This window comes from Pristiophorus japonicus, chromosome 18 (genome assembly GCF_044704955.1).
Source record: "Pristiophorus japonicus isolate sPriJap1 chromosome 18, sPriJap1.hap1, whole genome shotgun sequence".
Taxonomy (NCBI): domain Eukaryota; kingdom Metazoa; phylum Chordata; class Chondrichthyes; family Pristiophoridae; genus Pristiophorus; species Pristiophorus japonicus.
Genome location: NC_091994.1, coordinates 110,267,512 through 110,338,998, shown reverse-complemented (window position 1 = coordinate 110,338,998; position 71,487 = coordinate 110,267,512). Strand labels below are relative to the sequence as shown.

General features: G+C 47.8%; 3 protein-coding genes across 25 annotated transcripts in view; 1 reads left to right on the top strand and 2 right to left on the bottom strand.

Moving 5' to 3' along the window:
- The window catches only part of LOC139228964 (uncharacterized), a 95,402-nt gene extending 79,127 nt beyond the window's left edge, over nucleotides 1-16,275 (top strand). For 7 of the 8 annotated variants that reach the window (XM_070860567.1, XM_070860560.1, XM_070860562.1 and 4 more), the window contains 5 exons: nucleotides 2,530-2,627; nucleotides 4,120-4,224; nucleotides 8,362-8,387; nucleotides 10,592-10,808; nucleotides 14,510-16,274. In XM_070860567.1, the coding sequence (XP_070716668.1) occupies nucleotides 2,530-2,627; nucleotides 4,120-4,224; nucleotides 8,362-8,387; nucleotides 10,592-10,808; nucleotides 14,510-14,667 (604 nt within the window). In that variant the 3' untranslated portion in view covers nucleotides 14,668-16,274. Of the gene's footprint in view, nucleotides 1-2,529; nucleotides 2,628-4,119; nucleotides 4,225-8,361; nucleotides 8,388-10,591; nucleotides 10,809-14,509 lie in introns of all 8 variants that reach the window. The other variant, XM_070860568.1, reaches the window with a different exon arrangement.
- Nucleotides 16,276-27,432: 11,157 nt separating this feature from the next.
- Nucleotides 27,433-58,979, bottom strand: pgd (phosphogluconate dehydrogenase). The gene is made up of 13 exons (XM_070860559.1): nucleotides 58,883-58,979; nucleotides 47,766-47,841; nucleotides 45,936-46,115; nucleotides 43,976-44,041; nucleotides 42,843-42,961; nucleotides 38,463-38,532; nucleotides 36,403-36,537; nucleotides 35,514-35,703; nucleotides 34,340-34,470; nucleotides 31,834-31,967; nucleotides 30,356-30,455; nucleotides 29,056-29,178; nucleotides 27,433-27,782 (listed from the first exon to the last, which is right to left on the bottom strand). Exons 1-13 carry the CDS (start codon nucleotides 58,888-58,890, stop codon nucleotides 27,663-27,665), a joined length of 1,452 nt encoding a protein of 483 aa, XP_070716660.1. The 5' UTR covers nucleotides 58,891-58,979; the 3' UTR covers nucleotides 27,433-27,662.
- Nucleotides 58,980-70,853: 11,874 nt separating this feature from the next.
- The window catches only part of kif1b (kinesin family member 1B), a 327,704-nt gene continuing 327,070 nt past the window's right edge, over nucleotides 70,854-71,487 (bottom strand). For all 16 annotated transcript variants that reach the window (XM_070860541.1, XM_070860555.1, XM_070860547.1 and 13 more), the window contains one exon: nucleotides 70,854-71,487. This exon is cut by the window's right edge and continues 5,193 nt beyond it. The gene's annotated coding sequence lies outside the window, so the exon portion shown is untranslated.

Here is a 71,487-nt window from a genome sequence, read left to right as displayed (position 1 = left end):
CAGGAGTCGGCCATTTGGCCCCTCGAGCCTGCTCCGCCATTTAATAAGATCATGGCTGATCTGATCATGGACTCAGCTCCACTTCCCTGCCTGCTCCCTATAACCCTTTATTCCCTTATCACTCAAAAATCTGTCTATCTCTGCCTTAAATATATTCAATGACCCAGCCACCACAGCTCTCTGGAGTAGAGAATTCCACAGATTTACAACCCTCTGAGAGAAGAAATTCCTCCTCATCTCAGTTTTAAATGGGCGGCCCCGTATTCTGAGACTATGTCCCCTAGTTTTAGTTTCCTCTATGTGGAAACATCCTCTCTGCATCCATCTTGTCGAGCCCCCTCATTATCTTATAAGTTTCGATAAGATCACCTCTCATCCTTCTGAACTCCAATGAGTACAGGCCCAACCTGCTCAACCTATGTTCATAAGTCAAAGCCCTCATCTGCGGAATCAACCGAGTGAACCTTCTCTGAACTGCCTCCAATGCAAGTATATCCTTCCTTAAATACGGAGACCAAAACTGTATGCAGTACTCTAGGTGTGGCCTCACCAATACCCTGTACAGTTGTAGCAGGACTTCTCTGCTTTTATACTCACTCCCCCTTGCAATAAAGGCCAACATTCCATTTGCCTTCTTGATCACTTGCTGTACCTGCATACTAATTTTAGTGTTTCATGCACAAGGATCTCCAGGTCCTTCTGTACTGCAGGACTTTGCAATTTTTCTCCATTTAAATTATAATTTGCTTTTTTATTTTTTCTGCCAAAGTGGATAATCTCACATTTTCCCACATTATATTCAATCTGCCAAATTTTTGCTCACTCACTTAGCCCTGTCTATATCCCTTTGCAGATTTTTTGAGCAAACTTGGCTACATTACACTCCGTCCCTTCATCCAAGTCATAATTATAGATTGTAAATAGTTGAGGCCCCAGCACCGATCCCTGCTGCACCCCAATAGTTACTGTTTGCCAACCGGAAAATGACCCATTTATCCCGACTCTCTTCTGTTAGTTACCCAATCCTCTATCCATGCTAATATATTACCCTTACCTTGAGTACATTTAAGACAGAGATTGATAGATTTTTGGATACTAAGGGAATCAAGGGATATGGGGATAGGGCGGGAAAATGGCATTGAAGTAGAAGATATATCATGATCTTATTGAATGGCGAAGCAGGCTCCATGGATCGAATGGCCTACTCCTGTTCCTAATTCTTATGTTCCTATATTCATTTCAGACCATTGTCTTCCGAGAACATAACTATAGCTCAGTTGCCCACTAGAAAGTCAACTACTAATGTGACATTGCACTGCGCCATCTTATTGACCATGTTGTGGCTGGTGGGTGTGCAGTTCCAGTCTATTAACTTCAGTCTTTAGTCTAGCTTTGTTGAAGTAGCCATTTGTTCATTTGTGGACTTAGACAGTAAATACCAGCGAATTATTGAGAAAAGCTGATTGGCATTGTGCAGCGGCCCTTTATCGAATACTGCACAGACACCTCAGGCCCCCAAAATGGCGGGCAGGAAGCACGCACGCAATTCAAGTCGGACGTGTGCCGTACTGGGTGAGGACGAACAAGAGGGGTCCTTGACCCTCAGCTGAAGATGGCGTTCGACCCTTTGCATATGCAAATAAGGGGCTTAACGCCTTTGGTTTGCTCTGAGCCATGGTGGGCTGCGCTCAGGGAAACCCGGCCCTTGGGAGTGCCTGCAAATAGACTGTGGAGCCAGGAGGAGTGCTCCTACCGCCCCCAAATTAAAGGGTCCACTTGATCGCTGCCACTCCTGTCTCCGAGATCCACGACCCCTGACCTCACAGCTCCAGCCCCCGTGACTTCAGGCCTCCACTCCTCACCCCCCCCCCCCCCCATCCCCAACCAAATCCCAACCCCTGCGTCTTCAGCCCCCCTGAGCCCTACCTTTGACCCCGCTTTGGCAGGCTCCCAACAGCCATCCCCGACTGGTCCCACTTACTTGAAGGGCTGCTGCTTTGCTAGCAGTGGCCAGATCTCTTACCAGTCCTCTCCACTCTTCATGGCAGGGCTATAGCGCCATACCGGCTCTATTAGAATGAGGTCTGAAGCCAATATCAGGGATGCCTCGGAGCTCACCATTCTATGTGAAGGATCTTTGCTTTGTGTTCCTCCACCCCCTCCAGCACCCAGAAATGGGCACCCCCGAATTTCTCAGCTACTCTTTGGTCAATGGAAATTTCACTCCTAGTGAGAGGCCAGTGCAGAGAACTCCACACGTGCGCACACAAGGAGCATGCAAATAGCTCTACCTTCAATACCCCTCACATTATTGTTTAAAATACATCTGTTATGGCACTACTTGAAGCATATATTTGACCTAGAATTGTCCCTTGGTCCCCATTATCTGTATGTAATGAGGATATATAAATAGTGTCTTCAGATGAGTTGATCACAAACTAATTGATGGAAGTGCCTTGTTTAACGAAAGGCTTACTGAACTTGCAGTAGCTGGGAAGAATACACTAACTAATGAATATTTTTTTGCAGTTGCACAGATTTGGGGATGACCCTTCACACAGAAGGTAACAGCACAGCTGACAACGATTGTGTTGCCCCACCGCCAGAGAGTCAACAACAGAACGACGGTAGGTTTTACACATAATGTCTAAAAAGCTAAAGAATGCTTGAAATTCCAGTCTGTGTAGATTAGAGTCTCATTTTTAATTAAATTTGTCCTATGGTGTTTATAAAATCACTTATTTCTGTCCAAAGTGGATAGATGGGATGGAACAGGGAAGGATAGAATTCTTTGAAGTTTGGGATGCCTCGAAGCGCTTTACAGCCAATTAAGTACTTTTGGTGTTGTCACTGTTGTAATGTAGGAAACACGGCAGCCAATTTGTGCACAGCAAGCTCCCACAAACAGCAATGAGCCAATGACCAGAATATCTGTTTTAGTGATGTTGGTTGAGGGATAAATATTGACCAGAATATTGGAGCTAACTCCCCTGCTGTTCTTCAAAATAGTACCCTGCAATGTTGCCTCTTATTCTGTTTCAAAATACTGCGTACACACAGCAGCTTAAAGGGTACATTGGTGCCATGGGATCTTTTACATCCACCTGAGAGAGCAGGCGGGGCCTTGGTTTATCATCTCATCGGAAAGATGCAGCACCCCCTCAGTACTGCACTGGAGCGTCAAGTGAGATTATGTGCTCAAGTTGCTGGATTGGCATTGAACCCACAACCTTCTGACTCAGGCAGGGGTGCTACCCACTGAGCCACTTCTGACACTTGAACATTGTAGTGTTTGAGGTGCTCCAAGGGACTTTTCAGCCCTGCAACTAGTGAAATTATTCTGTGAATTCCATATCCTAACTTGCACCAAGTCCTGTTCACTCATTACCCCTGTGCTCGCTGACCAACATTGACACCCGGTTAAACAACACCTCGATTTTAAAATTCTCATCCTTGTTTTCATATCCCTCCATGGCTTCATCCCTCCCGATCTCTATAACCCTACAACCCTCCGAGATCTCTGCGCTCCTCCAATTCTGGCCTCTTGCGCATTCCAGATTTTAATCGCTCCAGCATTGGCAGCCGTGCCTTCAGCTGCTGAGACCCTAAGCTCCGGAATTCCCTCCCTAAACCTCTCCGCCTCTCTGCCCTTCTTTAAGACGCTCCTTAAATCCTACCCCTTTGACCATACTTTTGGTCATCTGCCCTAAGATCTCCTTATGTGGCTCAGTGTCAAATTTTGTTTGATAATGCTCCTGTGAAGCGCCTTGAGCGTTTTACTACGTTAAAGGGGCTATATAAATGCAAGTTGTTGTTGAATCTCATATGGACTTCAATACCATTCACCTATGGAGGCCTGTGAGAGTTGATTATAAGTGGACAGTAAGGAAATGTCAGGTTTTCCTGAATACCCCAGCTAGTTTCACAGCAAAACTTATTACTAACAAGCAGGTCTTGGAGGAGAAGGAGGTAGATTCGGAGGTGTTTGAAAAACACAGGCAGTCTGAAGGGTTTCCATTCAATAAGGACTCCTTAAGCCCATGAATGCTGGGAAACTATTATGTAATTATTCAATCGTTTAAGAATATTTTTACGTACCAGTATCTGATTTTATTTCAGAAAATTCTTTTAGTTCGTACATGGCGTGGATAGTGGTTCCCTTGTGCATTCTTTGTGCAGTCTTGATAGTGAGATCCTCATTGTGCAAGATTTCTAACAAGCAAGGTAAGGAAAAGGACCAGGGGCTAGAATTTCCGTAGCGCTCTGTTTGGAGCAATAACTTTTGAAAACAAGAGAAAGTAGCTAATAATTCTCGCCTCAGCTTTAGCGCTCCAAGAGGGAAGTGGAGCGCTAAATCAAGCGCTAACCACTTCTCTTAGGGCGCTAAAGTGCGAGAGCGGGCGGTAGCGGCAGAGCGCTGAGCAATGTGGAGCGCATTGGTAACGGCCTCAGAGGCTGCTTCCCTCGCTTAAAGGGAAGAGCCAATGGGTGTACAACTTACTTCTCAGCATTTCTGCGTTGCAAGGCGACTGCCATTACAGCCCCAAGCGCTCTCAGAGAGCAGAGGGTTTGGACATCGTGCAGCAATGAAACATCAAAAACTTTCAGCTGGCACCAGACTGGTGCAAAGAATAAAGTTTGGCCTACCTGAAAACCGTTCCCTTTAATTAACACTCACCAAGCGGCCAGCCGAGGTGACAACGCCTCCTCTTCCTGCCGTGGTTCATACCCGGCGATACAGCAGGGGTCGGGAGGCAATTTCACATCCGAGGCGGTAACGGGATGCTGCGCACTTTATGGCGTCACGATCTGCTATGCGCTAGAGGCCCAGGCATTAAGTGTTAGCGCCAGCACTAAACCGGCGGGGATGCTTGCGGGCGTCGCTGAACCCGCGGTGCCCGGTCGCTAACGAGAGGCGCTAAGCAGCTGAATTTCTCCGCCCAATTGTCTATGGGCCCGAGTTTGGTCGACTTACCGCGGGACTCGGCGGTCTCGATGTTTTTTGGGCGCTCTCCCCTCCGAGCGAGTTTGGTGAAGTCCTCACGCCGGCGGGGAGAGAAGACCCCTGGGGACCGTCCGCTGGGTGCGCCGGCATGCAACGCCCAAAAGAGTCCTCCCACCCGCTGAGTCCCCAGTTTGGTCCAGGCGGTCCTCCGTCCAGCAGCATGGAGACAGGTCTGACCTGAATGATAAGTATGAAGACAAAAAATGGTTAGTGTACTTCTTTTCTTTATTTCTTTTGCAGGGATTTAGGTGGATGGGGTCCCCTGAAGGTTTTCAGGTGTTTTTTTTTAATTGTTTTGAAAATTTTAAATTTTAGCCGTTCCCCCACTCCCTGGGCCCAACTCTATCCTCGGCGGTACTTTGCCGAGGATTGCATTTGCCGCCCAGAATGGAACCTACCGCCTGCTGCCGCCCAGAATCGGCATGCAAGACCCATTTTTGCCGCCGGGCGGTCTTTCCCACGTTTTTTCACGAAACTTCCGCCTAAAGTACCGTCAGGATCTTAGCGGTCCTTTGGACGGTACTTGGGCACAACTTAGCTTTCACCAAACTCGGGCCCTTTATGCTTTTTATATAACAATAATAATACTTTTATTTATATAGCGCCTTTAACGTAGTAAAACGTCCCAAGGCGCTTCACAACAGTGTTACAGATAAATTTGACATCGAACCACAGAAAAAATTAAGGCAGATGATCAAAAGCTTGTTTAAAGAGGTAGGTTTTAACGAGCGTCTTAAAGGAGGAAAAAGAGGTAGAAAGGCGGAGAGATTTAGGGAGAGAGGTCCAGAGCTTAGGGCCCAGGCAGCTGAAGGCATATCTACCGATGGTTGAGCAGTTATAATGAGGGATGTTCAAGAGGCCAAAATTTGAGGAGCTTGTGGGATTGTGAGGCTGAAAAAAATCACAGAGATAGGGAGCGGCAAGTCCATGGAGTGATTTGTAAACAAGGATGAGAATTTTGAAATCGAGGTGTTGTTTAACTGGGAGCCAATGTAGATCAGAAAGCACAGGGGTGATGGGTGATCTTGACTTGGTGCGGGTTAGTATATGAGCTGCTGAGTTTTGGATGACTTTAAGTTTACGTAGTGTAGAATGTGGAAGGCCAGCCAGGAGTGAGTTGTAGTAGTAGGTAATAAAGGCATGAATGAGGGTTTCAGCAGCAGAAGAATGGAGGCAAGGGCGGAGACGGGCAATGTTACAGAGGTGGAAAAAGGAGGTTTTAGTTATGCCGCGGATATGTGGCTGGAAATTCATTTCAGGGTCAAATATGACACCTAGGTTGGAATATGCCGAGATTGGTATTTTGGGTGATGGCCATTGAAGTAGAGTCCCAATGCAGGAAGGAGGAGATAGCAGCTCCTCAGTCAGAGAACTGACCAATACGGTAGTACATTACAACACATAAGGAAAAAGAGATAATATTAATAGTTGTAATCAGATTACTTGCGTTAATGATGTGAATTTACAGCAGCCCAGTGCACATTTTATAGCGTTAAGTGTAGATTTGCACCAGTTGTTATATAAAAATCAATCAATCTGTCCCAGCTGCTGCATCCAAAGCAGTAGGCAAAGAGGTGGGACTCAGTCGGTGCGATATCATTCTAACAAGAAACCTTTCCTAAGGGCAGGATTTTGATATTATATCAAGAGTGCTTCAGCATAAAACTTTGCTTTGATTTAAAAAAGCTTGGACTTCAGTTATGTGAAGGACGAGAGGTTTTTGAATCTTTGGAACTCTCTGCCCCAGAGGGCTGTGGATGCTGAGTCTCTGAGTATATTCAAGGCTGAGCGATAGATAGGGGCCGAAATTCAGCACTCACCGCCCGCTGCTGCCGACTTTGGAGTCTCGGGGAATTGAGGGACATGGAGATCGGGCAGGAAAGTGCAAGTTAGGTCAACGATCACAATTTTGCTAAATCATGCATACTGAAAGTAATAACTCATATGCACTAGAATTAAGTTCTTGAACTGAACATTGTGTTTAAAGATACTTTGTTAAACTTATTTTCAAGCTCCATAATTTAAAATGAGGCATAATTTTTTTTCCATTTCAAAGCAGTCATATATCTGTTTTGGCATGAGTTGCATCAGAATCCTAGGGTGACAAATTCAGGCGAGAGAGGAGAAATGGGCAGGAGAGGAAGATTGCAAAGTGCTGCAGTACAGCGGGACCTGGGGGTACTTGTGCATGAAACACAAATGGCTAGTATTCAGGTACAGCAAGTGATCAGGAAGGCCAATGGTATCTTGGCCTTTATTGCAAAGGGGATGGAATATAAAAGCAGGGAAGTCTTGCTACAGCTATACAAGGTTTTGGTGAGGCTACACCTGGAATACTGCGTGTAGTTTTGGTTTCCATGTTTACTAAAGGATATACTTGCTTTGGAGGCGGTTCAGAGAAGGTTTACTAGGTTGATTCCAGGGATGAGGGGGTTGACTTATGAAGAAAGGTTGAATAGGTTGGGCCTTTACTCATTGTAATTCAGAAGAATGAGAGGTGATCTTATCGAAACGTATAAGATTATGAGGTGACTTGACAAGGTGGATGCAGAGAGGATGTTCCCACTGATGGGGGAGACTATAAACTAGAGGGCACGATCTTAGAATAAGGGGCCGCCCATTTAAAACTGAGATGAGGAGAAATTTCTTCTCTCAGAGGGTTGTAAATCTGTGGAATTCGCTGCCTCAGAGAGTTGTGGAAGCTGGGTCATTGAATAAATTTAAGACAGAAATAGACAATTTCTTAAACAAGGGAATAAGTGGTTATGGGGAGCAGGCGGGGAAGTGAAGCTCAGTCCATGATCAGATCAGCCATGATCTTATTGAATGGCGGAGCAGGCTCGAGGGGCCGTATGTTCTTATGTTCTTATGTTCTTATGTACAGAAGCAACTTTGGGGAGAGGGCGGGTGAAATCACTTGGGGTGGGGGGGCAGGGGTGGCGGTTGGGGGGGAGAGGCTACTAAAGTGACTGGGTTTTGACCAATCAGAAGTTTTTGTCAAATATTAGTGTGAACCAATTGCTAAAAGTTTAATTAACATGGAACTTCAAACCAGGGGTCAATCCCTGTGTCCCGCTGTGCATACAGCAAATATTAGCAAGCCACTGATCTAAAAATTCAGTTGAAGTTTTCCAGCAGTTTTAAATTCGTACCAACTTTTACTTCACTGTTTGCCAACGCTCTTGTAAAATGGTGAATTGAGCGCTGTAGACTGTTGCAGAACCTTTCAAATGTATAGTCGGAATACAAAGCAAAATATAGTCTTGGAATTGTTTTGAAACGATTTGTCCAATGTAAAGTCCAGTCTCATCTCAGCCTCTGTAACCTGATTCTGTCTGTTGTGTCTTCTCGTCTAGGAATCGGAATGCTGGTGAAACTGAAGGTAAATGTTTCTTTTAGTGAATCCACATGGTTTGTTCTCTGAGTTATTGTTTCATATTTTGATTTTTCCATGAATCAAGAGGTGTATCAGGGTACAAATTTAAAAATAAATGAAATTAATAAAAAAATATCTTCATTGATGACAGACTGAAAAAGAAAAAAAGCAAATGTCCCTGAGCTTATTTGCCCAGATATTCCGCATTCATGGAATTGGGATGCATCTCCTGATTATAATCGCTCACCCATTGATAGCCGTGCCTTCAGCTGCCTGGGCCCGAAGCTCTGGAACTCCCTCCCTAAATCTATCCGCCTCTCTTTCTTCCTTTAAGACTCTTCTTAAAATCTACCTTTTTGACCAAGCTTTTGGTCACTTGCCCTAACTATGTTAAAGGCGTTATATAAATACAAGTTATTGTTGTTGGTGGGACTGCCACAAACATGCACTCCGGACCCAGGGGGTTATTTAAATATTTTTGATAGTGTGCCCACCAGGAATGGTTTGGGGGATGGGGGGAGATTTGTTGGGGGCAGGTCTCCGAGGTCTGTCTCAGTATACAACGTTGGGGGGAGGGGGAAGCACATGCGAGGCAGTTGGGAGGGGACGAAGCAAGGTGGGAAGATGAGGGGTGCAGGGAGGGGGGAAGGGGAGAGCGGGGAGATGAGGGGGGCAGGGCGCGAAGAAAAGGAGGGGATATGGTGGGGGGAGATTGCCTATAGTCAGTGGTCCGTGGGGTTTGGATGAGGGAGAAGCACTCCTGCTCTTCCAGGCTTCACATTCAGGTAAGTCATTTTAACAAACTTACCTGAAAGGGATTGGAGCAGCTGACAGCCTGCCTGCCCCAATCCGATTAAGGACCGCCAATTCGGCCATAGATCGAACTGGTTTTCCTAAATACAGAGGGAGAAGCTGCCTCAGGGCAACCCAATATTGCAGAAGGTGCTTCAAGCAGGTGTTAGACCCCCTTATATGCAAAGGGCCTCATGCCTTTTTCAGCTGTGGGCCCTGGACGCCTATTTTTCTGCCTATCTTATTCTTCTTAAGCAGTCCCCCGGAGTCGAGGATGACTTGCTTCCACACTAATATGAGTTCTAAGGGGACTGATGAGACCAATGCGGGATCTACAGTCTCTGTCACAGGTGGGGCAGGTGGTTGGAGGGACGGGTGGGTGGGGAGCTTGATTTGTCGTGCGCTCCTTCCGGTGTTTGTACTTGGCTTCCGCGTGCTCCCGGCGAAGAAACTTGAAGTTTTCGGCGCCTTCTCGGATGCTTCTCCCCCACTTTGAGCGGTCTTGGGCCAGGGACTCCCAAGAGTCAGTGGGGATGTTACATTTCTCCAAGGAGGATTTGAGGGTGTTCCTGAAGCTTTTCCTTTGCCCTCCTGGGGCTCGCTTGCCATGACGTAACTCAGAGTAGAGCGCTTGTTTCGGGAGTCTAGTATCAGGCATGTGGACAATGTGGCCCGCCCATCGAAGCTGATTGAGCATGATCAGTGCTTCGATGCTGGGGATGTTGGCCTGAGAGTGAACTCATACTATATTAATATGGCGGTGGTGGCGCACTTCCAGCTCGTAATGAGCGTGTGCTGCCTGCCCGCGATATTGGAAGCTTAGGCGGCATTTAGCACCTTTGAATTTCTAGACCACCATATTTACTTTTTCTTTTTAGCTGAAATTATTTTTGTCTTTATTTTAAGGTTTAGGTTCATTATTACAGTAATAGAGCTACCCTTAGCCGCAAGCAGCTTTATCACTGTGTTGGTTCAGTGTCACGGTGCGAGAGTTATACCGCAGGTACTTGTTTGAAATGAGTACTGGGTTCACAGCTATACTGCTGCCTATGCACGTTCTGTACTTGGGCACCGTATCGCTCTGCCGACGTATGTTTAAACCCGAGGGTAGAAAGTGCCGCTCACTGGTGTCGGAATAGGAGTGTTGAAGTTAGTGCAGAGCTGCCTACCCTCTGCCTGAAGTTATACTGCAGCCGTTATACTGCAGCCGATGCGGAACCCGGACTGGGTGAGACTACCTTTTTGAGATGGTCTCACAACGTTTGCGAAAATTTGAATTGTCCGCAGGCTTCAAACTGCGTTACAACTGGTGGACCTCGAATGCTGAAGCAATCAGTCGGCCCAGGAAACAACCGTACCCTTGGATTAAAATGCCTAACTGTAAAATAAATACCATGTTGTTTTTTTTTTAAATACAGTTTATTTGCATCTGTGGCAGCAAAAGTGACCTATATAAAAGTGGCAACGATGAAACAGAGATAAGTGTCGAAACTGTGCCAGAGACTGGGGAGCAGTGTGTGGATGATTCAAAACCTACAACAGTGATGATGCCACTGATAAGCACCAAAGAAACTGAAGCTCCTACGCTTGAATACAAATCTGCATTTCTAGACATTGAGACGGTATCAGGTGTTGGTGAGTTGAGTGTTTTCCCTATTCTCTTCTGTCAAGTCAGCCATGGCTGTGAGTAGTACTCTCTCTCGCCTCTGAATCAAGAGGTTGTGGGTTCAAGTCCCACTCCAGAGACTGGAGAACAGAAATCTAGGCTGACACTCCAGTGCAGTGCTGAGGCAGTGCTGCACTGCCAGAGGTGCCGTCTTTCAGATGAGACGTTAAGCCGAAGCCCTGTCTATCCTCTCGGGTGGATGTAAAACACTCCATGGCCCTATTTCGAAGAAGAGCAGGGAAGTTATCCTTGGTTTCCTGACCAATAGTTATCATAAAAAAGATCTGGTCGTCATCACATTGCTTGCTGTGCACACATTGGCTGCCGCGTTTCCTACATTGTAACTGTGACTACACCTCAAAAATACTTCATTGGCTGTAAAGTGCTTTGGGACAACCTGTGGGTCATGAAAGATGCTATATAATTGCAAATCTTTTCTTTCAACACACTGCACCTGTTTGCTGTAGGGACATTCATTCATTATAATGTTTATATAACGGAGTATGGTAATAACGGTGTCTGCACATTTAATGTATTTTGCAGCTGTGCAATCTAAGGGGGTGAAAATCGGACGCGCTACGTTTGGGACGCTAAGTTTTGTCTTATTGAACATTTAGTGCCCGGCGAGATGGGCTGCAAAATTGTGGTAAATTAGGCATTTACGCCTCAGAAATGAAGGGAGGCGATATCTGAGGCGTTAATGTCCTCCGTGGGGCGCTGCAGGGGCGCTATTACCAGAGCTGCATCCAATTTCAGGTGACTTTCATTCAGTGATAATCAGCCTCCTGCTCATTCCAATTCTTACAGGGGATGTCGTTTCAGGCAGCACCTGGTCATTTTCATCATTGCTGGAGTTCACTGAGAGCTGGAAGGAAGATCTGTGATGGCTGCTCCAGTACCTCATAGCTGGGCCACTCGATTCTATGTCCTGGCATTGCAGACATTGGTGGGTGCAGTGGAGAGAAGGAGGGATGTACTGTTCCCTCCATCTGGGAGAAGGCCAAAGCCGCAGGTTTTTAGGGCCATGTGGGCAGAGGTGGCCGCGGAGGTGTCGGCCAACACTGTGGTCGACAGGAGCGCAACACAGTGCCGGAGAAAATTCAACGACCTCAGTCGAATGGTCAAGGTGAGTACATGTTTGCACAACTCTTACATACCAGCCTCTGAGACACTGTCTATCACACTCTGCAAACCAGCACTTAACCCAGCAGGCAACCACCAACCATCTGTATCTACTCACAGTCACATCCTCATTTCATGCCTTGCCTACATTCACAGCTATTTAACCACGGCAGGCATATCTTCCACATAAATAACTGGACTCTTACACAAGTTCCTTTCTTTTGCAAGCCAAGATGACACACAACAGGATGGAGCAGCACTGGACTGGAGGGGGGGAAGCTGAACTGCGCCAGCTGACTAACTTGGAGGAGCGAATGCTGCGACTCATTGGCCCGCAGGTGCTTGGTGCCGTCGCCGGCGGAAACGTCGAGCCCGCTGGGTGCAACAATGGTATCTTTATCCCCTCTTCTCATTCCAGTTGCTGCCTCCGTCGCGGCTGTGGCACCTCCTCCTGCCCCTCCTGAGGTGGTGGAGCTATGCCTGGTGGCAATGGCTGTGCCCTCGTGATGGTCAGGTTGTGCAGCATGCAGCAGACAACGACGAATAGGGACACCTGCTTGGGCAAGTACTGCAGGACTCCTCCCGAACGACCAAGACAGCGGAACCATTGCTTCAGCAATCCGATAGTCGGCTCAATGATGTTCCTGGTGGCAACATGGCTTTCATTGTACGAGTGCTGGGCAGGAGTGGTGGGTTTGCGGAGGGGAGTCATGAGCCAGGTGGATAGCGGATAGCCCTTGTCTCCGAGCAGCCAGCCGCGAGCATCATTTGGGGGTTGGAATAGAGCTGGCACACCTGTCTGGCGCAGGATGAAGGTATCATGGCTGCTGCCAGGATAGCGGGCATTGATAGTGAGTATTCTGTGTATCTGGTCGCACACCAACTGGACATTCAGCGAGTGGTAACCTTTGTGGTTACAGAGTACCTCAGGATTGTGATGTGGTGGCCTCAAAGCGACAAGTGTGCAGTCAATGGCACCCTGCACCGTGGGGAAGCCCGCTATTCTGGCAAGGCCACATGCACGCTCATGCTGCTTCTGTCTGCTCATGGGGAAGGAGATGTAGTCCCTCCTCCTGTACAGAGCATCTGTGACCTCACGGATGGAGCAATGCACGGCAAACTGGGAAATGTTGGAGATGTCTCCTGTTGCTCCCTGGAAGGATCCGCTGGTGTAGAAATTGAGCGTGATGGTGTCCTTGGCTGCCACTGAGAGAGCCATCCTCACCCTGGTATGAAGCTCAAGGTCTGGTTGCAGCAGATGGCAGAGCTCTGATCACATCCTCGCTGAAATGCAGCCTTCGCACACACTGCTCCTCAGTGATGTAAAAGAACTGCTGCTGGAATACCTGGGGAGAGTAAGGCCTCCTGTAGCCAGCCCTGTGCTACCTTCTTCCTCTGGCAACATGTTGCTGTGGTTCTCCCTGTCCTACTGCCTCTGGCTCTCCATGTTATTTTGCCTGTCTTTGTCTCTCCCACTGCCACTCCCTGTGCCTTGCTCCATGGGCCTCTCCAGGAGCCTCTCCATGTGGTGCTCCCTTTCTTTGTGTTTGCCTTTCTCTATGCCTCTCTCTGTAATTGTCACAGCCATTGTCTTTGTCTAAGCATCCTCTGAGTATGACATCGGAGCTGGAGGTTGCAAGCCAGCACAGCCCCCATGAAGCGACAGAAATATTTATATTCAAAACTGCCGTGACTTATACAGGGGAAAGGTTAGGAGGCAGAAGACTCTTTGAGGTAAAAATCACTGCTATTGGTTCACCAGTCACTCTGCCTATCTGTTGGAAAGCAGAAAAATGTAATGGCCGACAGAAAATAGTTTTCAAGATGACGCCTTTAAATAGTGCTTCTCCATCCGGTTCCCGACTGCAACTCAACAGCTCGAGCTGGCGTCGTCATTTCCAGGTCCTAAGGTAGGTTGCGCGGGGCAATTAACTGCCAGGGCGGGACGGGGTGGGGGGGGGGGGGCGGAGAGGGGCGATGCGCACAGCAATGACATCGTCATCGGTGCGCGCAGCCCAGCAGCGTGCTCCCGGCAAGAGCGGAAACCCCTGCGCAATTCCGCGGGCGATTGTTGCGGCACGCCTGGGTGAAACACATTTTGCGTTCCGTTAGCGCCTGCCGTCGGTAAAGGGCAAAATCGCCCCTTAAATGTCAAACCAATTCTTTGTGCAATTACAGACAATGGAACGAAAGAAAGAAAGCCTTGCATTTATATAGCGCCTTTCACGACCACCGGAGGGCTCAAAGCGCTTTACAGCAATTTTGGAGCGCAGTCGCTGTTGTAATGTGGGAAATGTGGCAGCAAATTTGCGCACAGCAAGCTCCCACAAACAGCAATGTGATAATGACCAGATAATCTGTTTTATTAGTGATGTTGATTGATTGAGAGATAAATATTGGCCCCAGGACACCGGGGATAACTCTCCTGCTCTTCTTCGAAATAGTGCCGCGGGGTCTTTTACGTCTACTTGAGAGAGCAGGCGGGGCCTCGGTTTAGGTTTTATCCGGCTCACGGACCCAATTGTAACCTTCATTTGTTTTCTTTCAGTGCACACCAAGGATAGTGCCGATGACGACATCCCATTCCCCGTGCAAGAAAATGGGAGAAACTCAAACTGCTACTATCCCATCGAGGAGCAGAGTCGAAAGCAATACTGCCAGCCAGTAATGATGGAGGCCAAATACGGGACACAGACAAGCCTATAGTCGGAGAGCAATATTGGCTACATCGCATTTCTGTCTAAATTCAGCTTCCTGCTCTATAAACCGACAGTACAGTTTGACGTTGTCAGTGGGAGGTAGATGGCAGCTGGACATCTCCATTGAGCTACTGACCTAGTCGCTGCCTTTACCATTAGAAATCTATTTTACCTAAAGCTAAGAGATATATCTGAAGACTGTTGGAATCTGTTGCTCTTGTCTTGATCATATGAAAACAACGAAATCCATGGTGACACTGGTCGCCCAGCAGATTCTTTTCACCCACCAAGGACCCTTACTTAACCCTCAAGTAAATCATCCATTCAAAATATGGGCCAATGGCGTAAATCCCAGGTGGAAAGGCTTGAAGGGTGAAAGCTCCTTTTATCGTGGGCTTACAAAGTAAGTCAGACTTGAAAATAAATCTCCAGTACATTGCTGGTTTCAAATTTTATTTAAAAAAAAAATCACTATTATACTTTTTAGGGATTAGTTGTCAGAGAATTTTTATCAAAGAATTTGAAAATTCCTTCTCATAAGGAATGGGAATAAACATGACAAGCTTCTCTCCAATTATGCTAGACAAGCCTCCCTCTTCATTAGCATTAGACGCTCCTTAGTACAGTATCCTCACTGACTGACTTTGGCACCCGTTCCCCATAACACATCCTTGTCGTCATTGTCTTCAAATGTCTCCACATCCTTACAGCTCCCTACCTCTGCTACATTGTCCGAGGTACTGTCCCTTAAATGAAATGTTAAAGTGAGAATTATTGCTGTTGACTCAGGTCATTGCTAAAGATCCCATTGTAAGAGGAGCAGGGAGTTTCTCCTGGTGTCATCAGTACAAAATCTAAACCGGCACTCCCAGTGCAGTGTTGAGGGAGTGCTGCACTGTTGGAGGTGCCGTCTTCCGGACGAGACGTTAAACCGAGGCCTCGTCTGCTCTCACAGGTGGATGTAAAAGATCCCAGGGCACTATTTCGAAGAGGGAGCAGCAGCGTTATCCCCGACATCCTGCCCAATATTTATTCCTCAATCAACACGTTAAAAGCAGATTATCGAGTCAATATCATATTGCTGTTTGTGGGAGGTTGCTGTTAATTGGCTGCTGTGTTTCCTACATTACAACAGTGCCTACACTCCAAAAGTACTTCATTGGTTCTAAAATGCTGTGGGACGTCCTGAGGTTATGAAATGCAAATCTTTCTTTATTTCGTCTCTAGTCCTGGCCACCATTCACCCCTCACCCACCAACAAAAACAGATCAATTGGCCATTTCTCCAATTCGCTGTTTGCAGAACCTGGTGCACAAAATGTCTGCCGCAGTTGCATGCAACAGTATCTGCCCTTCCAAACAAATCATTGCATGTGAAGCTCTCTCGGGCTTTCCTGAGAGATGTGATAAGGTGCTATGTAAACGCAGGTTCATTCTATCTATTTGAGAAGTTATTGCATCTATGTCGTGGATTTTCATAGCTGCACGCAAGTACTGAAAAGTGGCTCCCCTCCTTGATTAATGTTTGTCTAACTCCGGCCATTACCACTTCAATTCGGCCCATAATCCCTTTCGTCTCTAATCTCTGGTGTGGGGTGGATTGACCCATCCACCTCCATGGCACGAACCTGGTATTGCAGTACTTCCAGGAACGGTGCAGTGGCTCTCGGCCTTTTGGCTAAGAGCATTGGCGCAGAGTGATCCTTGATGTGTGTAAGGTGACCTCTGGCGTTTGTGATTTGACAAAGAATTGGAAAGATTGGCTACGAATTAAAAAAAAAAATCTCTCCTGCCCTCCACCCTTTCACAGACCTCCCTTTTGTTCTTCCCCTCCCCCTTTCGGTGCTGGTTAAGAATCTGTTCTTTACGAACACTCTCCAGTTCTGACAAAGGGTCATCGACCCAAAATGTTAACTCTGCTTTTTCTCCAAAGATGCTGCCTGACCCGCTGAGATTTCCAGTATTCTGTTTTTATTCCAGATTCCAGCATCCACAGTATTTTTTTTTGTACTGAAAAGCGGGTTTCATATGACTTGTTAATCAGAGGCTTTGATCCTTGTGGCAAATCCAGGAATATTGAGCAGAATGGGCGTATTCTCTCTGGGGTTTAGAAGGATGAGAGGTGATCTCATTGAAACATACAAGATTCTGAGAAGGCTTGACAGGGTAGATGCTGAGAGGTTGATTCCCACCGGCTGGAGAGTCTAGAACCAGGGTACACAGTCTCAGGATAAGGGGTCGGCCATTTAGGACTGAGATGAGGAGGAATTTCTTCACTCAGAAGGTGGTGAATCTTTGGAATTCTCATGCAACAGAGGGCTGTGGATGCTGAGTCTCTGAATATATTCAAGGGTGAGCGATAGAGTTTTGGACTCCAGAGGAATCGAAGGATATGGAGATCGGGCGGTAAAGTGTTGAGTCAGCTATTTACAATATACACTAATGATTTAGAGAAAGGAATTGAATGTAATATCTCCAGGTTTGCAGATGACACTAAGCTGGGTGGCAGTGCGAGCTGTGGGGAGGGTGCTAGGAGGCTGCAGGGGGACTTGGACAGGTTCGGTGAATATACTGCATCTGCCGTGCATTTGCCCAATGTGGATAAATGTGAGGTTATCCACATTGGTGGCAAAAACAGGAAGGCAGATTATTATCTGAATGGTGACAGATTAGTAAAAGGGGAGGTGCAACGAGACCTGGGTGTCATGGTACATAGAAACATAGAAAATAGGTGCAGGAGTAGGCCATTCGGCCCTTCTAGCCTGCACCGCCATTCAATGAGTTCATGGCTGAACATTCACCTTCAGTACCCCATTCCTATAGAAACATCAGTCATTAAAGGTAGGCATGCAGGTACAGCAGGCAGTAAAGAAGGCAAATGCATGCTGGCCTTCATAGTGAGGGGATTTGCGTATAGGAGCAGGGAGGTCTTGCTGCAGTTGTACAGGGTCTTGGTGAGACTACACCTTGAGTATTGTGTGCAGCTTTGGTCTCCTAATCTGAGGAAGGACATAGAAACATAGAAAATAGGTGCAGGAGCAGGCCATTCAGCCCTTCTAGCCTGCACCGCCATTCAACGAGTTCATGGCTGAACATGAAACTTCAGTACCCACTTCCTGCTTTCACGCCATACCCCTTGATCCCCCGAGTAGTAAGGACTTCATCTAACTCCCTTTTGAATATATTTAGTGAATTGGCCTCAACTACTTCCTGTGGTAGAGAATTCCACAGGTTCACCACTCTCTGGGTGAAGAAGTTTCTCCTTATCTCGGTCCTAAATGGCTTACCCCTTATCCTTAGACTGTGACCCCTGGTTCTGGACTTCCCCAACATTGGGAACATTCTTCCTGCATCCAACCTGTCCAAACCCGTCAGAATTTTAAACGTTTCTATGAGGTCCCCTCTCACTCTTCTGAACTCCAGTGAATACAAGCCCAGTTGATCCAGTCTTTCTTGATAGGTCAGTCCCACCATCCCGGGAATCAGTCTGGTGAATCTTCGCTGCACTCCCTCAATAGCAAGTATGTCCTTCCTCAAGTTAGGAGACCAAAACTGTACACAATACTCCAGGTGTGGCAACACCTCCCTGCCCCTGTACTCAAATCCCCTCGCTATGAAGGCCAACATGCCATTTGCTTTCTTAACCGCCTGCTGTACCTGCATGCCAACCTTCAATGACTGATGTACCATGACACCCAGGTCTCGTTGCACCTTCCCTTTTCCTAATCTGTCACCATTCAGATAATAGTCTGTCTCTCTGTTTTTACCACCAAAGTGGATAACCTCACATTTATCCACATTATACTTCATCTGCCACGCATTTGCCCACTCACCTAACCTATCCAAGTCACTCTGTAGCCTCATAGCATCCTCCTCGCAGCTCACACTGCCACCCAACTTAGTGTCATCCGCAAATTTGGAGATACTACATTTAATCCCCTCGTCTAAATCATTAATGTACAATGTAAACAGCTGGGGCCCCAGCACAGAACCCTGCGGTACCCCACTAGTCACTGCCTGCCATTCCGAAAAGTACCCATTTACTCCTACTCTTTGCTTCCTGTCTGACAACCAGTTCTCAATCCACGTCAGCACACTACCCCCAATCCCATGTGCTTTAACTTTGCACATTAATCTCCTGTGTGGGACCTTGTCGAAAGCCTTCTGAAAGTCCAAATATACCACATCAACTGGTACTCCTTTGTCCACTTTATTGGAAACATCCTCAAAAAATTCCAGGAGATTTGTCAAGCATGATCTCCCTTTCACAAATCCATGCTGACTTGGACCTATCATGTCACCATTTTCCAAATGCGCTGCTATGACATCCTTAATAATTGATTCCATCATTTTACCCACTACTGAGGTCAGGCTGACCGGTCTATAATTCCCTGCTTTCTCTCTCCCTCCTTTTTTAAAAAGTGGGGTTACATTGGCTACCCTCCACTCGATAGGAACTGATCCAGAGTCAATGGAATGTTGGAAAATGACTGTCAATGCATCCGCTATTTCCAAGGCCACCTCCTTAAGTACTCTGGGATGCAGTCCATCAGGCCCTGGGGATTTATCGGCCTTCAATCCCATCAATTTCCCCAACACAATTTCCCGACTAATAAAGATTTCCCTCAGTTCCTCCTCCTTAATAGATCCTCTGACCACTTTTATATCCGGAAGGTTGTTTGTGTCCTCCTTAGTGAATACTGAACCAAAGTACTTGTTCAATTGGTCTGCCATTTCTTTGTTCCCCGTTATGACTTCCCCTGATTCTGACTGCAGGGGACCTACGTTTGTCTTTACTAACCTTTTTCTCTTTACATACCTATAGAAACTTTTGCAATCCGCCTTAATGTTCCCTGCAAGCTTCTTCTCGTACTCCATTTTCCCTGCCCTAATCAAACCCTTTGTCCTCCTCTGCTGAGTTCTAAATTTCTCCCAGTCCCCAGGTTCGCTGCTATTTCTGGCCAATTTGTATGCCATTTCCTTGGCTTTAATACTATCCCTGATTTCCCTAGATAGCCACGGTTGAGCCACCTTCCCTTTTTTATTTTTACGCCAGACAGGAATGTACAATTGTTGTAATTCATCCATGCGTTCTCTAAATGTCTGCCATTGCCCATCCACAGTCAACCCCTTAAGTATCATTAGCCAATCTATCTTAGCCAATTCATGCCTCATACCTTCAAAGTTACCCTTCTTTAAGTTCTGGACCATGGTCTCTGAGTTAACTGTTTCATTCTCCATCCTAATGCAGAATTCCACCATATTATGGTCACTCTTCCCCAAGGGGCCTCGCACAATGAGATTGCTAATTAATCCTCTCTCATTACACAACACCCAGTCTAAGATGGCCTCCCCCCTAGTTGGTTCCTCGACATATTGGTCTAGAAAACCATCCCTTATGCATTCCAGGAAATCCTCCTCCACCGTATTGCTTCCAGTTTGGCTAGCCCAATCTATGTGCATATTAAAGTCATCCATTATAACTGCTGCACCTTTATTGCATGCACTCCTAATTTCCTGTTTGATGCCCTCCCCAACATCACTACTACTGTTTGGAGGTCTGTACACAACTCCCACTAACGATTTTTGCCCTTTAGTGTTCTGCAGCTCTACCCATATAGATTCCACATCATCCAAGCTAATGTCTTTCCTAACTATTGCATTAATCTCCTCTTTAACCAGCAATGCTACCCCACCTCCTTTTCCTTTTATTCTATCCTTCCTGAATGTTGAATACCCCTGGATGTTGAGTTCCCAGCCCTGATCATCCTGGAGCCACGTCTCCGTAATCCCAATCACATCATATTTGTTAACATCTATTTGCACAGTTAATTCATCCACCTTATTGCGGATACTCCTTGCATTAAGACACAAAGCCTTCAGGCTTGCTTTTTTAACACCCTTTGTCCTTTTAGAATTTTGCTGTACAGTGGCCCTTTTTGTTCTTTGCCTTGGGTTTCTCTGCCCTCCACTTTTCCTCATCTCCTTTCTGTCTTTTGCTTTTGCCTCCTTTTTGTCTCCCTCTGTCTCCCTGTATAGGTTCCCATCCCCCTGCAATATTAGTTTAACTCCTCCCCAACAGCACTAGCAAACACTCCCCCTAGGACATTGGTTCCGGACCTGCCCAGGTGCAGACCGTCCGGTTTGTACTGGTCCCACCTCCCCCAGAACCGGTTCCAATGCCCCAAGAATTTGAATCCCTCCCTGCTGCACCACTGCTCAAGCCATGTATTCATCTGCGCTATCCTGCGATTCCTACTCTGACTAGCACGTGGCACTGGTAGCAATCCCGAGATTACTACTTTTGAGGTCCTACTTTTTAATTTAGCTCCTAGCTCCTTAAATTCTTTTCGTAGGACCTCATCCCTTTTTTTACCCATGTCGTTGGTACCAATGTGCACCACGACAACTGGCTGTTCTCCCTCCCATTTCAGAATGTCCTGCACCCGCTCCGAGACATCCTTGACTCTTGCACCAGGGAGGCAACATACCATCCTGGAGTCTCGGTTGCGTCCGCAGAAACGCCTATCTATTCCCCTCACCATCGAATCCCCTATCACTATCGCGCTCCCACTCTTTTTCCTGCCCTCCTTTGCAGCAGAGCCACCTACGGTGCCATGAACTTGGCTGCTGCTGCCCTCCCCTGATGAGTCATCCTCCCCAACAGTACTCAAAGCAGTGTATCTGTTTTGCAGGGGGATGACCACAGGGGACCCCTGCACTATCTTTCTTGCACTGCTCTTCCTGCTGGTCTTCCATTCCCTATCTGGCTGTGGACCCTTCTCCTGCGGTAAGACCAACTCAGTACACGTGATACTCACGTCATTCTCAGCATCGTGGATGCTCCAGAGTGAATCCACCCTCAGCTCCAATTCTGCAACGCGGACTGTCAAGAGCTCGAGGCGGATACACTTCCTACACACGTAGCGCCCAGGGACACCGGAAGTGTCCCCGAGTTCCCACATGGTACAGGAGGAGCATATCACATGGCCGAGCTCTCCTGCCATGTCTTAACCTTAGATACCCTTAAATTGGTAATAACAATGTTACAGTTCACTTACTGATATAAAAAAGAAAAGAAAAGCTACTCACCAATCACCAGCCAATCACTTACCCCATTGGCTGTGACGTCACTTTTTGATTACTTTCTACTTCTATTTTGCTTTCTCTCCCGCTGTAGCTGCACCGGTCGCCTTTTATAGGCCGCACCCTCCTCACCAACTGCTGCTGGCTCTCGATCTCCCGCTGGGCCTTTATAGGCCGCTCCCCTCTCACCAACTGCTGCTGGCTCTCGATCTCCCGCTGGGCCTTTATAGGCCGCTCCCGCCTCTCACCAACTGCCGCTGGCTCTCGATCTCCCGCTGGGCTTTTGACAGGTCGCTCCCCTCTCACCAACTGCCGCTGGCTCTCGATCTCCCGCTGGGCTTTTGACAGGTCGCTCCCCTCTCACCCACTGCCGCTGGCTCTCGATCTCCCGCTGGGCTTTTGACAGGTCGCTCCCCTCTCACCAACTGCTGCTGGCTCTCGATCTCCCGCTGGGCTTTTTATAGGTCGCTCCCCTCTCACCAACATTCTTGCTATTGAGGGAGTGCAGCAAAGGTTCACCAGAATGATTCCCAGGATGGCAGGACTGACAGATGAAGAAAGACTGGATCAACTAGGCTTATATTCACTGTAATTTAGAAGAATGAGGGGATCTCATAGAAACATAAAATTCTGACGGGATTGGACAGGTTAGATGCAGGAAGAATGTTCCCGATGTTGGGGAAGTCCAGAATCAGGGATCACAGTCTAAGGATAAGGGATAAGCCATTTAGGACCAAGATGAGGAGAAACTTCTTCACTCAGAGAGTGGTGAACCTGTGGAATTCTCTACCACAGAAAGTTGTTGAGGCCAGTTCATTGGATATATTCAAAAGGGAGTTAGATGTGGCCCTTACGGCTAAAGGGATAAAGGGGTATGGAGAGAAAGCAGGAAAGGGGTACTGAAGTTGCATGATCAGCCATGATCTTATTGAATGGTGGTGCAGGCTTGAAGGGCCGAATGGCCTACTCCTGCACCTACTTTCTATGATGAGCCATGATCTTACTGAATGGTAGAGCAGGCCCAATCGATCATATGGCCTACTCCTGCTCCGATTTCTTACATTCTTATTATGCCCTTTCACATTTGTATAAGTTAAAATATGTACTTAGCCAGTTATTGGAGCTAATAGAGCTTTATTATACTGTATGAGCATTATTTTAATAATACAAACATGTTTGTATTATTAAAATACTGCTCATATAGTTATAATGTATTACTAGTATTTTTACTTCTGTACATTAAATATAAATAAAATTGATTGTTTTAACGGCACAAATCTAGTTTAGTGTGATATTTTCCAGGCTCGGTGGACAGCACACTCGCCTCCGAGTCAGAAGGTTGTGGGATTGAATCCCACTCCAGGGACTTGAGCACATAAATCTAGGCTGACACTCCCAGTGCAGTGCTGAGGGAGCGCTACACTGTGGAAAGTGCCATCTTTCGGATGAGACGTTAAACCCGCTCTCTCAGGTGGAGATAAAAGATTCCACGGCACTATTTCGAAGAAGATCAGGGGAGTTCTCCCCGGTGTCCTGGCCAATATTTAGCCCTCAATCAACATTAACATCACCAAGATATCCAATAGGGAATTCAGAAGGAACCTCTTTACCCAGAGGGTGGTGAGAATGTGGAACTCGCTGCCACAGGGACTGGTTGAAGCGAATAGGATCGATGCATTTAAGGGGAGGCTGGACAAGCGTATGGGGGAGAAGGGAATAGAGGGTTATGCAGAGGAGAGTTAGATGAGGAAAGACGGGAGGAAGCTCGAGTGGAGTAGAAACGGCAGCATGGGCTGGTTGGGCCGAATGGCCTGTTTCTGAGCCATATATCCTCTATTAACCTATGTTCTGCGCAGACCAATCACTGGCTTTTGCATATACCGTGCATGCGCAGAAATTTAAAGGGACCTCACAGAAAAAGAAACAGGTTGCGCATAACAAAGTGCTGCTCACAGGGAACATCGGTTGAGAGACTGGTGTCCTGGGGCTAGTATTTATCCCTCAACCAACATCACTAAAACAGATTATCTGGTCATTATCACAGTGCTGTTTGTGGGAGCTTGCTGTGCACAACTTGGCTGCTGCGTTTCCCACATTACAACAGTGACTACACTTCAAAAGTACTTCATTGGTTGTAAAGCAATTTGAGACGGCCGGTGGTCGTGAAAGGTGCTATATAAATGCAAGTCTTTTATGGTGTGCGGTGATGCCACGATCGGAATTTTTTTTTTACATGGAAAAATGTTTATATGTACCTTAGATTGGCCAACCCAAGGGGGAAGGACTCAGTCGACAGCTAAAGGAACACATTTCCTGGGGATTCAGGTCCAAGAATCTCTGGATTGTCCCAAACACTTCATTCATTGGGATTGAAAGAAAGAAAGACTTGGATTTATTTAGAGTCTTTTACGACCACTGGTCGTCGCAAAGCGCTTTTCAGCCAATGAAGTACTTTTCGAAGTGTAGTCACTGTTGTAATGTTTGATACAAAACATGCCTGTAAAGTAAGTCATGAAAGAGATGCATGGATATAAAACAAATGCAGGTGGTTTTATGAAGGAGTTGGGAGATCTGATATAACTATCCGCTTAATTAAACCTCTCCCACAACAAATGTGGGTGAAATACTGGAGCCATGTATCTCACACTACTGTATCTTACCATGCTATACATGACTGTAACTCGAGATGACCTGTAACCACAAGCTTACCTTACCACCAGGGGTGCACTTTCAGGAGACACTGGATACCTGTCCCAGACAGGTATATAAAGACAGGTCTCAGGCAAGTGTGGCATTCGAGAGCTGTGTAATAAAGGTGCAGGTCCTGAGTGACCTTGACTTCAGCATGTGCCTCGTGTGAGTCTGTACTGCAGGGACAGGACTTTACACCATGTGTCAGGCCATACACTCAGTATGGGGCTCTGGGAACAAGAGGCAATCTGAAGTGTTTTCCTGGAAACTTGCTATAGCTGGACACCCCAGCGCATGGACTGCATCGCACGGAGAGAAGTGGCAGTCGGCCGGGAACTGTCACAGGCCGTCAACGATTTTCTCCCAGAGAGCCTCAGAGACAGCCCAGCCTCCAAAAAACACCGAATCTCCTCGACTCCGCTAAACCCGAGGGGGCGTCATCAAATCCTCCTTTTAACACAAAGCACGTGGTTTCCCAGTGTATGCTAAACTCGACCAATAATCTCAATGCATAGATTAATTCACCTGTAAGTACCATGTAACAAAACAATAGCCATTTCAGAAAACACAAACATACGAACAATGCCAGGACAGGTGAAGACCATCTGGCCCATCGAGTCTGTCCCACACAATGGCCATACCTTGTGTATCACAACATAAGCCCCACCCCAAACCATGTGCTTTCAAGCATCTTTCCAATTAGTGATTACTGATGGGCCTAGTTAAAAAATGGCGACTACATTCGCCTCCTTCCAACCTGTCGGAACCATTCCAGCGTGCATTCCCGCTATTAAACATACAGGCCAGAGGCTCGCAAAGCACATGTCCCATCTCCTGGAGGACTCGCGGGTGGATATCATCCGGCCCAGCTGCTCTATCTATTTTCAAGTTCTTAATTCTTTCTAAAACAATCTGCTTATCTATGTTAATGCAATATCTATTTGAAGATTTGCTATAAGTCAGCTTTGGCTATATATAAAAGATGCCGTGGGCAAGTAATTCCGTGTTTACGATTGGATACTCAGGTGATGCAACACATTAATGGTGTTCAAAATGGTTGCCGGCACCCTGTTGAATTTGCTGCAAGCACACGGCAACTGGTGCATCGCTCCCCCCGCCAGCCACCAGATGGCAGTGCTGGACCACATATAATATTGCAGGGACATCAGCCGAGCTTTTAGTGGCTGCAGCAGACATCAAAGGATGGGGGGGGGGGGTGGGGGCGCGTCATCTGCCAGTGTGCAACACTTCAGATTTCATAAGTGAATATCAATGTACTGGTCAGGTGGGCAGAACAATGGCAAATGGAATTCAATCCGGCTAAGTGTGAGGTAATGCAGTTGGGGAGGGCTAACAAGGCAAGGGAATACACATTAAATGGTATGACACGGAGAAGTGTAGAGAAACAAAGGCCTTTATTAGCTGAGACATGGAATACAAGAGCAAGGTTATGCTTGAACTGTTTAAAAAACTGGTTAGGCTGCAGCTGGAGTACTGCGTGCAGTTCTGGTCACATTACAGGAAAGATGTGATTGCACTAGAAAGGGTGCAGAGGAGATTTACAAGACTGTTGCCTGGACTGGAGAATTTTGGCTATGAGGGACGATGGGATAGGCTGGGTCTGTTTTCTTTCAAACAGAGGAGGCTGAGGGGAGACCCGATTGAGGTGCGTAAAATATGAGGGGCCTGGATAGAAAGGACCTGTTTCCCTTGGCAGAGGGGTCAACAACCAAGAGGCATAGAATTAAAGTAATGGATAGGAGGTATAGAGATTTGAGGGGAAATTTCTTCACCCAGAGCATGGTGTGGGTCTGGAACTCACTGCCTGAACGGGAGGTAGAGGTAGAAACCCTCACTACATTTAAAAAGTACTTGGATGTGCACTTGAAGTGCTGTAACCTGCAGGGCTACAGATCGAGAGCTGGAAAGTGGGATTAGGCTGGGTAGCTGTGTCGGCTGGCGGACATGATGGGCCGAATGGCCTCCTTCAGAGATATAAATTTCTGTGATTTTAACTGATGACCTGTCGGGAGTCTCTGGAATTCCATTTGAAGGCTGGGAACATTCTGGAAACACCGAACGTCTTGCTCGCAAGCTCCTATTGAGCCGTTAGCATGTGGAATACTGTGTGGTCACCCCAACACAGTCAGTCACAGTGAACATCAACGCAAAAACCATTACAATGTCCCCATAAGCTTTATTTTGTAGACGACTAAAGCACATGTTGATTCTTCGTCCTGTTTTCTCCCAAAGGCAGATTCTGTCTCAGCCCTTCAGGGTCCCATTCTTCACCATAAGTTCAGCTACCATGGTTCCAAGAGTAAGCTTAAGGGAGGGTTTGTTTTTTTTTGGGGGGGGGGGGGGGGGAGGAGGAGAAAGAGGGCCAGGGGAAAGGTGGAGATACATTTAGTACATACCCTGCTTTTTCAGTTCTTACTAAATTTCCACATCATTTCATTGGGCTCAATCAGCAAGTAACTCCATTGTCCAGTAGATTGGAGATGTTGGGCCTCCATTAGGATCCCGGGTGGTGATAGACAGAGAGACCGGAGAGGCAATACTTTACCTGCACTGAAAACCTAACCTGCCACCCTTCCCGCCCAGAGAATCTGCTGCCCCCTCCCTCCCTCCCAGAGAATCTGCTGCCCCTCCCTCCCTCACTGAAAACCTACCGCCCCTCCCTCCTCAAGAAGTGATCTTGCCCTTTAATTTCCAGAACAGTTGGAATGGCAGTGACATCCTGATCATTTATCTGAAACTAGCTGCTCTGCACATCCTGCAGCTCCAATCACAGAAACCACTCATTTATTAACAAGGAAGTGGCATTTCTGGCTATTCTATTCAACCGATGAAGCTGCAAGCTGCCCCCACTCAATAACCTGGCGATATAGTGGCCCCAATCTTTGGTCCATTCCTGTAGATGTTGCTTTCTTTACATTCCGACTGCGGAGAGGAGCAATAATTAGGTTTTAAAGAAAAAAGCCAGCAGCAGTGCATTGTGGTCACAGTTTAGACAGGCTTTATTATTGAGGAAAAGTTTGTTAGTCCAACCAAAACCTTGGATCTTCTCTACAATCCACGAGCTCATCCGCCACAGTTCCAAACTCAGCAGCAGGGCAGGATGACCGGGAACACTAGAATTAAGAATATTCAAAACTACAGTATTTTTTTTTTTAAAAACATCAATGTCGGTGGAATGTTATTTCAGGACAATATTTGGACCAGCTCAAGCACTGTACGCAGAAGAGGAGACGTTCCCACCATGACCGGTCCAGTTGGTGTGGATGAAAGTCCCAGGTTTGCTCAGCAGCTCGTATGTGTGGGCACCAAAGTAATCCCTCTGTGCCTGCGGGTAAACGGATCGTCGCATTAGTGGCCACCCTTGTACAACCAACCAGCAAGCTCGCTCAGAGACCTGCTCAGCCAATCAGTGGCCACCCTTGTACAACCAACCAGCAAGCTCGCTCAGAGACCTGCTCAGCCAACTCAACTCCACCCCCCCCACCTCTTCCTCCCCCCCCATCCCCTTTTCTCTCTCTCTCTCCCCCATCCCCCCCCCCACCTCACCTCTTCCCCCCCCAAACCTCTCCTCCCTCCTCTACCCCCCCCACCTCTCTCCTCCCCCCCCCACCTCTCCTCCCCCCCCCCCCACCTCACACCTCTCCTCCACCCCCCCCACCCCTCCTCCCTACCTCTCCTCCCTTTTCTCCCCCCCCCACCTCTCCTCCGTTCCCCCCCCCCACCTCTCCTCCGTTTCCCCCCCCCCACCTCTCCTCCGTTCCCCCCCCCCCACACCTCTCCTCCCTTCCCCCCCCCCCCCCACACCTCTCCTCCCTTCCCCCCCCCACACCTCTCCTCCTCCCCCCCCACACCTCTCCTCCCTTCCCCCCCCCCACACCTCTCCTCCCTTCCCCCCCCCCCACACCTCTCCTCCCTTCCCCCCCCCCACACCTCTCCTCCCTTCCCCCCCCCCACACCTCTCCTCCCTTCCCCCCCCCCACCTCCTCCCTTTCCCCCCCCCCCCACCTCCTCCCTTTCCCCTCCCCCCCCACCTCTCCTCCCTCCCCCCCCCCCACCTCTCCTCCCTTTCCCCTCCCCCCCACCTCTCCTCCCTCCCCCCCCCCACCTCTCCTCCCTCCCCCCCCCCACCTCTCCCTCCCCCCCCCCCCACCTCTCCTCCCTCCCCCCCCCCCCCACCTCTCCTCCCTCCCCCCCCCCCCCCCACCTCTCCTCCCTCCCCCCCCCCCCACCTCTCCTCCCTCCCCCCCCCCCACCTCTCCTCCCTCCCCCCCCCCCCCCACACCTCTCCTCCCTCCCCCCCCCCCCCACACCTCTCCTCCCTCCCCCCCCCCCACACCTCTCCTCCCGTCCCCCCCACCTCTGCCGTCCCCCTCTCCCCTCCCTCCTCCTTTTCCCCCCCCCCCCCTCTTATTATTATTCTTCCCCCCCCCCCCCCCCCCACCCCACCCCTCTTCCCTCCCCCCCCTTTCTCTCCTCCCCATGTGTCATCAATTAGAGGGCAGCACAAATACACAGGACTGAGTTAGGGACAAAACGCAATGCAATAAAGCTGAAGGGAAGCTCTGCCAATGATGGTTCAATTATTCTGGCTTCCTTACCTGGATAAGGTTTGCTGGAAGCATTTCGTGCCTGTAACCATCATAGAAGGACAGAGCTGTGCTGAAACACGGCATGGGGATGCCCATCTGTACACCCATGCTGACCACACTCCGCCACGATTTCTGCAGGCACAACATTCAGGGTTAATCGGGCAGATTCTCTGCACCACGATGTGGATCAGTGGGAGATTGTTCTTGTCCCACAGTTACTGACAGAGAGACAGAGAGACAGAGAGAGACAGAGACAGAGACAGAGACAGAGACAGAGACAGAGACAGAGACAGAGACAGAGACAGAGACAGAGAGAGAGATTTACAAAATACTGCAGATGCTGGAAATCTGAACTAAAAACAGAGAGGCTGAAAGAGATCACAGAGATAGAGATTTACACTCCAGGTTTGTGGTTCTCCCATCGCACAAATGGCTTCCTTTTTGCAAAAAAACTAACATTTGCCAGTGTCAGCCGTGGCTCAGTGGGCAACACCCTCGCCTCGGAGTCAGAAGGTTGTGGGTTCAAGTCCCACTCCAGAGATTTGAGCACAAAAATCTAGGCTGACACTCCCAGTGCAGTACTGAGGGAGTTCCGCACTGTCGGAGGTGCCGTCTTTCGGATGGGATGTTAAACCGGGGCCCTGTCTGTCCTCTCAGGTGGACGTAAAAGATCCCATGGCCATTATTTCAAAGAAGAGCAGGGGAGTTATCCCCGGTGTTCCTGGCCAATATTTATCCCTCGATCAACATAACAAAATAAAAAACAGATTATCTGGTCATTGCTGTTTGAGAGTTTACTGTGTGCAAATTGGCTGCCAAGTTTCCGACCTTACAATAGGTGACTACACTCCAAAAAAAGTACAGCGATTTTCACTGCTTGCATCGGAAATATCTACAATCCTTTGTCTTAAAGGGGCAGCTCTACCTCGGCGGGAGACACCTCGTCCTATAAAATAGTATCCAACTTACTAGGGGTTAATCCAGTAGTCTCCAGCTGTAAAGCACTTTGGGACATCCTGAAAGGTGCTATAAAAATGCAAGTCCTTCTTTCTTTAATATTCAAGACAGGCACAGCTCAATGAATCCAAGCAATAAAAAGACTGGATTAGGAACATACCTGATTTCAGCATTGAGTGTGTAACTGGAGCAATGTCGGTGGTACGTTTGATTATGGAATGAAGAAACAGAGGGAGATTGCCAGAGTGCATTTATAGAACTTTTAGATTACAATAGTTTAAATATTAAAATAGAAATAACAGTCTGATAGATTTTCAGACTTATTATTCCGGTGAATTGTTTGTGTGAATACCTGACAGTCCTGGACAGCCTTCAGGAAGAATTCATCCAGCAGCAGATTCTGCAGTTCAGGATTTCCATCAAATGCATCTTTAATTTTTCCCAGAAAGATGCTGAAAAAGATTTTAAAAAAATCAATCAGCTTTACGGACATGTCCCGATAACAGTGCTTTCTTTCCCCGACACGTGTCGGAGAATCCCCTGCGAACATTGCTCTGTCCCCAGAGAGCTGCGGCCCTAACCTCGGGGACAGAGTCAGCTACCCGAAGGCAAGTGGTGCAAGTGTTGCAGAAACACTATTAGAAATTATCTGTACGGCAACAAAGGATGTTGAATATTTGAGTCGTGGCTCGCATGGTGTGCTGGCTGCAGGTTAAAAATCTGCCAATCCCAAGGAGCCATGGACTCATCTGAAGATCTGTGCCCTCCGCAAGTGTAAAATCACAGCCCTCCAATAACTCTTCACATTGAAGAAAAATTCAGACTTGCAAAGCAGATTGGTCAGTGATCGAATTTCATTTTTAAAGTTGCAACGATCCACAGTATGAAGAAGGTGTCCGTTATGTCTCAAATAAAGCGAGTACTGTAGACTTGAGCAAGTGTGACAGTAGTCTCTTTATTCTGACTTCAGAGTGCTGGCACAGCATGGGAGGCCTGCTTATATGCAGTGCTCCTAAGGGATGTTGGGATGCACCCTCTGGTGGCGATAGACACTTATGTATGCAACACCTTGTAACCAGCATTCTATGTACAATTGCACCTCATGGAGGAAGTCCCTCCCTAAACCTCACCTCCTTGAAGATGCTCCTCAAAACCTACCTTGCGTGTCAGCCGTGGCTCAGTGGGCAGCACCCGCGCCTCGGAGTCAGAAGGTTGTGGGTTCAAGTCCCACTCCAGGGACCTGAGCACATAAATCCAGGCTGACACTCCAGTGCAGTGCTGAGGGAGTGCAGCACTGTCGGAGGGGCAGTACTGAGGGAGTGCCGCACTGTCGGAGGGGCAGTACTGAGGGAGTGCCGCACTGTCGGAGGGGCCGTCTTTCGGATGAGACGTTAAACCGAGGCCCTGTCTGCTCTCTCAGGTGGATGTAAAAGATCCCATGGCACTATTTCGAAGAAGAGCAGGGGAGTTATCCCCGGTGTCCTGGGGCCAATATTTATCCCTCAATCAACATCACCAAACAGATTCTCTGCTCATTATCACATGGCTGTTTGTGGGAGCTTGCTGTGCGTGAATTGGCTGCCGTGTTTCCCACATTACAACAGCGACTATACTTCTACAGCACTTCATTGGCTGCAAAATGCTTAGAGATATCCGGTGGTTGTGAAAGGCGCTATATAAATGCAAGTCTTTCTTTCTTTGACCAAGCTTTTGCTCACCTATTCGAATGAGACTCGGTGTAAAATGTGTCCGATAACGCTACTGTGAAGCGCCTTGCTCTAAAAGGCACTATAGAAATGCAAGTTGCTACGTATCGAGTGCATCCCTTACCTCCTGATAATGCAGCCACCTCTCCACATCAGTGCGATGCCTCCGTAATTCAGAGACCAGCTAAACTCTTTAGCGGCTTGTCTCAACAGCATGAACCCCTGGGCATAGGAGATAATCTTCGAAGCGTAGAGAGCCTGGAACCGGGGGAGGAAAAGAAACTCAGCACTTTATAATTTAAAAAAAAGGTCATTATCTATAATTAAATCAGTAACTTCCTTTGCTGCACAATATCAGAAGGTGGGTTGTACATTAAAGTACATGTGCTTTATCAGGCTGTTGTGGGGGGGGGGGGGGGAATAAAGGGGAAGACAAGAGTCTATCCCATTCCCACAAGGCATGTACTGAATTGGAGAAGCATAGTAACATCACGATAGATACAGAGAGTGGCTGATCTCCAGACTATGGCACTTTGCTGCCTGAAAATGTCTTCACTGCCTTGAAAGTTAAGATGCCACAAGGCTGAAATTGATTCCACTTCTGGATCAAGCACAAGAGCTTGGATGCACCTTCTCCCACTAACAGAGCGGCTCTGATACAGACACTCCCGCCTCTCAGCCAGGGATGTGCATTGCAGGGAATCAAACCAGCCTAGCCCTTTATGGATTTGATGCACTCTTTCCTCATTTACTTCCTCCTCTCTCAAATGCAGACTCCTTTCTGTTGTACGGTGCAGGTCGTCCTCTGGTACTCTGCCCAATTGGGCATTTATTTGTTGGGCCTCGACAGGCTATTCCACCACGCGAGTCATCACAGTCTTGCTCTCAGACATCCACACACAGGCACTTCCAGCAGCAATAACCATCCCTTCCCTCCCCAACCTGTAACACGCTTACCAGCACCCCATCGGAGGCTAACTAGCTCAGAACAGAGTGGGGGTTAAACCCCTACGCAGTCAGTTCTTCACCAGATCCACCGGGCTGAGCCCACGCAGCCCATCACTCCCCCTTTTAAAAACAGAAAGCACAGGGAATTATAGACCGGTCAGCCTGACCTCAGTAGTGGGTAAAATGATGGAATCAATTATTAAGGATGTCATAGCAGCGCATTTGGAAAATGGTGACATGATAGGTCCAAGTCAGCATGGATTTGTGAAAGGGAAATCATGCTTGACAAATCTTCTGGAATTTTTTGAGGATGTTTCCAATAAAGTGGACAAAGGAGTACCAGCTGATGTGGTATATTTGGACTTTCAGAAGGCTTTCGACAAGGTCCCACACAGGAGATTAATGTGCAAAGTTAAAGCACATGGGATTGGGGGTAGTGTGCTGACGTGGATTGAGAACTGGTTGTCAGACAGGAAGCAAAGAGTAGGAGTAAATGGGTACTTTTCGGAATGGCAGGCAGTGACTAGTGGGGTACCGCAGGGTTCTGTGCTGGGGCCCCAGCTGTTTACATTGTACACTAATGATTTAGATGAGGGGATTAAATGTAGTATCTCCAAATTTGCGGATGACACTAAGTTGGGTGGCAGTGTGAGCTGCGAGGAGAATGCTATGAGGCTACAGAGTGACTTGGATAGGTTAGGTGAGTGGGCAAATGCATGGCAGATGAAGTATAATGTGGATAAATGTGAGGTTATCCACTTTGGTGGTAAAAACAGAGAGACAGACTATTATCTGAATGGTGACAGATTAGGAAAAGGGAAGGTGCAACGAGACCTGGGTGTCATGGTACATCAGTCATTGAAGGTTGGCATGCAGGTACAGCAGGCGGTTAAGAAAGCAAATTGCATGTTGGCCTTCATAGCGAGGGGATTTGAGTACAGGGGCAGGGAGGTGTTGCTACAATTGTACAGGGCCTTGGTGAGGCCACACCTGGAGTATTGTGTACAGTTTTGGTCTCCTAACTTGAGGAAGGACATTCTTGCTATTGAGGGAGTGCAGCGAAGATTCACCAGACTGATTCCCGGGATGGTGGGACTGACCTATCAAGAAAGACTGGATCAACTGGGCTTGTATTCACTGGAGTTCAGAAGAGTGAGAGGGGACCTCATAGAAACGTTTAAAATTCTGACGGGACGGGACAGGTTAGATGCAGGAAGAATGTTCCCAATGTTGGGGAAGTCCAGAACCAGGGGTCACAGTCTAAGGATAAGGGGTAAGCCATTTAGGACCGAGATAAGGAGAAACTTCTTCACCCAGAGAGTGGTGAACCTGTGGAATTCTCTACCACAGGAAGTAGTTGAGGCCAATTCACTAAATATATTCAAAAAGGAGTTAGATGAAGTCCTTACTACTCGGGGGATCAAGGGGTATGGCAAGAAAGCAGGAAGGGGGTACTGAAGTTTCATGTTCAGCCATGAACTCATTGAATGGCGGTGCAGGCTAGAAGGGCTGAATGGCCTACTCCTGCACCTATTTTCTATGTTTCTATCAGCGTCCTTACAGAAGCTGCACGGTAAATCCCCGCTTAATGTCCAGCATCGACATTCAGGTTTCAGACCAACGTCTACCTAAATACAACACACGTCACAAACTTAGTTCAAACAGTCCTTTGACAATCCCACCTTACGTATGTCTTCCAGGAATATCTTTTTATTCCCACAGAATTCTGATTCCTTAGGTCCCGATAGCCGCTTGCCAGCAATTAACCGTTCATCTTTCAGGGAAGACAAGCATCTTGCAAAGACAGCCTCACCTGAACAAATAAACAAAGATAGTTCTGGTTACATCGAGTCTGCAGCACAGAAACAGGCCATTCGGCCCAACCAGTCCATGCTGGCGTTTATGCTCCACTCGAGCCTCCTCTCGCCCCTCCAGAATAACCCTCTATTCCCTTCTCCTCCATATCCTTATCCAGCCTCCCCTTAAATGCATCGATACTATTCGCCTCAACCACTCCCTGTGGCAGCGAGTTCCACATTCTCACCACTCTCTGGGTAAGAAGTTTCTCCTGAATTCCCCATTGGGTTTATTATTACTGACCATCTTATATTTATGGCCCCTAGTTTTGAATTCTCCCACAAGTGGAAATATCTTTTCTATGTCTACTTGATCGAACCATCCAGCAATTTAAAGACCTCGATCGGACTTCTCTTTTGTAAAGAGCACTCCATGGACATTGGAAACCAGAAATCAGAATTTTAAAAACTGCTGAAAATCTCAGGAGGTCAGGCAGCGGCTGTGGAGAGAGGAACAAAGAGTTAAAGTTTCAGATCCATGACCCTTTGTCAGAACTGGAAAAAGTTAGCAATGTAACAGGTTTTAAGCAAGTGCAGAGAGGAAAGAACAAAGGGGACAGTGTGACAGGGTGGAAGGCGGGAGATATTAAATGACAAAAGGAGATGGTAATGGGACATGTAAAGGAACTAAAGATTGGTCTAGATGAGGTGTAAATGGGAATGGCCAAATCAACAGGCTGTCTGGAAAGAGAGAGGCCGAGGTTATGGTCTGAAATTGTTGAACTTGGTCGAGTCCAGAAGGCTGTAAAGTGTCCAATCAAAAGATGAGGTGCTGTTCCAAGAGCTTCATGGTTGATCTTTTGGACTGAAGTATCTCAACAGGCCAGTTACCCACCGAAAAACAGAGAGGTCTTCAGTGTGTGTTTTCAAGGCTGCAGACCTTGCTCCCCAGTCTGCACACGTTTTCGTCCGAAACTACAGGGCCCGCGATATAAAGTACATCCAGTTACACGGACCGCAGCTCAGTAAAGGTGCACTGCTCAAACCGACTCTGCCTTACCTATAAGTGTGACCGGCACCCCAAACTCTAATGAAGAAATCGCAGTCCACTTTCCTGTGCCCTTCTGTCCGGCACTGTCTCTGATCTGGGGCAGCAGGGGCTTCCCAGCAGGATCCCGGAATTTGAGGATATCGGCTGTGATTTCAATCAGGAATGAATCGAGTTCCGTCTTGTTCCATTCCTCAAACACCTGAGGTGGAACAAAACCACGTTCTGATCAGAAACATACATAAAAGGAGCCCCTCGAGCCTGCTCCGTCACTTAATAAGATCATGGCTGATCTTCGATCTCAACTCCACATTCCCACCTGATCCCCATATCCCTAGATTCCCCTAGAGTCCAAAAATTAATCAATCTCAGTCTTGAATATACTCAACGACTGAACCTCTGCAGCCCTCTGGGGTAGAGAATTCCAAAGATTCACAATCCCCTGGATGAAGAAATTTCTCCTCATCTCAGACTCCGTATCCTGAGACTGTGACCCCTGGTTCTAGACTCCCCAGCCCGGAGGAAACAACCTCTCAGCATCTACCCTGTCAATCTCCTTCAGTATCAGATATGTTTCAGTGAGATCACCTCTCATTCTTATAAACAACAGACTGGGATCTCCCCCACCCCCACTTAACTTAATTCTATAACTGAATCTCAAATGCCATATAAAAGTTAAACATGTTACAATTGGGCTTGTAAGTTACTACAGCCTCTAATAAAAACCAGACGACCGATGCCACTCTTCATACTCTGGACACACGAAGAAAAGGACAACATTTTATATTCAAATTGAGCGGCGCCGATAACACTGGGTCACAATCTGAAATTCCAGAGAATGGCGTGAACTGGGCGATGATCCTGGGATCAGAGTTATACCGCGCAGGCCGGCCGGGCTAACCTGGGCCATTTCGGCATGGTCCATGTGGAGAATATCCTTCATCAGGTGATAGGCCTCACAGATCAGCTGCATGTCTCCGTACTCTATGCCATTGTGCACCATCTTCACAAAGTGGCCGGCTCCCTCATCCCCCACCTGAGAGGCAGAACAAAGATCAGCCCGACTACATCCAGCCCGCATTCAGAGAGCCACAAAGCGCTGCCACAGCTCAAGAAGCAGAACTGCGCATTTAACGTTACAATCTTGAACAATTTTGAGAAAGGAGTATAGAACATGAAACTGGTTTAACCAAAAACATAACTTGTATTTATATAGCGCCTTTAATCATAGTGGAATGTCTCAAGGTGCTTCACAGGAGTGTTAGGAGATGAAGTATTTGACACTGAGCCACACAAGTAGAAATGAGGGCAGGTGTTTGGTAAAGAGCTAGGTTTTAAGGAGCGTCTTGAAGGAGGAAAGCGAGGTAGAGAGGCGGAGAGGTTTAGGGAGGGCGTTCCAGAGCTTGGGGCCCAGGCAACAGAAGGCACGGCCACCGATGGTTGAGCGATTATCAGGGATGCTCAAGAGACCAGAATTAGGGGAGTGCAGACATCTCGGGGGGGGCGGGGTTTGAGAGGGATTTGAAAACAAGGATGAGAATTTTGAAAATCGAGGCGTTGCTTAACCGGGAGCCAATGTAGGTCAGCGAGCACAGGGGGTGCTGGGTGAGCGGGACGGTGCGAGTTAGGACACAAGGCAGCCGAGTTTTGGAACACCTCTAGTTTATGTAAAATGGTAAACACAGAATATGCACATGTTCAATGTAAATTTTAAAATGCTGTAACACTTTAACCTCATTCAAAGTTCACGGTATTGGGCAAGGCTGTGCATCAAGAGTCATGACTGATCCAAGCTGATGTTCCAGCACTTGACAGACACTCAACAATCCAAACACAGACAAAAGTCAGTTACAAAACCTTATTCCAAGTCCAGCTAGTGTCAGCCGTGGCTCAGTGGGCAGCATGCTCGACTCCGAGTCAGGAGGTTGTGGGTTCATGTCCCTCTCCAGCGATTTGAGCACAAAAAATTTGGGCCTATACTCCCACAGTGCAGTGCTGAGGGAGCGCCGCACTGTCGGAGGGGCGGTGCTGAGGGAGCGCCGCACTGTCGGAGGGGCAGTGCTGAGGGAGCGCCGCACTGTCGGAGGGGCGGTGCTGAGGGAGTGTCGGAGGGGCGGTGCTGAGGGAGCGCCGCACTGTCGGAGGGGCGGTGCTGAGGGAGTGTCGGAGGGGCGGTGCTGAGGGAGCGCCGCACTGTCGGAGGGGCGGTGCTGAGGGAGCGCCGCACTGTCGGAGGGGCGGTGCTGAGGGAGTGTCGGAGGGGCGGTGCTGAGGGAGCGCCGCACTGTCGGAGGGGCGGTGCTGAGGGAGCGCCGCACTGTCGGAGGGGCGGTGCTGAGGGAGTGTCGGAGGGGCGGTGCTGAGGGAGCGCCGCACTGTCGGAGGGGCCATCTTTCGGATGAGATGTTAAACCGAGGCCCCATCTGCTCTCATCTGCTGACATTAAAGATCCCACGACATTATTTCAAAGAAGATCCGGTGTCCAGGGCCAATATTTTTCCATCGATTAACTGGTCATTATCACATCGCTGTTTGTGGGAGCTTGCTGTGCGCAAATTGGCTGCCTCATTTCCCCACATTGCAACAGTGACAGCATTGTACCAAAAGTACTTAATTGGCTGTACAGTGCCGAGATGTCTGGTGGTTGAGAAAGGCGCTATATAAATGCAAGTCTTTCTTTCTCATCAATCGCAACCAGTGCAGCAAAAAGTTTAATTAAAAAAAACCCTGAAATGTTGCAGAGTCCGGGAGTGCCCAGCCAGTCAGTCAGGGGGAGAATGATGATCAGAGCCCCACCCAAAGCCTCGACTTTTCCCTGTCAGACACCAACTGGCCAGTTGCTCATTTCCAGCACTGACCATTTTTATTCCGGTGAGTTCAGCTTCAGGATATGGTACAACACTCGATTTTATCCTATTAACATTTGATCTCAAAATTTAAAAAAAGTGAATGCAGACTTGCCCAGTCACAACAGGTCTCGCCAGTTCCAACCTTGGCAGCGATACTCTGGAAGATGTCCTTGATATGAGGCCTGTGGGTCAGATGGAAAGCAGAACTCAATGCTGACTCAGCAAGTCATAGCCCAAAAGGCAGCATTGCATCCACAACTAATGGAAGACTCAAATCATTCAACAAATCACCGACACTGAAAACTGCCAGACACATGAAACAGAGCGCGCCCCTCCTGCAAAGGGCAACACACCATCAGCACATTCAATGATTTAAACTTCACACTCGCCCATCAGTGCACAGGAGCAGTTGTCTTTTTAAAGACATTATGAATCAGAATTATGCATTAGACACCACACAGTCCGTACTTGGCAATAACTGAAGGGCCCTTGTTCGTCACTAACCAGCAGGTACAGTGATGCATTAAACGCCATGTTGTACTTTGTGTGAATGAAGTGCTCCCTAATTTAGAGAATGCTTTGTTGAGGTCGAACAATAGAAATATAGAAACTTACAGCGCTGAAGGAGGCCATTTCGGCCCATCGTGTCCGCGTCGGCCGACAAAGAGCCGCACGGCCCTCGGTCAGCAGCCCTGAAGGTTACACATAAACCTATAAACAATGAACAATGGCGGACAGGTAAAGAGCACCCGGCCCAACCAGTCCGCCCCACACAACTGACACTGCACCATTCTACACTCGTGTGCTTACTTAAAAAAATTATATAATCAGAATTTCACGTTCTCATTCTCCCTCTCGCTTGCCCCTGGCCTCCCCGTGGTCACCCACAACTGGGGTAGCAAATGGTGGTCCGTCTCTCCGGCTTCCCCCACGCCGCTCTGAAAGGGGTGCGTGCCAGAGTTGGTCAGGCTGCCTTCCCATTGCCAATTTACCGAGGCTGAGCGCACGATGATGTGCGAAAGATTGCAATTCACCAAGTTGCGAACAACCCCCCACAGACAAGCAATTTTAGGGCTCTCGGAAGAAAAAAAAAAGTGAACTCAAACCACAGCTCATTGCTACCCAAGTTGCACATGGGAGATCTCGGGAATGCACACATTCTTTCCAACCTCTACCGCCAAACATTGCGGTCTCTACAGGCGCGTACTATGTGCGCACGCACGCGCCCGATGAGGCCCCGCAAGTTCTGGGTTTAAGCGCGCGACGTGCATGCGCCAAAATCCGGTCTGTTTGACAGATCGCACACATCCCCGGGAGACGGGCCTTTGCGGGCGGAGATTTGCCCAACGCCTGCCCAAGGAATGTCCTTCAAACTCTTACGAGCGGTAAATCAGGCCTTACGTCAGCTTTTACCAACACAAGAGTTTAAAAAAAATAGAAAAATAACATTTGACCAATAACTTTATTAAAAATACTGTCCATTGAGGGAAGTTTATTTTTACCCCTATTAAAATAATTTTTTTTTTTTAAATTCAAAAAATTAACTTTTGCCTAAAACATTGAATTAAATTCAATTTCAATTAATTTTAAATATCTGAAGTGTTTTTCTTATTTATTTTAAATGTGTTTTTAGGGGGGGTCCCAGAAACGGTGATCTCCATACAAATGGAACTCCCCATTACTGTGAATGGGGACACACCATTTCCATTGGTTGGTCCGGCCCATGTGATCCCAGGCTGCACACACGCTCCTGGAATACATGGGCCCCTGCGCTGGGCTGTGCATCTGGGCCTTGGAGCGCAAGTCTACGTTCCTCCGGGACTACCGGGTACTTTTGTAAATATTTTTGTGGTCAGAGGCACCCGCCGCGGGAAGCCTCCGACCAGAATGTCAGGGCCAATTTATCAGGACAGTGGAGGTCATTTCCTCCCCAGCCCTGGAATAACTCCCCTCCGATCGTTACCCCCCTCCCCGGGGGTACGTCCCCTTGCATGTGCACCTTACCCAGGCGGTCCTGCAAGGAACACAATCTCCCCAATGTGGGGAAGGGAGGGGCTGAAGCCGTGTGACATCACGGTGGCCCAGCAAATCAGCAGAGCGATCCTCCCAGTCAGCTGCTCCAGACTGTCCTTCCGAGGGGGATGGCAGTCCTTGAACAAGGAGGTCAAACACAAAAAAGTGATTTGATTGGAGTTAGCCAGGACACGGAGCGTGTTTCAGTCCATCCAGTAACAGGGAGACCACAGGGTTTGTATTCTGCAACCAGCGAATCAAAGCGTGCCGGAGACAACGCTGCCTCCAGATAGTTATTTTGGGTGCGTGGCCCCTTTAATCGGCTTTTTAAAAAAATCATTCACAGGATGTAGGTGTCGTTGGCAAGGCCGGCATTTATTGCTCATCCCTAATTACCTTCAAGAAGGTGGTGGTGAGCCGCCTTATACAGCGGAGTGTCTCGCTGGGCCATTTCAGAGGGCAGTTAAGAGTCAACCACATTGCTGTGGTCTGGAGTCACATATAGGCCCAGACCGGGTAAGGGCGGCAGATTTTCTTTTCCTGAGGGACATTAGTGATCCAGATGGGTTTTAATGACATAGAAACATAGAAATTAGGTGCAGGAGTAGGCCATTCGGCCCTTCGAGCCTGCACCACCATTCAATAAGATCACGGCTGATCATTCCCTCAGTGCCCTTCCTGCTTTCTCTCCATACCCCTTTGGCCGTAAGGGCCATATCTAACTCCCTTTTGAATATATCTAATGAACTGGCCTGAACAACTTTCCGTGGTAGAGAATTCCACAGGGTAACCACTCAGTGAAGAAGTTTCTCTTCGTCTCGGTCCTAAATGGCTTATTCTTAGACTGTGATGCTTGGTTCTGGAACTCCTCAGCAACGGGAACATTCTTCCTGCCTCTAACCTGTCCAATCCAGTCAGAATTTGATATGTTTCTATGAGAAGCCCTCTCATTCTTCTAAACTCCAGTGGATACAAGCCCAGTTGATCAAGTCTCTCCTCATATATGTCAGTCCTGCCAACCCAGGGATCAATCTGGTGAACCTTCGCTGTACTCCCTCAATAGCAAGAATGTCCTTCCTCAGATTAGGGGACCGAAACAATATTCCAGGTGTGGCCTCACCAAGGCCCTGTACAACTGCAGTAAGACCTCCCTGCTCCTATACTCAAATCCCCTAGCTATGAAGGCCAACATGCCATTTGCCTTCTTCACCGCCTGCTGTACCTGCATGCCAACCTTCAATGACTGATGTACCATGACACCCAGGTCTCGTTGCACCTCCCTTTTCCTAATCGGTCACCCTTCAATAATATTCTGTCTTCCTGTTTTTGCCACCAAAGTGGATAACCTCACATTTATCTACATTATACTGCATCTGCCATGCATTTGCGCACTCACCTAACCTGTCCAAATCACCCTGCAGCCTCTTAGCATCCTCCTTACAGCTCACACTGCCACCCAGCTTAGTGTCATCTGCAAACTTGGAGATATTACACTCAATTCCTTCATCTAAATCATTGATGTATATTGTAAATAGCTGGGGTCCCAGCACTGAGCCCTGCGGCACCCCACTAGTCACTGTCCGCCATTCTGAAAAGGACCCGTTTATTCCGACTCTCTGCTTCCTATCTGCCAACCAGTTCTCTATCCACGTCAGTACATTACCCCCAATACCATGTGCTTTAATTTTGCACACTAATCTCTTGTGTGGGACCTTGTCAAAAGCCTTTTGAAAGTCCAAATACACCACATCCACTGGTTCTCCCTTGTCCACTCTACTAGTTACATCCTCAAAAAATTCTAGAAGGTTTGTCAAGCAGGATTTCCTTTTCATAAATGCATGCTGACTTGGACAGATCCTGTCACTGCTTTCCAAATGTGCTGCTATTTCATCTTTAATAATTGATTCCAACATTGTTCCCACTACTGATGTCAGGCTAACCGGTCTATAATTCCCTGTTTTCTCTCACCCTCCTTTTTTAAAAAGTGATGTTACATTAGCTACCCTCCAGTCTATAGGAACTGATCCAGAGTCAATAGAATGTTGGAAAATGATTACCAATGCATCCACTATTTCTAGGGCCACTTCCTTAAGTACTCTGGGATTTATTGGCCTTCAATCCCATCAATTTCCCGAACACTATTTCCTGACTAATAAGGATTTCCTTTAGTTCCTCCCTCTCACTAGACCCTCTGTCCCCTAGTATTTCCGGAAGGTTATTTGTGTCTTCCTTCGTGAAGACAGAACCAAAGTATTTGTTCAACTGGTCTGCCAGTTCTTTGTTCCCCATTATAAATTCACCTGATTCTGACTGCAAGGGACCTACACTTGTCTTCACTAAGTTGATTTCAGAATCTTATTTCCAAATACGTGAGCAGCAACTGCCGAAATACTCATTGTAGAGATTATTTTCTTTTTAAAAAAAGTTTTAAAATAAAGGATGAGCAACGGTAATCAGAACCGAGTTCCTGTGGACATACCAAGCCTCCTTGTTACCCCCAGGCATCAGAGACGGTCCGTATCTGGCTCCATCCTCACCACCGCTAACACCGCTCCCAACAAATAGCAGGCCCTTGGCTTTCAGTTCTTTACATCGCCGCTGCAGATCAGGGGGAAAAATGAGGCACATTGTTTACATCCCGACAGCACTCGAAACGCTGAAGATAAATCCCTTTTGCTCACCAGCCAAGGGGGCAAGCAACACAAACAAGTCACCAAAACCTCCATCGCTTTTGTAGCTACACCCTGTGTCCGTGTTGTTCGGTCTCTAGTCTGGACTCTCTATGGTCAAGACAAGATCACAGGCTAAAGCCTCTTTTTATTAAGACTAGTTTTGCAGGCTTTCTACGCAGACCTACATGTAGAGCTGTTCAGGATTTGTCACATCGCTGAACCTCGTCGTAATGTACAGGCAAAAGATACGAAAAAGAGAGTTTAACATTAAAAATCTTTTGAGGGCAGTACACACATTTTATCTGCAGAGGTGGGGAAGTTAGCTGAACTCCTCTACCCAGTGTGCAGCCTACAGGTTCAGTCAATAGTTTATTAAAAAGCTTATCCACAGAATTTAAACAAAGTTTACAAGCCAATCTAAGATAAATAAGCAGATTTTAAACTTTTCTCTCCAAAAAAAAGAGTAATGGATACCTGGGAGCGATTTCAACGTAATCGTTGAATAATCTGTGCACATTTCTTGTGTACAAACGTTACAGAAACAGGACAGTAGGAAGTAACACTTGTGTCAGCTTTCCCCCACTCCTCAACCCCCATTAGAAATTGCTATATCCAGATTGATAATGGAGACTGGCGATGTTGTAATTACACCCTCCCGCCACCAGTGATGCTGCAACACCAGTTACAGGGGAGCTTCGTTACCACGTGACAAGTTTTAATGAGAGCCTCTTCCATTATGGATGTTGACATAGGCATTTATAATAAAAATAAGGGCAGGACTTAAGATTTTAAAACAGGGACTGAATTACAACTGCACATGCAGGTCCAATCTCCCCGGCCTTGAATCCCACGTCGCTCGATGGCTACACTTTACGTGACCATGGGAGATACAGAATAAAAAATATATCAATTGAATCACGAGGACTGGCCCGATACTAACTGTTGTGTCGTTGTATTCGGAGTTCCCACCGTCGATGATGATGTCGCCTTTATCCAACAGTGGAACCTGACGGGAGGGGAACAAGACAATTGTGTTATTCAGTCAGTCAGTCGGGGAAGATGGCTCCGTTATATAAAGATCTACCTGGCCATCACGAGGTGGGGGAAATGGCCTGACCTCGCCACGTCCAGAGGAAAACCTGAAGAAAGAAATGGAATTCAGAAGCAAGGTTCTCCCCAGAGCAGAGTAGGTGGAGAGGGGATTTTATAGCGGAGAGGTGTTCAATATCACGAACAGTTTTGATAGAGTAAATCGAGAGAGACTGTTTCCGGTGGAAGAAGGGATCAGCAACCAGAGGACACAGATTTAAGATTGGCAAAAGAACCAGAGACGACACGAAGAAACACTTTAATAAAAAGAAAAAGATAAAATCAGCGAGTTGTTGTGATCCGGAACGCACTGCCTGAACGGGTTTTGGAAGCAGATACAAGAGCAACTTTCAAAAGAGAATTTGGATAAATACTTGAAGGGAAATTTTTACAGCGCGATGGGGAGAGAGCGGGGGGGGGGGTGTAGGATCACTGGGTATCTCGATCAAAGAGCCGTCACAGGCACGATGGGCCGAATGGCTTTCTGGGTCGTATCATTCTATGATTCCAACGTACGGCTCAGGCCATGGCAGTGAGGGTGGAGGGCAGTGAGTGGGGCAAGCACAGAGCAAGAGGTCCCGCCACTGAAGAGGCAAAGGCATTGGAGGAAGCAGCTGGTGTTGAAAAACCAGTCACCCAACTTCTGTTAACATTTCATAACCACAAACAATGCTTCATAATAAAGAGAGTGTGCCAAGGAACAGAGACGGTCGTGTCGAGCCAGGTGAGGAATTGGGAGGACGTGCCGTCACCATGCAATGATACCCTTCAGCCGAGGCAAGTGCTCGTGGCATTACAGAAAACCTTGCATTTATATAGCGCCTTTCACAACGGACATCTCAAGGTGCTGTACAGCCAATGAAGTACTTTTGGAGTGTAGTCACTGTTGTAATGTGGGAAACGCGGCAGCTAAATTGCGCACAGCAAGCTCCCACAAACAGCAATGTGATAATGACCAGATAATCTGTTTTAGTGATGTTGATTGAGGGGTAAATATTGGCCCCAGGACACTGGGGATAACTCCCCTGCTCTTCTTCGAAATAGCGACCATGGGATCTTTTACACCCATAACAGACGGGGCCTCGGTTTAATGTCTCATCTGAAAGACGGCACCTCCAACAGTGCAGCACTCCCTCAGCACTGCACTGGGAGTGTCAGCCTAGATTTGTGCGCTCAGGTCCCTGGAGTGGGACTTGAACCCACAACCTGCTGACTCAAAGGCACTATATAAATGCAAGTCTTTCTTTCACTGCATATTGCTTTGTAGGCCACCATTCAATCCCCTGACAGGTCAGACACACTGGAGAGCACCCAATAAGTGCCCACCCTGGGGCCCACCCTATAACTGCCGTGTGGTTTCCAGGCATATCCCGAGGGAGAGATAAAGTGCGCCGGGAGTTTGTGCCGGGCTGCACCCGTGACGACCGAATGCCCGCTGAGAGGCACAGGGTAGAAAAAGGCCACCAACCTGGATACGGCGTGGGAAGAGCTGACCTTATGGGGAAGAAGATGAGGGGAAAGGGCGTGTGCTTTGTGTAGGGGTGCGTAACCCTGCCACCGCTGTACCCCACACACTCCCTCCGCTGGAAGCAAACTTAAAACGGACACCAAATGAAATCTTTCCAGCTCTCAGCCCCAGCTTGGGCAGGCAGTTGTGTTTATCTCCCCACGTCCATCCCCTCCATCGCACGCCCCACCCCCAATGCCCCGCCCCACACGCCCATCCTGCTTGCTCTTGTACAAGTAACCTGCTGCCGAAACTCTGCCCGTCCGATACGCGAGCCGATTAACCGGGAGCACCGGCAACGTACCAGCTTCTGGATGAAGTCGTCGACGGCCTGGCCGGCCTTCACCAGGAGGATGATGCGCCGGGGGCACTTGAGCTTGCAAACCATCTCCTCCAGGGTGTGGGCACCAATCACTTTGGTCCCTTTGGCTTCATTCTCCAGGAAACTATCCACTTTGGAAACGGTCCGGTTAAAGGCACAGACCTGTGGCACAAACAGTGAGTGAGCTCTCACTCTGAGACAACATGGAGTCACCAACGACAGCCCGGCCCAGGATAGCCACAGCCTCCAGGTCACAGGATCCGGATTTAACGTCACCCCCACCCCCATCAGGACATCAAAAAAAGTTTCAACGGCCGGGTGTTTTGGGGGCGGGGGGGGGGGGGGGGGGGGGTTGGGTTGGAGGGAAATGGAGAACGAGGTAGAGCACATTGGTGAACACCCTTTGCATTTACCTCCAACCTGCGGTTGGACCCAGCTCAGACCGACAGAGAGTACATGCAGCAGTCTCGCTGATGACAGGGCCTTGAAACAGAACCAAGCTCTAGGTTTCAACCCTGTTCCTCGTGCGTAAACACCTACAGCATCAATGGGCCCATAAAAAGCATCCATTGCTAATTTCCTCCCGTCTTGCTACAATTGTACAGGGCCCTGGTGAGACCGCACCTGGAGTACTGCGCACAGTTTTGGTCTCCTTATCTAAGGAAGGATACACTTGCCTTGGAGGCAGTGCAACGAAGGTTCACTAGATTGATTCCTGGGGTGAGAGGGCTGGCTTATGATGAGAGATTGTGTTGACTGGGCCTATATTCTCTGGAGTTTAGAAGAATGAGAGGTGATCTCATTGAAACATACAAAATTCTGAGGGGGATTGACAGGGTGGATGCAGGAAGGATGTTTCCCCCGGGCTGGGGAGTCTAGAACCAGGGGTCACAGTCTCAGGATAAGGGGTCGGCCATTTAGGACTGAGATGAGGAGAAACTTCTTCACTCAGAGGGTGGTGAATCTTTGGAATTCTCTGCCCCAGAGGGCTGTGGAGGCTCAGTCTTTGAGTATATTCAAGACAGAGATCGATAGATTTTTGAACTGAGGGGAATCAAGGGATATGGGGATCGGGGAGGAAAGTGGAGTTGAGGTCAAAGATCAGCCATGATCTCATTGAATGGCGGAGCAGGCTCGAGGGGCCGAATGGCCGACTCCTGCTCCCAATTCTTATGTCTAGCCTGTGTTTGGATCCAGCTCAAACAGATGAGATGTATCTGCGTCTGTCTCTCTGACGTGGGGACATTAATAGAACCCAGGTCAACAAAGCTTAACCCTGTTAGGCGTGGATAAAAACCTACTGCGTAAAACGGCCCATAAAAAGCATCGATTACTAATAAGATTCACCAGAGGAAAAAAAAAAATCACAAAAACAAAAAAGGGTTTGGAGAGCGAAGTTCACATCATTGAGCCTTGAAAAAAAATAAGTTGACAAGTGAATCTATTTTGTTGTTGGTGCAACACTAAGGAGCCAAACCAGACCCCTCCCCACACCCCCTGCCCACCCCCACAAACAGTGCACAAGCAGAATTAGCACTGCCCACGTTACTGCTCACAGTCCGTTCCCCCAGAGTTCAGAGTTCCCCCAGACACGGTGCCGAGATGGGTGGACAATACAGGAAGGAAGGAAGAAAACAAACCCTTGATCTTACAGCACTTCACCAAACCGGGTCCCTGGGATCCCAGAAAGCGCTTCACATTCACAGAGTTATGTTTGATGCACAGTCACTGCAAATGCGGCAGCCAGTTTGTGCACTGCAAGATCCCATTAATAGTCAGCAAGCAAAGTGAGTAACCACAGGACATACTCACCACAAAGCCATGGTCATTCATGTTTAAAATCAGGTTCTGGCCCATCACAGCCAATCCAATGAGTGCGATATCAGCTCTGTTGGGAAAGGGAGAACATACTTTCATTTCTAAATCTTGTTCTATTAGACTCATACTTAAACATGAGAATTGTAGGGGGAGCACACAAAACAACTTGTTTTTATGGAGCGCCTTTAACGTAGTAAAACCTCCCAAGGAACTTCACAGGAGTGTTATCGAAGCAGCATTACAGACAGCTCAAGGCTAAAACCCAGGATCTAAACAACAGGTGGTGGATGGAGAAAGCACAGGAGATACAGCAGCTGGCCGACAGCCATGATGTGCGAGGATTCTTCATCGCAGTCAAGGCCACCTAGGGGCAAAACACCCAAGGCCCCATCCCACGAACATCCCTGGCCAAGAACATAGAAACATTCATCAAGGACATCGAGGCGGTCAGGGCCCGCTGGAAGGAGCACTTCGAAGATCTCCTCAATTGAGACTCTACCTTTGACTCGAGTGTTCTCAACTCCACCCCCCCAGCATGCGACCCGCCACCACCTCAGTGAGACCACAACACTGCACGAGGTAGGAAAAGCCACGGGAGCGGACGGAATCCCTGCCGAGGCGCTAAAGTATGGCGGAGAGGCGCTGCTGGTGCGAATACACGACCTCATCTCTCTCATCTGGAGGGAGGAGAGCATGCCGGGAGATCTCAGAGATGCAGTGATCGTGGCCATCTTTAAAAAAAGGGGACAAGTCCAACTGCGGCAACTACAGAGGAATCTCCGTGTTATCAACCATCGGGAAAGTCGTCGCTAGAGTCCTCCTCAACCGTCTTCTCCCCGTGGCCGAGGAGTTCCTCCCGGTGTCACAATGCGGATTCCGTCTTTGCAGCGTGACAGCTGCAGGAAAAATGCAGGGAGCAGCACCAGCCCTTATACATGGCCTTCTTCGACCTGACACAGGCCTTGGACACAGCGAGGGTCTATGGAGCGTCCTCCTCCGGTTTGGATGCCCCCAAAAGTACGTCACCATCCTCCGCCTGCTCCACGAAGACATGCAGGTCGTGATCCTTACCAACTGATCCATCACAGACCCAATCCACGTCTGGACCGGGGTCAAACAGGGCTGCGTCATCGCCCCAACCCTCTTCTCGATCTTCCTCGGTGCCATGCTCCACCTCACAGTCAGCAAGCTCCCCGCTGGAGTGGAACTAAACTACAGAACCAGTGGGAACCTGTTCAACCTTCGCCGTCTCCAGGCCAGGTCCAAGACCACCCCAACCTCTGTCGTCGAGCTACAGTACGCGGACGATGCCTGCGTCTGCGCACATTCAGAGGCCAAACTCCAGGACATAGTCGATGTATTTACTGAGGCGTACGAAAGCATGGGCCTTATGCTAAACATCCGTGAGACAAAAGGTCCTCCACCAGCCTGTCCTCGCCGCACAGCACTGCCCCCCAGTCATCACGATCCACGGCACGGCCCTGGACAACGTGGACCTTTTCCCGTACCTCAGGAGCCTCTTGTCAACAAGAGCAGACATTGATGAGGAGATCCAACACTGCCTCCAATGCTCCAGTGCAGCCTTCGGCCGCCTGAGGAAAAGAGTGTTCGATGACTATGCCCTGAAATCTGCCACCAAGCTCATGGTCTACAGGGCTGTAGTAATACCCGCCCTCCTTTATGGCTCAGAGACATGGACCATGTACAGTAGACACCTCAAGTCGCTGGAGAAATACCACCAACGATGTCTCCGCAAGATCTTACAAATCCCCTGGGAGGACAGACGCACCAACATTAGCGTCCTCGACCAGGCCAACATCCCCAGCATCGAAACACTGACCACACTCGACCAGCTCCATTGGGCAGGCCACATTGTCCGCATGCCCGACACGAGACTCCCAAAGCAAGCGCTCTACTCGGAACTTCTTCACGGCAAGCGAGCCCCAGGTGGGCAGAGGAAACGTTACAAGGACCACCCTCAAAGCCTCCCTGAAAAAGTGCAACATCCCCACCGACACCTGGGAGTCCCTGGCCAAAAAGTGGAGGAAGTGCATCCTAAGTGGAGGAAGTGCATCCGGGAGGGCGCTGAGCACGAGTCTCCTCGGCGAGAGCATGCAGAAATCAAGCGCAGACAGCGGAAGGAGCGTGCGGCAAACCAGACTCCCCACCCACCCTTTCCTTCAACCACTGTCTGTCCCACCTGTGACAGAGACTGCGGTTCTCGTATTGGACTGTTCAGCCACCTAAGGACTCATTTTAAAAGAGTGGAAGCAAGTCTTCCTCGATTCCGAGGGACTGCCTGGTGATGATGTTCTAACGAATTTGACACCGAGCCACATTAGGCGATATTAATGCAGATGCCAAAAGAATTAAGAGGAGCGCAGATATCTCGGCGGGGTTTGTGGGGCTGGAGGAGATTACAGAGATAGGGAGGGGCGAGGCCCTGGAGGAATTTGAAAACAAGGATAAGATTTTATTATTTTTTTTAAATCGTGGCGTTGCTTAACAGGGAGCCAATGTAGATCAGCAAGCACAGGGGTGATGGGTGAAGGGGATGATGTATTGGTTGGATACAGAACACACGATATATTGTGCCTCAGTTCCAAGACAAGACAAGGAGTCTGCAGTTTGTGAACGAGTCGGGTGATACCATCAACCTTCTATCGGGCCCTCACTACCACTGGTTGCAATTACAGTGCCTCTCCATTCACCGTCTTTTCCATTCTGCTTCAGCCTCTTCTGTCCACAGGCTTTGATAGGGGACAACACTTACTTCTCTATAAATCAAAAATGACGGAAATTTACAGTTGAGTGGATAAGCCAATACAAAAAGCAGTTTCATTGAGTGACTACAGTTATACAGGGCCTTGGTGAGCCCACACCTGGAGTACTGTGAGCAGTTTTGGTCTCCCCAAGAAAGGATATACTTGCCCTAGAGGGAGTGCAGCGAAGGTTCACCAGACAGATTCCTGGGATGGCAGGACTGACGTATGAGGAGAGATTGGGTCGACTAGGCCTGTATTCACTGGAGTCTAGAAGAATGAGAGGGGATCTCAGGATACGGGGGAGGAAATTTAGGACCGAGATTAGAGAAATGTTTTCACTCAGAGGGAGGTGAACCTGTGGAATTCTCTACCACAGAAGGCTGTGGAGGCCAAGTCACTGAATATATTTAAGGAGATAGATAGATTTCTAGACACAAAAGGGATCAAGGGGTATGGGGGAAAAGCAGGAATATGGTGTTGAGATAGAGGATCAGCCATGATCATATTGAATGGCAGTGCAGGCTCGAAGGGCCGAATGGCCTACTACTGCTCCTATTTTCTATGGGGCCCAAGTTTCCACACGATAAAAAACGGGCGCCCCTCCGAGCTGGGCGCCCGTTTTTGGCACCTAAAACGGCGCTGGAAAAAAAAACGCGTGATTCTGGAGCGCCCTGCAGCTCCTTGTCTGCCTGGCGCGGCACCCAGGGGGGCGGAGCCTACACTCGCGCCGATTTTGTAAGTGGGAGGGGGCGGGTACCATTTAAATTAGTTTTTTTCCTGCCGGCAACCCTGCGCGTGCGCGTTGGAGCGTTCGCGCATGCTCAGTGTGAAAAAAACATTGGCACTCGGCCATTTTTGTAGTTCTTTGTTGCCGTTTAATTTTTGAACATTTTTTAATAAAAGCACATTGCCATCAGCACATCAGCACTGAGGCTTCTTGTAGCAGGGAGAATGCTGCAGGAAGCCTCAGAAAGTTGAGGCACTCGTTTCCCTCCCCCCACCCCCCGCAGGAATGAACGGCTGCCTCAACTTATGAGGCTTCCTGCAGCATTCTCCCTGGGTGAAGCACTTTCACACAGGTAGGAAGATGGTTTATTTAATCTTTTCTTTGCTTATAAATTTTTATTCAAGTTGGATTTATTTGTATAATATTTGTAGAAGTATAAATAAGGATTGATTGTAGAATTTAATGACTTCCCTTCCCCCCCCCCACCTCGTTCTGGACGCCTAATTTGTAACTTGCGCCTGATTTTTTAATGTGTAGAACAGGTTTTTTCAGTTCTACAAAAATCTTCACTTGCTCCATTCTAAGTTAGTTTGGAGTACGTTTTCACTGTGGAAACTTTCAAATCAGGCGTCAGTGGCCGGACACGCCCCCTTTTGAAGAAAAAATTCTGTTCCAAAGTAGAACTGTTCTACCTGACTAGAACTGCAGAAAAAAAAATGTGGAGAATTGCGATTTCTAAGATAGTCCGTTCTCCACCAGTTGCTCCTAAAAATCAGGCGCAAATCATGTGGAAACTTGGGCCCTATGTAACTGGACTCCCAATTCCAGTTCCTCATTTGGCATTGACATAGACAGGCCTCAGAAAGACAGCTACCTCACAACTGATGGAAGTGTCCCTTCGAAATATTCGATTTTTCTGTTTTCAGATGCAGACGGACTGGAATTTCCAGCATTTTTTTCCTTCACTTATTTCGACCACAATAGGCAATGGCACAGCTGCAGGAGGTCAGACGGTCGACTGCACTGCATTCTGCTGACCGGTCAGGGTCCCGGCGGTTGTCCTGGGCATTCTCCAGGAACGGCCAAAGGCACCAGAGAAATGGGCGAATGTTCCCGACTCGTGCAAACCTCCGAGCAGCTGAGCCGGTGGGACACCAGCAGAGGTGAACTCACCGCCCACTCTCCCGACCCGGGAACCGTGGTAGGCAATGGGGAGAATGGGTCCCAAACAAGGGGCTCACCCCCCCCACCCACCCAAAAAGGTATGGCAAGGAGAACAATCCCATTAAAGTGACGTGGCTCGATATTCTGCAGGAACGACTGGAACCTTTACAAAGGCACGTTACTGACCCAGTCGGCAAACGTGCAGCCCAGTGTTGTTCCGAGTCGGATAGGTCATCAGATTCAGCCCTGACCCGTGCTGCGAAGGTACCTGGTCGGCACAGGACGGAGATCGGGGCGCGATAATTGGCCTGGGCTAGGGATGGGGCAAGAAGTGGATCATTGTTCAGTCCAACCGGCTGGAAAGTGTTTGTCTGTGGACAATGTGCAGGCAGGATTGGCATTGGCTGCAATGTCCCACCTCCTCCAGACCCCAATAAATCCCACCTCCTCTCCCACCCCTCCCCCAAACCCCAATAAATCCCACCTCCTCTCCCACCCCTCCTCCAGACCCCAATAAACCCCGCCTCCTCTCCCACCCCTCAATAAACCCCGCCTCTTCTCCACCCCTCCCCCAGACCCCAATAAACCCCACCTCCGCCAGACCCCAATAAATCCCACCTCCTCTCCCACCCCTCCCCCAGACCCCCAATAAACCCCGCCTCCTCTCCCACCTCTCCCCAGACCCTGATAAACCCCGCCTCCTCTCCCACCCCTCCCCCAGACCCCAATAAACCCCACCTCCTCTCCCACCCCTCCCCCAGACCCTGATAAACCCCACCTCCTCTCCCACCCCTCCCCCAGACCCTGATAAACCCCACCTCCTCTCCCACCCCTCCCCCAGACCCTGATAAACCCCGCCTCTTCTCCCACCCCTCCCCCAGACCCTGATAAACCCCGTCTCCTCTCCCACCCCTCGATAAACCCCGCACCCCTAACCAGATAGAACAGTTTAGCGCCAGCACACACTGACCCGTTATGACCAAGTGGGCGGGGTGCTGAAGGTACTGGAACGTTGAGCACCCGTGGAGTAATGTACCAGCGTAAATTAATACCGTCAGGCATGGAGTAAACTGGAGGAATAAAACCATTGTAAAATTCCAGGTCATAGTTACCCAGATAGACTGGAGAAGCTGGGGTCGCCCTCCTTGCCAAGAGGAGATTTAATCGAGGGGTTTAAAATCAGATACTGGATACAGTCAACAGTCGCCTTCAAAAAGGGAGTTGGATTGAAGGAGAAAATGGCAGGGGTATGGGGAAAGGGCAGGGAGTGGGACTGACCGGATCGCTCTTTGAAAGAGCTGACGCAGACTAGATGGGCTGAATGGCCACCTGTGCTGTACTATTCTATGATTCTATTCTATAATTTTTGTGAAACATTTGATGTAAAAGATGCAATAATGTGTTTCAGTGTTAGTGCCCCGAATGTAAAAGCTGGTTCCTCAACCAATGAGTGCATCCTGGTGTACCCAGCAGTGGGTCACCCTCTCGGGCTCACACCTTGCATAGTTTGGTTGATGCCAATTCCAAGACGATTAATCATGTTAATTTCCTCATTTGCACAACTTCCCCCCCAGTTAGAGCAATACCATTGTTAATTCAATGCATGCTGCAAATCCTTAAAACGCAGTATTGCAAAATAGCACCGCAGTTCAAACACACTCCCAGGATTCTCTAAGTGTGGCAATAGGTTTCGGCAGTAATTCGATTGGGTTACAAGCTGGTACTTCCTCATACTGCTGCTCCACCCATACAATGAGCAACGACTGGATTTCCAGCTTTTTGCAAAAACCGTCCTGCTCAAAAGGACATTGAGAAATCCAAGACACAAGGGAACAAGTGCAGCAGGTACAACGCCAAACATTATCCCACTCCACTACTGCCCAACCCATCCGCCACCAAAACACCACAATTAGAATCTTGGAGGATACAGCAGGGTTCAGCCCATCGTGCCTGTGAGATTGAAGTGGTTTTCACCTTGCCATCAATATACTGCCCTCTAGTGTCAGCTGTGGCTCAGTGGGTAGCACTCTCACTCCTGGGTCAGAAGGTTGTGGGTTCAAGTCCCACTCCAGGGACTTGAGCACAAAAATCTAGGCTGACACTCCCAGTGCAGTACTGAGCGGGTGCTACACTGTCAGAGGTGCCATCTTTCAGATGAGACGTTAAACCGAGGCCTGTCTGCCCTCTCAGGTGGATGTAAAAGATCCCATGGCACTACTGCAAAGAGCAGGGGAGTTATCCCCGTTATCCTGGGGCCATTATTTATCCCTCAATCAACATCACTAAAAACAGATTATCTGGTCATGATCACATTGCTGTTTGTGGGAGCTTGCTGTGCGCAAATTGGCTGCTGAGTTTGTCACTGGGTTTCAGTAGGAGATAAAGTTATGAGAAACGTTTATTCAATGGTCACTCGGACTGTGAAAAATACCTAGAAATACAATTATACATGTCCTTCCGAATGTGGTTGTTTATCGGAGCAGGGATCGGTGCTGGGACCACAACTGTTTACAATATACATAGATGACCTGGAAGAGGGGACAGAGTGCAGTGTAACAAAATTTGCAGATGACACAAAGATTAGTGGGAAAGCGGGTTGTGTAGAGGACACAGAGAGGCTGCAAAGAGATTTAGTTAGGTTAAGCGAATGGGCCAAGGTTTGGCAGATGCAATACAATGTCGGAAAATGTGAGGTCATCCACCTTGGAGAAAAAAAAACAGTAAAAGGGAATATTATTTGAATGAGGAGAAATTACAACATGCTGCAGTGCAGAGGGACCTGGGGGTCCTCCCAAAAAGTTAGTTTGCAGGTGCAGCAGGTAATCAGGAAGGCGAATGGAATGTTGGCCTTCATTGCGAGAGGGATGGAGTACAAAAGCAGGGAGGTCCTGCTGCAACTGTATTGGGTATTGGTAAGGCCGCACCTGGAGTACTGCGTGCAGTTTTGGTCACCTTACTTAAGAAAGGGTATACTGGCTTTGGAGGGGGTACAGAGACGATTCACTCGGCTGATTCCGGATATGAGGGGGTTACCTTATGATGATAGATTGAGTAGACTGGGTCTTTACTCGTTGGAGTTCAGAAGGATGAGGAGTGATCTTATAGAAACATTTAAAATAATGAAAGGGATAGACAAGATAGAGGCAGAGAGGTTGTTTCCACTGGTCGGGGAGACTAGAACTAGGGGGCACAGCCTCAAAATACCAGGGAGCCAATTTAAAACCGAGTTGAGAAGGAATTTCTTCTCCCAGAGGGTTGTGAATCTGTGGAATTCTCTGCCCAAGGAAGCAGTTGAGGCTAGCTCATTGAATGTATTCAAGTCACAGATAGATAGATTTTTAACCAATAAGGAAATTAAGGGTTATGGGGAGCGGGTGGGTAAGTGGAGCTGAGTCCACGGCCAGATCAGCCATGATCTTGTTGAATGGCGGAGCAGGCTCGAGGGGCTAGATGGCCTACTCCTGTTCCTAATTCTTATGTTCTTCAACACAGAAGTAGCTGTCACTCACAGCTATATGGCACTGACTGTGGCAGGAGTGGAAGAAATTTGAAGTGATGAATTATCACTCGAGACATTTTGTACAACATTGAGAAATATTTGACTTACAAAGCAATTTTACTGATGGTACCAACGCACTGCCATTAACATAGTCCATGTCTGAGCCATATAGGAGGGCGGGTATCACTACTGCTCTGTAGACCATGAGCTTGGTGCCGGGTTTGAGGTTCTGGTCTTCAAATACTTTTCCTCAGGCGACCGAAGGCTGCACTGGCACACTGGAGGCAGTGCTGGACCTCGTTGTCAATGTCTGCCCTTGCTGACAGTAGATGCCAGAGGTATGGAAAATGGTCCACGTTGTCAAAGGCCACATCGTGGATTTTGATAGCTGGTGGGGAGTGGGGTGGGTTGGTGGAGGACCTTTGTCTTACGGATGTTTAGTGCAAGGCCCATGCTCTCGTACGCCTCGGTGAAGATGTTGACGATGGCTTGGAGTTCAGCCTCTGAATGTGCGCAGACGCAAGCGTCGTCCGCGGACTGTAATTCAATGATGGAAGATGGGACGACCATGGATCTGGCACGGATCACTGCCTCCACAAGATTCTGCAAATTCACTGGTGGGATAGGCACACAGTCAGTGTCCTTGCTCAGACCAACGTCCCCAGCATCGAAGCACTGACCACATTTGATCAGCTCCATTGGGTCGGCCACACTGTCCGGATTCCTGACACGAGACTCTCAAAGCAAACGCTCAACTCGGAGCTCCGACACGGCAGGAGAGTCCCAGGTGGGCAGAGGAAATGCTTCAAGGACACCCGCAAAGCCTCGTTGAAAAAAAAGTAACATCTTCACTGGCACCTGTGACAGAGACTGTAATTCCAGCATTGGTCTCATCGGTCACCTGAGAACTCACTGTTAGAATGGAAGCAAGTCATCCTCGACTCCGAGGGACTGCCTATGATGATGATGAAGAACCTCATGACAATACTGCCTCTCACTTAGGAACCTGAGCCATCAGACAGGGGAAATTGCTGTCATCCAGCTCACAGGCAGATTTAACCTGAGGCCCGAGGCCCATCTGGAGCCCAAGAACCAGCACCGTCAATCTCTCCCTTCAGTCAGTACTGAAAGATACAAACATCTTCTCAAATTGTACCGGAGCATTGACCAGGCAGATCAGGTTCTATTTAAGTGGGTTACTCTCATTTTTAAAAAAAAAAAGGCAGCATGTTTAACAAAGTGGCTTTTATTCCCTTTTAGAGAAGAATTGTTCCAATAGACTGTCCCCAAACGGTGTCTGTGCTTTCGACTGGAAATCAGTTGAAGGACAGGAGACAGAAGTGGTTGACGGGATATTTTTCATACTGAAGGATGTACTGACTGACCCCAACCCCACACCCATTCCCCCCACCAACACACACACACACCCAGAACAAAACCAGGGATGAGAGGCTGTAGGTACGAGTAGAAACTAGAGGCTTGTTTTTTTTTTTAAATCATCACAAAGGCAGCTAAGAGGAGCACTGATAAGGCTGTTCAAAACGTGATGGGTTTTGATAAGCCACAATCAGGAAAATCTATTTCCAGTGGTCAGTGATTTGGTAACTGGAGGGCACAAGTTTCAGTTTATCACCAAAAGATCAAAGGAAGGGGCCAGGAGAAAAAGTGATGAAAACTACAAGAGATTTGAAAAAGTAGTGGATAAATAGTTGGAAAGGAAATGTAGAAGGGGATGCGGAAAGGGCATGGGAATGGAGAGAAGCAGCACAGCTTCCATGGGTTGAATAGCTTCGTTCCGCGCTGTAACATTTGAGGATTTCCCCACACGCTGAGCTCATTAGTCAGAGAGGCGTCGAGTAGCACAGACCTGTGGGCGTTTACAGCACAAAGCGGACATTCGGCCCACTGTGCTTTTTGCTGGAGCAATCCAAATCTAATTCCACAGCCCCGCGCGCACCCCATAGCCTGGCATCTTCAGCCGTTTCAAATACTTAACCAATTTTTGCTTAAAAAGGCGCAATAGTCTCAACCGCAAACACTCTCTGTGACAAAGTACTCCATCCTCCAACAAACCTATGTAGTGACATTTCTTCTAACCCCTCAGTGGTCATTTTTAATGGAAGACTCCATTTCACTGGCTCCCCAACCCAAGGAAATAGTCTTTCCATATTCTTTCTATGAAACTCTTAATAATTTAAAAAAATTCATTTAGATCTCATCTGAGCCTTCTCTACCTCAGCATTAATAGGTCTCGTATCTCACATTACTCTTCATAACTATAGTTGTCCACCCCTGGCATCATCCTGATGAACCTACAAAGTAGAGATGAGATACTCTCTCGTGATTGAACAAAAAGTGACTCCCCTCGCGTTCTAACACAGCGAGTGGTTAGGATCTAGAATGCACTGCCCGAGAGACAGACTCAATCGTGGCTTCCAAGAGGGAATTGGATAAGTACCTGAAGGAAAAAAAAAAACTGTGCAGGGCAACGGGGAAAGGGAGGAGGAGTGGGACTGGCTGAGGTGCTCTTGCAGAGAGCCGGCACAGGCTCAATGGGCCGAATGGCCTCCTGTGCTGTAACCATTCTACAATTCGATAATGAACCTCTGAGCAGTTTGCCCAAGAGTTGGAGGGGGGAGGACTGACAATGATCTACTTTCTCAGCCAGGAAAAGACATATGGCCCAGAAATCTGCAAAATGAAGGAAGGGAGGGGGAAGAAGAAATAAATGGGAGGAAGGAAGAGGAAGTTGTCCAGACCCAAGTGACTGAATCCCTTTCACTAACTCTGGATTGAAAAGAGCACAGATCCTGATAACTAAGAGGAAAAAAAACAGGGCAATAAATTTAAACAAGGTAGCAAATAAAATCTAAGAACACAGATTGTTGCACATGAATGTAAGCTGACAAGATTGAGAAGGGAACCCATTGCAGGGCACCCTGAGGACTATACTCACTGAGCCATGGTGCAGGGTCCTGGTGCAGAGGGAGCTACTTCCTGCTTGTCTGTTGCATTTTAGTACCCAGGCTCCGCCCCCTCGCGCCTCCTATTGGCTGGCTCCCGATTGCTACATTGGGGGTTTCCGGGCGGCGTGCATTCTGATTGGTCAGCCTCCTGTCACTCACAGCCGGCTGAAGCGAAGCAAAGGATTCATCGTCGATGGCTCGCTCCGGACCGGCCGGGCAGCCACCCAGGGAAGGAGAGCCCGAGCCCGCGGGGGGGCACAGGCTCAGGAAGCACCCACTGGGTGGCCCCCCCGCACCCCGGGGTGCGCGGTCAGCCCCAGGAGGGTGACTCAGACCCGGCCATCGAGCTCATCTCCGCTCGTTTGCTTTGGGCAAATAGCCTGATGAGCTCAGCCCAGGATTTCTTGCAAGTCAACATGACTTAACATATTGGGCAGAGGGGGGAGGAGGAATGCATGCGTGGGTATCAGGTGAGGACAGAACTGGAGGTAGGTTGGGAAACGAGATTAATAGGTATCTTGGTGGGTGAACAGTGGCAAACATTGCAAGAATCAATTCATAATTCCCAACAAACATACATTCCCCCTAAGGAATTAAACCCCCAGGAGATTAGCAGTCCAACTGTGGCTAACAAGAGAAGTTAAAGATAGTATTAGACTAAAGGAAGAGGCTTATATGTGGCCAAAAAGAGCAGTAAACCTGAGGATTTTAGAATTCAGCAGAGAACCAAGAAATTGATAAAGAAAGGGAGTTTGAGAGTAAACTAGAAAGAGATATAAAAACCGACTGTAAAAGTTTCTACAGGTATGTAAAAAGGAAGCGATTAGCAAAAGTTAATGTGAGTCTGTCAGGGCAGACACAAGAGAAATAATGGGGAATAAGGAAATGGTTGAGACATTAAACAAATACTTTGTGTCTGTCTTCACGGTAGACATTCTGGAAATAGTGGGGAATCAAGGGTCTAGCGAGAATGAGGAACTTAAAGAAATTAGTATTAGTAAAGAAATTGTCCTGAGAAATTAATGGGACTAAAAGTTGACCATCCCCCAATGACCTACATCTTAAGAGTTTAAAAGAGGTGGCAACGGAGATAATGGATGCATTAGTTTTGATCTTCCAGAATTCCCTAAATTCTTGAATGGTCTCCCGTGGATTGGAAGGTAGCAAATGTAACCTCGCTTTTCAAGAAAAGAGGGAGAGAAAAAAAACAGGGAATTACAGGCCAGTTAGCTTGACAACAGTAGAAAATGTTAGATTCAATTATTTGGGACGTGGTAACAGGGCATTTAGAAAATCATAATATGATTGGGCAGAGTCAACATGGTTTAATGAAAGGGAAATGGTGTTTGACAAAACAGTTTTTGAGTTTGTATCTAGCCGGGTAGATAAGGGGGAAGCAGTGGATTCAATGGTCCCTTTAAGCGGCTCGATGCTCTGCAGCTCCTGTGCAGTCAGCAAATAGGAAAAACCGCGCACCCCACTAGTTACAGCCTGCCAATCTGCAAATAACCCACTTATTCCTACTCTCTGTTTTCTGTCCATTAACCAATCCTCAATCCATGCTAATATATTACCCCTGATCCTTAAATTTGTGCAATAACCTCTTGTGTGCCAACTTATCGAATCTTTTGCAAATCCAAATACACCACATCCATCTAATGTTACCTTTAATTTTTTTTTTTAGGTGGGCGACCCATTCAAAAAACCTATTGCCTTAAGAGGGAGTGCAGCAAAGGTTCACCAGACTGATTCCTGGGATGGGGGGGATTGTCCTATGAGGAGAGATTGAGGAGACTAGGCCTATATTCTCTAGCGTTTAGAAGAATGAGAGGTGATCTCATTGAAAAATGTAACATTCTTACAGGGCTTGACAGGGTAGATGCAGGGAGGATGTTTTCCCCGGGCTGGGGAGTCTAGAACCAGGGGTCACAGTCTCAGGATAAGGGGTCGGCCATTTAGGACTGAGATGAGGAGGAATTTCTTCACTCAGAGGGTGGTGAATCTTTGGAATTCTCTGCCCCAGAGGGCTGTGGAGGCTCAGTCGTTGAGTATATTCAAGACCGAGATCGATCGATTTTTGGACTCGAGGGGAATCAAGGGACACGGTGATAGGCAGGAAAGTGAAGCTATGGTCAAAGGTCAGCCTTATTGAATGGTGGAGCAGGATTGAAGCACCGAATTGCCTGCTCCTAATTCGTATCTTCTTATGATTGAACAGGCTGCCACACTCATCGTCCAGGCTCATAAGTGAAGAATCACCACTTGAAAGTGATACTGATGGGGGGAAAAAATAATTGGAGTCCATCTCTGGCCTTTGAAGCAAATGGGGTGGGGAGATTCATGGCGCATAAATGTCAGTCCTGCTGTTCCGATGCGGAATCCCATTATCTTTACAGGATTTTTGGCCTCACACAGGAAGGAAAATGACTGGCCTTCAATTCTGTGAAATCTGGCCTTGTTTTCTCCTTGCTGCTCAGGCTGTCTGTTTCTGCCTGCATAGTTTGGGAGCGACCAGCTGGAATTCTATTAGTACATAAGAAATAGGAGCAGGAGTCGGCCATTCGGCCCCTCGAACCTGCTCCGCCATTTAATAAGATCATGGCTGATCTGATCATGGACTCAGCTCCACTTCCCCGCCCGTTCCCCATAACCCTTCACTCCCTTATCGCTCAAAAATCTGTCTTTATCTCCATCTTAAATCTATTCAATGTCCCAGCCTCGACTGCTCTCTGGGGCAGAGAATTCCACAGATTTACAACCCTCTGAGAGAAGAAATTCCTCCTCATCTCAGTTTTAAACGGGTGGCCCCTTATTCTAAGACTATGTCCCTTAGTTTTAGTTTCCCCTATGAGTGGAAATATCCTCTCTGCATCCACCTTGTCGACCCCCCTCATTATCTTATAAGTTTCAATAAGATCACCTCTTATTCTTCTGAACTCCAATGTGTATAGGCCCAACCTACTCAACCTATCTTCATAAGTCAACCTCCTCATCTCCAGAATCAACCTATTGAATTCCATTCTCTCCTGTGCGCTAACACTGTCCTACTGTCTATAGTAAAATAGCAGGAAAGGAGGACAGCCATGTGTCTCGTTGCTGCTTCCAGCTGTGTTGTTTGCGTAAGATAAGTGATGGAGAACTGAAATCTGCACAGTCATCCTGAGTACAGGCCTCCTTGATTTCATCAGCAGTGAGTTCAGCCAGGGTCAGCTGCTCGATGCCAAGGGTAATAGCCCCTCTGCCAAAACTAAACATCGCTCAGTCTGTCTGTCACTTGTGGTTGCCAGTATTTATCAGATTACAACAATAACAGCTTGTATTTATATAGCGCCTTTAACGTAGTAAAACATCCCAAGGTGCTTCATAGGAATGTTTTAAGGCAAAAGAAATAAATTTGATACTGAGCCGCATAAGAAATTATGGCAGTTGACCAAAAGCTTGGTCGAAGAGGTAGGTTTTAAGGAGCATCTTAAACGAGGAGAGAGGTTTAGGAGGGAGTTCCAGAGCTTGGGGCCCAGGCAGCTGAAGGCACAGCCACCAATGGTTGAGCGATTATAATCAGGGATGCTCAAGAGGCCAGAATTAGAGGAGCGCAGACATCTCGGGGGGGGGGGGGGGGGGGTTGTGGGGCTGGAGGAGATTACAGAGATAGGGAGGGGCGAGGCCATGGAGGGATTTTTAAACGAGGATGAGAATTTTGAAATCTAGGCGTTGCTTAACCAGGAGCCAATGTAGGTCAGCGAGCACAGGGGGCGATGGGTGAACGGGATTTGATGCGAGCTAGGACACGGGCAGCCGAGTTTTGGATGACCTCAAGTTTACGTAGGGTAGAATGTGGGAGGCCAGCCAGGAGTGCGTTGGAGTAGTCGAGACTGGAAGTAACAACAGCATGGATGTGGGACAAGCAGGGGACACTGCGACTCCCCAAACACTTGTGCTTCGAGACCCCTGATCTCCCAGGGTATCCCACAATAAATCATGCTCTGTAAATGAGACCGGTCTATGCCATAAACCACCCAGCTGGGATGGTTTGAAAATTCTTTCCCCAAGTCCAACTGTTGCTTTGATCCGATCACTCACCCTGTGCCAGTGATATATCGAAGGTTTCATACTTCACTCATCAGATCTGAAATAGTGTCTTGGTTCAATCAGTTCTGCCACACATTAAGAATTCTACCAAATGCAGCTGGTTGATCTGAAGTATCTCGAGCCATTTGCTCTATCTTCGAACTCTAAATTCACAGTTCAATCTTTGAAATGTAATTTTGCTGAGAAGGGTCAACTGCTGTCTGTGACCAAAGCAGAGCTCATAAGAAATAGGAGCAGGAATCTGCCATTGGGCCCCTCGAGCCTGCTCCGCCATTCAATAAGATCATGGCTGATCTGATGCTGGCCTCAGCTCCACTTCCCTGCCCCGCTCCCCGTAACCCTTAGACTCCCTCATCGTTCAAAAATCTGTCTATCTCCACCTTAAATATATTCAATGACCCAGCCTCCACAGTTCTCTGGGGCAGAGAATTCCACAGATTTACAACCCTCAACCTGCAACATTTCTGGAGGGATGACTTTAGCTCGACGGCATAATGCAAATTAAGATCGGCTTCGGAATACCTTGAAAGACTAATTCCTTTCTTTTGATGATCACGGGACAGCCAATATACAAAACTGTCTGATATCTACTTATTCACGAGTGGCCAGCTGGTTTCCTTTGTTTAATACTGCTGCCTTATTGAAAAGAATGATGAATTTAGACTCCCTTGTTTTTGTAACAGTTTATTATGGTTTAGTGAAGTATTATACTGCTGGATACTTCTGCTTCCAGGTAATTCTCTTTGAATAAATGAATTAGGCCTTTTGTAGCCTGAATGTAATGGTCTAGCTATCTAATGTTTAAGAAGCAGCCCTTGTCAGAAGGTTATGGGTTCAAGTCCCACTCCAGGATCTTGAACACAAAATAAATCTAGGCCGACACTCCAGTGCAGTGCTGAGGGAATGCTGCACTGTCGGAGGTGCTGTCTTTTGGATGAGACATTAAACCGAGGCTCCGTCTGCTCTCTCAGGTGGACTGAAAAGATCCAATGGCCACTATTTCAAAGAAGTTATCCCCGGTGTCCTGGGGCCAATATTTATCTCTCGATCAACATAACAAAAACATATTATCTGGCTGCTGTGTTTCTACAGTACAACAGTGACTACACTTCAAAAGTATTTCATTGGCTGTAAAGCGCTTTGAGACGTCCGGTGGTCGTGAAAGGCGCTATGTAAATGCAAGTCTGTCTTTCTTGTGTGCTCTAATGCTTAATCCCATGGTAAAAGGGTCATTAAAAGCCTGTGGCACACTATTCAATTCTTAACACATACAAGGGCCATTAATGCTGCAGGTTTCAGTGCATTCCAGGAGTCAATATGATCCATCCTTACAGGCAGCTCTTCAGCTCAGGTAACCGTGCTTCGTGATGGTTTGTTGGCTGCTCCAGAGCGATGCAGACCCATATAGTCGCTCCCCACTTCCTTCAGGAGTTTTTAATCCTGCTGGCATGGAAGAATAAAAACATAAGAATTAGGAGCAGGAGTCGGCCATTTGGTCCCTCGAGCCTGCTCTGCCATTCAATGAGATCATGGCTGATCTTCGACCTCAACTCCACTTTCCCACCCAATCTCCATAAAAGTTCACGGGGTTGGGGGTAATATATTAGCATGGATAGAGGATTGGCTAACGAACAGAAAACAGAGAGTCGGGATAAATGGGTCATTCTTTGGTTGACAATCAGTAACTAGAGGGGTGCCGCAGGGATCAGTGCTGGGACCCCAACTATTTACAATCTGTATTAGCAACTTGGATGAAGGGACTGAGTGTAACATAACCAAGTTTGCTGATGATACAAAGATGGGTGGAATTCGCTGCCTCAGGGAGCTGTGGAAGCTGAGTCATTGAACAAACTTAAGACAGAGATAGGCAGTTTCTTAACCGATAAGAGGTTATGGGGAGCTGGCAGGGAAGTGGAGCTGAGTCCATGATCGGCTCAGCTATGATTGTATTAAATGGCGGAGCAGGCTCGAGGGGCCGTATGGCCTACTCCTGCTCCTATTTCTTATGTTATTATCCCTTGATATCCAAAAATCTATACTCAACGACTGAGCCTCCACAGCCCCCTGGGGTCGAGAATTCCAAAGAGTCGCCACCCACTGAATGAAGAACTTTCTCCTCATCTCAGTCCTAAATGGCCGACCCTTTATTCTGAGACTGTGACCCCTGGTAGAAGTAGAGACTCCTGATTTCACATTGCAAAACACATTTTGAAGCAGCTGTTTGGATGATGAACTCATCTTTACCATGAGGTCAGAGAGGAAAGGAACTTGCCAGTTTGAAATGGCTGAGCTGGAATTGAGGAAGACATCCAAGTTTTGTTATTTGCTCAAACTCCAGCAGCTGGTTTGCCCACAGGTCAGTACGTTGGGCTCACCCAGTCACTTCAAAAGGACCACGGCAACTTCTGTTCTCTGAAGACCACCAATAAAAAGCAAGCCTGAAGGCTTTGTGTCTTAATGCAAGGAGTATCCGCAATAAGGTGGATGAATTAACTGTGCAAATAGATGTTAACAAATATGATGTGATTGGGATTACGGCGACGTGGCTCCAGGATGATCAGGGCTGGGAACTCAACATCCAGGGGTATTCAACATTCAGGAAGGATAGAATAAAAGGAAAAGGAGGTGGGGTAGCATTGCTGGTTAAAGAGGAGATTAATGCAATAGTTAGGAAAGACATTAGCTTGGATGATGTGGAATCTATATGGGTAGAGCTGCAGAACACTAAAGGGCAAAAATCGTTAGTGGGAGTTGTGTACAGACCTCCAAACAGTAGTAGTGATGTTGGGGAGGGCATCAAACAGGAAATTAGGAGTGCATGCAATAAAGGTGCAGCAGTTATAATGGGTGACTTTAATATGCACATAGATTGGGCTAGCCAAACTGGAAGCAATACAGTGGAGGAGGATTTCCTGGAATGCATAAGGGATGGTTTTCTAGACCAATATGTCGAGGAACCAACTAGGGGGGAGGCCATCTTAGACTGGGTGTTGTGTAATGAGAGAGGATTAATTAGCAATCTCGTTGTGCGAGGCCCCTTGGGGAAGAGTGACCATAATATGGTGGAATTCTGCATTAGGATGGAGAATGAAACAGTTAATTCAGAGACCATGGTCCAGAACTTAAAGAAGGGTAACTTTGAAGGTATGAGGCATGAATTGGCTAAGATAGATTGGCTAATGATACTTAAGGGGTCGACTGTGGATGGGCAATGGCAGACATTTAGAGACCGCATGGATGAATTACAACAATTGTACATTCCTGTCTGGCGTAAAAATAAAAAAGGGAAGGTGGCTCAACAGTGGCTATCTTGGAAAATCAGGGATAGTATTAAAGCCAAGGAAATGGCATACAAATTGGCCAGAAATAGCAGCGAACCTGGGGACTGGGAGAAATTTAGAACTCAGCAGAGGAGGACAAAGGGTTTGATTAGGGCAGGGAAAATGGAGTACGAGAAGAAGCTTGCAGGGAACATTAAGGCAGATTGCAAAAGTTTCTATAGGTATGTAAAGAGAAAAAGGTTAGTAAAGACAAACGTAGGTCCCCTGCAGTCAGAATCAGAGGAAGTCATAACGGGGAACAAAGAAATGGCAGACCAATTGAACAAGTACTTTGGTTCAGTATTCACTAAGGAGGACACAAACAACCTTCCGGATATAAAAGTGGTCAGAGGGTCTATTAAGGAGGAGGAACTGAGGGAAATCTTTATTAGTCGGGAAATTGTGTTGGGGAAATTGATGGGATTGAAGGCCGATAAATCCCCAGGGCCTGATGGACTGCATCCCAGAGTACTTAAGGAGGTGGCCTTGGAAATAGCGGATGCATTGACAGTCATTTTCCAACATTCCATTGACTCTGGATCAGTTCCTATCGAGTGGAGGGTAGCCAATGTAACCCCACTTTTTAAAAAAGGAGGGAGAGAGAAAGCAGGGAATTATAGACCGGTCAGCCTGACCTCAGTAGTGGGTAAAATAATGGAATCAATTATTAAGGATGTCATAGCAGCGCATTTGGAAAATGGTGACATGATAGGTCCAAGTCAGCATGGATTTGTGAAAGGGAGATCATGCTTGACAAATCTTCTGGAATTTTTTGAGGATGTTTCCAATAAAGTGGACAAAGGAGTACCAGTTGATGTGGTATATTTGGACTTTCAGAAGGCTTTCGACAAGGTCCCACACAGGAGATTAATGTGCAAAGTTAAAGCACATGGGATTGGGGATAGTGTGCTGACGTGGATTGAGAACTGGTTGTCAGACAGGAAGCAAAGAGTAGGAGTAAATGGGTACTTTTCGGAATGGCAGGCAGTGACTAGTGGGGTACCGCAGGGTTCTGTGCTGGGGCCCCAGCTGTTTACATTGTACATTAATGATTTAGACGAAGGGATTAAATGTAGTATCTCCAAATTTGCGGATGACACTAAGTTGGGTGGCAGTGTGAGCTGCGAGGAGGATGCTATGAGGCTGCAGAGTGACTTGGATAGGTTAGGTGAGTGGGCAAATGCGTGACAGATGAAGTATAATGTGGATAAATGTGAGGTTATCCACTTTGGTGGTAAAAACAGAGAGACAGACTATTATCTGAATGGTGACAGATTAGGAAAAGGGACCTGGGTGTCATGGTACATCAGTCATTGAAGGTTGGCATGCAGGTACAGCAGGCGGTTAAGAAAGCAAATGGCATGTTGGCCTTCATAGCGAGGGGATTTGAGTACAGGGGCAGGGAGGTGTTGCTACAGTTGTACAGGGCCTTGGTGAGGCCACACCTGGAGTATTGTGTACAGTTTTGGTCTCCTAACTTGAAGGACATTCTTGCTATTGAGGGAGTGCAGCGAAGATTCACCAGACTGATTCGCGGGATGGTGGGACTGACCTATCAAGAAAGACTGGATCAACTGGGCTTGTATTCACTGGAGTTCAGAAGAGTGAGAGGGGACCTCATAGAAACGTTTAAAATTCTGACGGGTTTGGACAGGTTGGATGCAGGAAGAATGTTCCCAATGTTGGGGAAGTCCAGAACCAGGGGTCACAGTCTAAGGATAAGGGATAAGCCATTTAGGACCGAGATAAGGAGAAACTTCTTCACCCAGAGAGTGGTGAACCTGTGGAATTCTCTACCACAGGAAGTAGTTGAGGCCAATTCACTAAATATATTCAAAAGGGAGTTAGATGAAGTCCTTACTACTCGGGGGATCAAGGGGTATGGCGTGAAAGCAGGAAGTGGGTACTGAAGTTTCATGTTCAGCCATGAACTCATTGAATGGCGGTGCAGGCTAGAAGGGCTGAATGGCCTGCTCCTGCACCTATTTTCTATGTTTCTATGTTTAATATAAAATGCCATTTACAAAGTGTCTCATGCTCTTTACATTCAGTTAGCTACTTTCAAGTGCACTGGATTATGTAAACAATTGTGACAGCCATTTTTCACTTAGTTAGGTTTTACAAAGCGGATTGAAATGAATGAAGAGTTAATCGGTTTGTTTTTGGTGATGTTGATTGAAGGAATGTTGGCCAGGGGCACCAGGAGGACTTTCTACTCTTCAAATAATGCCATGGGATCTTCCGTGCCTATCATAATTACCAAAATAGGTAAGGGTTATCCCAAGGGTGGCACCTCTGACCATTCTGTACTCCCTCAGTACTGCACTGAATGGCCCCCAAGATTGTGTTTTATAGTTGTAAAGTAGAGCTTAAAACCCACAATCTACTGATTTAGAGGACTCGATCAAATTGACGCAAACAGAATTAAGCTAGTTTATTAGATCATTTTGAATTCGGCAAGGATGTAGCACACTGTGGCCGAGAAATTGCCGTCCTTTGCACCGCCCATCATCGCCTCCGGGGGGCGCTCACCGGGCGGTGCGATAACATCGACTCTCGCCACATGCGGCGGGAGATTTAGGGTGATGGTACGGCGTTGCACCTCCATCTCCTTTGCCCGGAGACTGTGACATCAGCGCTCCGGACCCGAACTTGGGTTCTGCGCCCCCTCCCACCCCCGCCATCGCCGGGCGAAAACACCGGCAGGCGCAGGAGGCATGCGTCGGGATGCCGGGCACTTTGGGGGCGATGATTAAAGGAGAGGTGGCCGAGGTAAGTAAAAAAAAAAAAAACATTTTTACCTTCTCCCTGCAGGTTTTTGGCCAGTCTTTGCCTGCGATCGAGCAGCCTGGCACTCTGCATCGGGTGGGATCGCGGCTGCTGTCAGGGAGAAAGCAAGTTTTGAGCTGCAGAGCCTGTAGCGATGGGCCTTCCCTTTAAGGGAGGGAAGGTGCTGTTTAAGATTCAGCCACGTCACTCACCACCCCGCTTGCTGCCCATTGCGCTCCAGGAAGGACATGGAGCACCTGATTTAACGCCCCACTTCCTTCCTGGAGCGCTATCCCCCGAATTGTCTAGAAGTAGATGATGATTAGCGCTTGGCGCTAATTTTTTCTACTTTTCAAAGTTAGCCAAATTTCTCGCCCTGTATATCCCTATGAAAAAGCTGAATCTACAATTATTGAGAATCGTTCCGAAATAACTAATAACTAGGTCCGTGTAACACTATTAACTTTCCACGAAACATTTTATGTGCTACTAAAATGCACTTTTGAAGTAGCACTTGAGCCCATCCTCTCGGCTGACTGGTCAGTGCAGTACTGAGCGAATGCTGAATTGTCCCAAGTGCCATCTTTCGGATGAGACGTTAAATTGCAGCTCGTCTGTTTGCTCAAGTGGATATAAAAGATTCCACGGCAGATTTTCGAAGAGCAGGGAATTCTCCGAGTATCCTGGAAAAAATAGAATTCCTCAATCAAAACTAAAAAGCTGTTAATGGGCTTTTCACTTTGTTGCTGTGTGTAGGACCTTACTGTGTTACGAGCTGCTCTCCCCCCCTCCACGCCCATCACCCTACACTTCAAAACTTATTTGTTGGCTGTGAAGCATGTTGAGATGTCCCAGGGTCATTATATAAATGGAAAGGCACTATATAAATGCAAATTATTTTATCAGTGAAAATTAATATTACTTGAAATATTCATTAGACTACTGTGTTACTCTAGGCTTGTCTATTCCAACACATTCTTGGCTGGCCTCCCACGTTCTACCCTACATAAATTTGAGGTCATCCAAAACTCGGCTGCCCGTGTCCTAACTTGCACCAACTCCCGCTCATCCATCACCCCTGTGCTCGCTGACCTACATTGGCTCCCGGTTAAGCAATGCCTCGATTTCAAAATTCTCATCCTTGTTTTCAAATCCCTCCATGGTCTCGCCCCTCCCATCTCTGTAATCTCCTCCAGCCGCCTCCCCCCCCGAAGATGTCTGCGCTCCTCTAATTCTGGCCTCCACCGTCCCTGATTACAATCGCTCAACCATCGGTGGCTACACCTTCAGCTCGTCCTGGTTAACCCTTGCCACTGGACCATGGCCTAGCTCTGTCAAGCCCGTGTGGTGGCTGGTGTGCAACGGCCACCACACGTTAAAAAAAATCCACGCACAGGCATCTTCAAGATTTAGTTCGGACCTGGAATTTTAGGTCCATCATTGAAACACCGGTGAACCTTTTGACGTGGAAGCAAGTCATCCTCGATTGGAGGGACTGCCTATGATGATGATGATGATGCCTTTAGCTGCCGTGGAACTCTCCGCCTTTCTTTCCTCCTTTAAGACGCTATATAAAACCTACCTCTGACCAAGCTTTGCGGCCCCTGTCCTAATTTCTCCTTATGTGGCTCGGTGTCAAATTATGTTTTATAACGCTCCTGTGAAGCACGTTGGGATGTTTTACCACGCTTAAGGCGCTATATAAATACAAGTAGTTTTGTAATTTGTTTTACAGTGTATGTAGATGAACTATAAATAAAACAAGACACGTTTATTTTGCTTATGCTCTGGTTGTACCTTTATTGTTACCTCATTCACTAAACAGTTCAGTGGTGCAGTTTACCATACACAGAATTAGATATCTGCATTACACGTCTATGCTATACAGCGAATGGATTATAATTAGTACAAATACATGAAATATTTACATTTTTTAAGTCTTTATACCTCAAGCTTGGTTCAACATATATTTACAAAATAAAAATTATGAATGTGTCGCCACCCTGACAAAATGTAATAAATAATGTACAGTTTTGATGCATTCCTTGTTCGGGTCTGGTGTTGGTCGGAAGCACGATAAATCTATTCCAACTAAAGCTAACCTCGAGCTACAATGGATTGTGGTTAACCAGCCACAACAGACAAAAGTTAAATTAAACACACACACACCACACACACACACACACACACACACACACACATACACACATGGGTAAATTCCTGATTACCAGCACAGTCAGTAAACCGGAAACAGCAGCTATGGTCTCTTTCCCTTAATGGTGAAACCCACTAACATTTTTTTTGTCGAGGGAGACGGTACAATTCATCGATTTGCAGAGGAAGTTCATTCGGCAATCAAATCTACAAAAAAAAAATCTCTCGGCACGCCTTCCCATAATGTCGAGCGTGCTCAGAGT

What these genes read in the sequence shown, in the direction of transcription:
- pgd (XM_070860559.1), bottom strand. An exon ending in CCGAATACAACGACACAACA is followed by an intron (nt 42,962 to 43,975) that starts GTTAGTATCGGG and finishes CCTGATCTGCAG; the next exon opens with CGGCGATGTAAAGAACTGAA. An exon ending in TTCCAGCAAACCTTATCCAG is followed by an intron (nt 27,783 to 29,055) that starts GTAAGGAAGCCA and finishes GTTTACCCGCAG; the next exon opens with GCACAGAGGGATTACTTTGG.